This window comes from Camellia sinensis, chromosome 5 (assembly GCF_055761805.1).
Source record: "Camellia sinensis isolate YWXY chromosome 5, ASM5576180v1, whole genome shotgun sequence".
NCBI classification, from domain to species: Eukaryota; Viridiplantae; Streptophyta; class Magnoliopsida; order Ericales; family Theaceae; genus Camellia; species Camellia sinensis.
In genome coordinates, this window is record NC_138965.1 from 156,997,623 (window position 1) to 157,069,711 (window position 72,089).

General features: G+C 35.6%; 2 protein-coding genes across 2 annotated transcripts; one reads left to right on the forward strand and one right to left on the reverse strand.

Moving 5' to 3' along the window:
• Nucleotides 1–393: 393 nt before the first annotated feature.
• On the forward strand, nucleotides 394–8,642 carry NUB1 (ubiquitin-associated (UBA)/TS-N domain-containing protein). Its single transcript, XM_028255810.2, has 11 exons — nucleotides 394–871; nucleotides 3,109–3,231; nucleotides 3,366–3,462; nucleotides 4,064–4,099; nucleotides 4,648–4,835; nucleotides 4,941–5,043; nucleotides 5,750–5,931; nucleotides 6,009–6,086; nucleotides 6,944–7,046; nucleotides 7,127–7,220; nucleotides 8,033–8,642. The coding sequence occupies exons 1-11, from the start codon at nucleotides 570–572 to the stop codon at nucleotides 8,407–8,409; spliced, it is 1,683 nt and encodes a 560-aa protein (XP_028111611.2). The 5' UTR covers nucleotides 394–569; the 3' UTR covers nucleotides 8,410–8,642.
• Nucleotides 8,643–9,809: 1,167 nt separating this feature from the next.
• OS9 (ER lectin-like protein) lies at nucleotides 9,810–16,995 on the reverse strand. Its single transcript, XM_028255811.2, has 8 exons — nucleotides 16,729–16,995; nucleotides 15,588–15,664; nucleotides 14,059–14,262; nucleotides 13,781–13,852; nucleotides 12,077–12,210; nucleotides 11,906–11,972; nucleotides 11,719–11,825; nucleotides 9,810–10,201 (listed from the first exon to the last, which is right to left on the reverse strand). Exons 1-8 carry the CDS (start codon nucleotides 16,817–16,819, stop codon nucleotides 10,033–10,035), a joined length of 921 nt encoding a protein of 306 aa, XP_028111612.1. The 5' UTR covers nucleotides 16,820–16,995; the 3' UTR covers nucleotides 9,810–10,032.
• Nucleotides 16,996–72,089: the final 55,094 nt, after the last annotated feature.

Below are 72,089 nucleotides of genomic sequence, written 5' to 3' on the forward strand. Positions count from 1 at the left end.
GGAGTAATATCTGACTTTGATTTGTTTTGTAGGTGCAAATTAAGACATATCATCTCATTAATCTCGTGTAGAAATAAATTTACCATCCAGAATTATATTATATTATAGTAAATTAAAGTTAGAATTATAAAACAATTTTTTATTATTTTTTTTAATGTAAGTAAGTTAAATTATATTCATGCACATGACTTTGTACTTTTCGATCCCTTATTTATTAAAATAAAAAGAATATTATAAGTATTATTTGATATATTAATTAATATATTAATAAGTGATATATATATTAATTAATATATATGGCATAATTTTAAATCTTTATAATTTATATAATAAATAAAATTATTATTTTAAAATAATAATATTATAACCATATTAATGATAATATTATAACCATAAATATACTAATGGATACATAGAACAACCTATTAAAATAAACCAACCTTATTCAACAAGAAATAAACCAACTCTTACTCCCCAAGAAAACCCCTAGAGACTTCTCTCACCTAGTCTTCCCCAATTCTTCTCTATCTGTGTGTGGATATATATCAGTGTACAGATAACTTTTAACAATGGCGAAACTGAAGATAGCGGGGGCATGGTCTGGGGTTTTGGAGGTGGAATTGGAGGAATGGACTGTACCCATGTTGAGAGAAGAGGTTGCAAAGCGATCCAACTGTGGATCCGAATCGATCAACCTTATATGCGCTGGCAAGGTTTTGAAAGACGGCGATGGGACTCAGAAACTTGCTCAATTGGGCTTCAAGAACAATTCCAAGGTTTTGGCTAGTCGTGTCTCTGCTGATCAAGGCAAGGCCTTGAAGGACGAATTGATGGCCGAGGAAGAACGCTCTACTCGACTCTCTAGACTCAAGTCAGTCCCTTTCTCTCTCTAGAACCCCCCCCCCCTCTCTCTCTCTCTCTCCCCCCATATATATATATATATATGTATGTGTCTGTTGAAGTTCCCTTTTTTCTTTTTCATTTTTTTTTTCTTTTTTTGTTAATTGCAATGGGTATTTGATGAATTATGTATTGGGTTGAATTAAACAAAAGTTGGTATTCTTGTATATTGATTATCTGGGGTTATATGTGTATGCATAAATATATACTATCCGGGTGTGCATATCTTAAATTAAGTTATAGTACGAACAAATGATCAATATTGATTTTGCAATTTTGAAATTTCAATTGATAGTTACCAATAGAAAGTGGAATGATTTCCTGGGAAATTATAAAGATTGATGTGCAGGTCAAAACCTTCTTCATGAATCAGTACTAACTCCCCAGTTAGATGACCCTTAATAAGATTGATGGTGTGGTGCTTGGACCTATAATTTGGGTGTTGAATTCTATGAGTAGTGAGACTTATGGTTGGTTCATGGTATCCATGTGGTTTGTGTTTGAGTTAGATGCTAGAATTAAGAACTTAAACAGGAACACAATTGAATTGTCATGGAATCGAAATTATGCTATTGCATTGGTGTTTTACTTATTTTTGTCTTCATATCGAACTATTATACATATGTATTTACTTTTCAATTGCAGGCATTACCACTAAGTCTGATAGGGAGAGAAAAGTAGGCTTTTTATTTGGTCAACCAATGTGTTGGATTGAGCCTTTATTAGGAGATGAGTATCATGCAACCTTATAGCCATTTTTTACACTATGAATAGCTAAGAAAATTGCACACTAGGGGTATACTTATTTTGTGAGGAGTAGGAAATTGGCATAGACAACTATTAGGGAGGTCATCATTATTGTTTGATAATTTGAGAAGACGGGATAGGTTGTCGATAGGATGGTGGTGGTGTATGTGTAAGTGTGAAGGAAAGTCAGTGAATCACTTTCTGCTTCTTAGGTTTGGAGTTCGTTGTTCTCAGTTTTTTGAATGATATGGGTGATATTGAGGTCAGTGTAGGATCTTTTGTCTTAGAGGTTGTCTGAGAACTAGTAATAGAAAGGCTTGGGACATTGCTCTTTTATGTGTTATCTAGTGCTTTTGGAGAGACAGAAATTGTAGATTGTTTGAAGGGAAAGAGAGCTCAATCTATTTATTGAAAGGCATGGTGTTGTTTCATTGTTCTTTTGGTTAAGAGAGAATTTTTCATTTTTTGTAGTGTTTTTTGGGAGTCATATATACCTATTGATTTTTAGGAGTCCTTTTTGTTGTTGTTAGTTTGCTTTGTATTCAGTGTGTACAAGGTTGCATGGCTTATCAGTTTTATTTTGTGTCTAACCCAGATTTTTTAGTGAGGTTCATATAGGCTTTATAAGATCCTAATGACAACCAAAACATTCCGAAAGCTCATCTTATTCTTACCTAACCTAGTTGCATTTTAAAATGCATATACTATTCCTATAACCACAAGAGTTCTACACCACTGAAGCGGTGAAGGAGAAATATTTGATTGTGTATATAACTTTCTGATTAGTGATGCTAACCATCATACATATCACAAGGAAGAAACTATTAATAATTGATTGCCGACATATTTAAAATTTTCAAGAATGCGTCAAATGTCAATTGGTCACATCCATGTGACTTGCCTATGAACAGCTATGCAACACGTGTGGGGGGACTGCGCTTGGGGGAGAGTCCCAGCACACAACACAAGCTATATCTTATTACCAAGTCTCTGTCCCTGTCTGTCATGGGTGAGGATATTGGAGATTGACCTTTGCTAGCCAGGTATCACCCTTGGATTTCAAACGCACTTCATTCTTGTGGGTTGATCACCCAACCTTTGAAGACCTTTGAACTGGAATTACATCCTTAGGCCTGCGCCTATCACAAAAATTCTCTGTCCTCTCTCTCATCATCTCCTAGACTGGATAAACCCTACAATCATCTTTGATTGCACACCTCTCATGAACCAATGGTGTCTGAAATGTTTTTTGCAAATGGGTTAGTGTATTAACTTAGCACTTACAGATGGCTGTTGTGTCGTGACTTTGACTATCAGATTGTTATAGTATTTTTTGAGGTGGAGCGGAAAGGAGGTATCAATAGCAATAAGATCATAATTCCATTTTGTTCAGCTTGTTTAAACAGATTCACTGCGTTTTATTTCCTCTCAAGCTTTGCTCATAACAACATGAAACTACAGGGCTGCTGTGAATTCACTGGCCAAGAGACATGCAGATGGTTCATTACCAATTGAAGACTACAACATAGAACTGGAAAATCAGAGTGGAGAAACAGTACAATTGGGATCTGAGACTGATCAGCGGTATGGTGTATAAATGGATCTTTTATATGTTTTATTGCTAAAATACTTTTGTAGGTATGTGATCAGTTCTCTTTCTAAAGTCTTTAAACCACAGTTCTTTCTAATAGAAACAAATTTTGATGGTAATTTGACAGGGCTGTGATGATGGGTTTAATGCTTCATGCAAATGCTAAACAGTTGATTAGAACGGAAAGGTACAAAGATGCATTGGAAGTGCTTTCCATGGGAGAGGTTAGTATCTGGTGGACTACATGCCAGAACAAAAAGAGTAGGTTTGCGTGATATAATTGTGCGTGGATAAATACTCAATTTAATTTATGGCCTTCCATTTTTCGCTTGGGTTTTGCATACCAAATTCAAGAACTACTCCAAATGATGGCCTAGAGGAGGGATAACGTAGGGTGTTAGCCTGAGCTGTTTTTCTTCATAAATTTTCCTGCAATAAGATGTTGATGGTCATCAATTTTTTTGATGTAGCTCTTCCTTGATTGAGCACCCTTTGTTCTTCATCTTCCTGGAAATGTATATGTATTAATACATAAGTTTGTATGCATTGTTTTAGGTTCTTTTTACAAACAAAAAAAAATGATACAGGTCCTTTTTGTTCACTTCAAAACATTTTTAAAATGCATTAATATCTGTGTTTGAGTGTGCGCCCGCTGAGTGTGCGCCCGCTGTGCAATTTTTTTTTTTTTAATTGTTTAGGGGATGATAATGCACCCAAACCAATTTTTTATTATACAAAAAAAAATATATACACATTTTTTTTTTTTTGTGTGTGCGCGTGTGTAATTGCAAGAAGAAATTAACCTAGCTTATTCTTTTCTTGTAGGAGGCGTTTTCTCTTTGCGACTCCAAGGTCATTGAGGTGAGGGATTTGTATTTTAGAAGTTTTTGTTTTTTAGTTTTCTAAGAAATAATTACATAGAGCCATGTCATGATGCATAGTCTATCTTGTCATTTGTTGAAATTGATGAAATCTTCTTTTTGGTGTTTCCTTGGGACATGCATTTTGTAGTGCTAACCTCCTATGAACATTCTTGGCAGAGTTACTATCTTGAAATTGGTTGTTGATGTTTTGTTGGCTTGTCAAAAGAAGCAACTAAATGTAACTTAGGCATCTTTTGGCTTCTTCTTCTTCTTCTTCTTCTTCTTTTTCTTCTTCTTCTTCTTCCTCCTCCTCCTCCATGAAATGGGTTGGTTGTCAAATTAGCCAACTCTTAGACTTCGCAAATTTCATTTTAACAAAAGAAGCTTACCATTCAGTGCAACCTTGAGGATGGCCAAGTTTTCTTTGCATCAAGAGTACGCTAAAAAGATAAGAAGCAACCCTTAGCATAATGACATTGTGCAATTTGACATGATTCTGTTAATGTAACTCTTAATGATTTCCTCGCTTCCCTTTTGGCTTTCCAGCTCATTGATAATGTCCCAATACTACAAATAGATATGGTGTGGTGCTACTTCATGCTCCGAGACATCAGTTGGCTCTCAGTGGCAGGAATGCGCCTTTCAAAAGCAAAGGAAGGAATTGAACGTGCTCATGGGAAGGAATCTAGTCGTCTCAGGCTCCTTCAAGGAGCTCGCCATCCAGAGATCGCATTGTATAATTCTTTGATGCCTCCATTTATGTGTCTTACCATTTGGAAGTTAATAAAAATATTGTTCTAGTTATTCAATGTTATGTCATTTTATTGATTTGTCTATAGGCACCTGCGGATGGAACTGTTGGAAGGAGTAGTGGCATACCACAGTGGTCAGTTTGAAAAATCCAGACAGGCCTTGACCTCTGCACAAACTAAATACTTCCAGGTTTGACTTTCTTTATGTTTTCGTCACATGATATGCTAATTGTAAGAACTGCAAGAATAAAATTAATCAGATCCAAACATTCAGCATGCATCCTTTCATTTTGAGGTCATTAGTCTTCTTCTCACCACACGTTCTTCTATTAAAATCTATGTTATATAGACATGTCAAAATGAATCAAATACCCGTGTCGTCCACCTAACACTTGGACAAGAGTGTGAGATGTGTCTAATACTTTCCATTGGACACTTCTTATATATTTGTGTTTAACGCTATTGGTATATGTATATGTTGTTGTATAATTGCTATAAAATGAGTGAAATATTTTTTTGACACTATGTTACATATAACATTATTTTATTTCATATAATAGATTAAAAATATAAAAAATTATCTTTTTTGGCCGAGTCCGCATACCCTTAAATTTGAGGTTTACTGGGTCCCGACGTCTAGATATGCACCTGTATACCTGTACCTGAATCTTGCTTCCATACTGTGCCATTCAAATCAGTTTTGGTCCAAACACTGTCAGCTATTTCCAATGCTTTCATTATTTGTTTGTTTATTTTCCTTGCATCTGCAACCTCTCTGACCTTTTTCCCTGCTTCACAAATCACCCCATGATTTTTATGTTTTAGCAGCTAATCGTCCTGAGTAATTCTTTTTATTTATTTCAATCTTAACTAAACTTTTCTGTTTCTAAATTCAGCTTCAGGTGCCTGATGAAGCCCTATCACTACTTATGAGCATGGGCTATAAAGAACATCATGCAAAAAGGGCTTTGCGCATGAGCAATCAGGATGTTCAGAGTGCTGTTGATTTCCTTGTCGAGGAGAAGGCAAAAAAGGCACAAAAACAGGAGGAGGACATTCGGCGAAGGAATGATATCATGTGAGTTTCATTCTAATCTAATATTGAATCAACTTCTATCCTCTTTGGTATGCTTTTTTATGTGTCAAAGATTGCAGGGAGCAAAAGTGTTATGGAATGACACCCCTCAAGAAACCTGTGGATCTTCAGAGATTGAATGAATTGGTGTCAATTGGGTAAGTGGAACCAGAATAATGTATTTATTTTCCCAATCACTGATTATTATTTTTTTCTTTTTCCTTCCTTTTTTAGAAGTCAATTCTTGTTGTTAACTTTTGTCATCAGTATTATTTTCTCACTAGATGTCGCCATTTATTCTTAGGTCTTCAAAAGTGAAAATAAATATTAAAATATAGAAGACAGAAGGGTGAAATTAATGTAATTACATATTGCTCTGACTCTTGGAATTTTTTTCCCCCCTGAAATTTTAAATAAAATGTGAACCAATCTTGTCACCTGCCTTCCAATGCCTTAATGCAGTTCAACTTTGGTCCCACTTTTCATGGGGCACAGTCCTACATTTCTGATACATTGATCGATAACGTTTTGGCTGTGTTTGATATCTGGATTAGGTTCACTATGATTATGAGTTCGGTGGGATTGAGTGATGGGATTACTAATATGGTGGTATTAGGTTGGAAATGTGAGATTAATTGCATTTGTTTGTTTACTATGGGAAATAGTTACATGCTCGTGTTTGTTTTGCTTTAGTTGGTTGAGATTAAATCTATGAAATTATTTGAATGCTCTCATTACATAAAAGTCAGCTTTGTGCATTGAAAAAATAATAGTCAGCTTTGTTAGTCTTCTACCGTCTAATCCTATGGGATATGATTAGCAATACCCCATGGGAATGCTAACCCCACCCTTGTAGTGGATTCATAGTCCCATGCCATATTTCACAACCAAGCTTAATTTTTGTGGGGCCCACGGATTAGCAATCCAATCCCAACTGCCCAAACCGGCTACCGAACATGTCACTGTGGGCATCCTTGTAATCACTAATCAAGCTGACAGGTATTGAATTTTGCAGGTTTGCAAAAGATCTCGCTGCAGAAGCCCTTCGAAGAAATGAGAATGACACTCAGAAGGCTTTGGATGATTTGACAAATCCAGAATCTAATTCTGCCATACAGGTAAGTTATCATAACTTGAATATTTTCTTTGGTTCAGTAATCTCAGAATCTAATCACTTGTTTCTTTTTTTGATTTGCAGCTCGATATTGAATCAAAGAAAAGGAAAAGACTGCGTCGAGCAGCTGATGCTGCCATTGAAGAGCTTATATCCATGGGTTTCCCAAGAGCAACAGGTGTGTAGTACTCACTAAATTGTCCTAGGGGGTTTTTTTTTTGGTGGTGGGGGGTGTTAAATTTCATTGACCCCTGGTTTGTTGACACTAAATTGACCTTCATTTTGTTAATTTCTACCTTGCTATTGAAGAGATGGTGACTTGTCACTCTTAAGAGCCGAAAACACCAAGCTACCATCACTAACTGTTAACCACTAGGGTTAGCCTAGTGGCCAAAACTTGTGTATCTCACAGTTATGTCATGAGCTCAGCTTGTACCACATGCACACACACAAAACAAAACAAAAACAAAAAACAAAACGAACGAAACCTCAACATATAATTTTTGTCAAGGAAAATACTGCATCAGGCAGGGTAACTTTATTTTTATTTTTATTTAAAAAAATATGGTTTTCACACCGAGCAAGAGGGACCACGTGCTGTGGAAAATATTCTGGCACCATTGCGTCGTCGTGTTTTTCTAGTTACCCAAATGCTTATTTTCCAGTATTAACCTATACTTCTATTAATTTGTGCCCCATTTAATGGGATTTAAGGCTTGGTTTGGTTTGGTTTGACAAAAGTTTCTCAAGTATTGAACTCATTGCAGTCATTATATCGATACAAAGAAACAAGTAACTAAGTAAATGGCAGAAAAAATAGTAAATTAATAAATAGTAAATAAATATGGTACTGCTAATGTTACAAGTTCCCACCATATCGGTAGGAATAAATAGAACTTAAAAGCTCTGCCAAACGACCCCCTGGGGGGGGGGGGGGAGATGGGGTTCACTTTATTGCTTATTTATTTATTATTATTTTTTGGTTTGTAGTGGTTGAAGCGGTCCGGGCATTTGGCACAAAAGATCGAGCATTAAGTCATCTACTCGGACAATCCGACTCAAACCCTGCCATTGCAGTAGATGGGGATGCAAATTCTTCTGCTTCAACGCTTGGCGCTGATATTTTGAGCACCGAGGGTGGCGTTGAAGGTTCATCCAGTGTCAATGGAGATATTGAAGGTCCAAGTCACAAGATCGATGATCGGGATGTGGAGATGGAAGTTGAACTTACAGAGGACCTACATAATGCGGATGCTTTCTCGGACTATGACATTGAAGTTGCAAAAGAAGGTGAAGCTATATCTGAGTACTTGGCTCTCCTCGCTTCTTCTGAGAATGGTGAAAAAGTTTCATCTTCTTCACATTGAGGTGAAAGTAGCTTTGAATGTACATGAAGTTTATCGCATATATGGATTTCGTATCAGACAGTTAAGGGGATGGGAATGACTTGATTTCGGATTATAATTGGTGTTTTAGTTTGGGTACATTAATATGAATGAAACTGCATTGCAAAATCACCTGTACAGTGTATAGAGATGGTTAAATGACTTTTTTATGGATAAGCAGAGAATGGTGAATAAGATGATTTGGTCATTTGGTATCTTAGAGCCTCCTAGTTGTTATAGTCGAGTTTTCAATGCAACTTTTGTGCTAGCTAAGTGAGCTGAGCTATCAACCTTGAGGTTTGTTGGTTTGAATCTGAGCAGTCACTTCATGCAATTTATGCTGAAGGTTAGGTCTGTATCAAATTTAAAACTACTTCTAGGACCCCCCATAAAATGGGGATTAAAGTGGGTGTAGTTTTTTATTTTATTTTTTTCTGTGCTAACACATAAACAATCACATGCAATCACATAAGTTGCCTCACATGTGATTGTTTTTGTGTTCTTAGAGCTTCTCCCTTAAAATTGTGTTTGAATCTTGGATTTACAAGGGTATGTATAAAAAAAAAAACTTCTACTTCGTTTACTTTTTCTTCTTTTTTTTCTTTATAAATTCAAGATTTAAATATAGCTTATGAAGAAAAAATGAGCCTAATTTAATTCCATGGGAAGAACCCCTTTTTGTGTCCAATTTCTATTGGATTGATCTCCATAGAGGACACTCAAAATGCTGACAAAAATTCATAATCCAAATATAATTTTTAAAAAAATAAATGACATTTTTCATGTTTAATTTGGAATAGTATAAGTCATCTTAAAAATGACATTTAATCATTTTGTAATGAAAATCTTTATCCAAGATAAATTATCCTGGACAATGTATTTTGCATACGTAACATAAAAAGACCCATGATGTAAGTAATCCCAAATCAAAAAAATTCAAACCAAGATAGCGTAATCCACAAGATCAAATGCAATATGACTATTTACATGTTTTAAACCCACAATACTCAAGTCACAATAGAAAAGCAACTCAATACACAAGACTCAGCGACAGCAAAATCTAGAAACAATAGTTACGCGGAGGTTTTACCTCCACATGTAATGTGTCTATTTACATGTTTCAAACCCATAATGTTCAAGTCACAATAGAATAACCTTACCCATGCATCAAAGTCCACATTTGCAAAATAATTTTATCAGGAATAAAATAAAATAGTCTTATCCCTCTCCCCTTATTTGTGAATCAAATGTGGCCTATGACAAAATAAAATAGCCTTATCCCTCTCCCCTTAATTGTTAATCAAACGTGGCCTGACAGTTTAATTGTATGAGTCATCCTTTGGACAACTATAATATCATTTAGGTATACCACAGAATAGATATTGTTGAAGGTCATGAGCATCCCTTAAATATGTGACTGCAGTAAAATAATTTCTCCCTTACATGAAATATCACAAATTTTGGGATCTCCTTTACTAGATACAAATTTTGGTCCATAACATGTAAAAAGGAAGTTATAAAGAATCATGAGTTCTAGATGTAGAAAAAAAATATAATTATTACATAACTGATTTTAACTAAAACTAGCCAGATATGGCGTCAGATTTATGTTGCATGCTCTTCTAAATCAAAAGCAGATGAGTGTCCGACGTCTGTAACCATAGTAATTTTCTCATCTTGGAAACTGTCTTCCTCTGATTTTGGTTTTTTGTGATATTTTGGGAGCACGTTACAGTCAATGGTATGCGACACTGGTCTCTCTTCTTGAAACAATCTGCAAATTCAAAACTAGACATCAGAGCAGAAAATGAAAAAATTGCAGCCACTTGTAGAGTTATGAAACCAAATGAAGTGGGCTCAAACCAACAGGACAGCTCATGGTATTCATTTTTTTTTTTTTCAGTGTGTGAAAATATATATATATATATATATTTTTTTTTTTTGAGAGGTAACCACTGGCGCGTGAGTTGTTCAAAACATTTTACAAAACTAACAAATGTCATCCAAAACATATACTATTACTAATCAACAATGCTAGGTGGCCCAAATTTTCAAGGCTCGAATGTCTCAAAATGGCGTCGTTTTTGGTGTAAAACGACGTCGTTTTGACACATTCGAGCCATTCGGGCCACACAAATTCGGGCCATCAAGCATTTTTCATTACCAATATTATTTTTTTTCCCAGGCACAGCATTTAGTGATTTCGCCACCCCTAGTTTCTTTTGATAGGTTTGCACCTTCAGAAGATACACATGCGAAAAGAATTCTTACATGATGAATTCCACATGTATGTTTTGGGGCATCCAGATGATAAACAAGCTCTTATCATGGTCCATAATAAGAATCTATAACTATAATGTTGTATTCGACATAGTATAGTCAAGGCCCTAAAATAATTGCTTGATTTTGTGAGAGACCACGGTATGCCAAGTGCGAAAAGAAGTGGCATCAGTAATGTTTGACGAGCATCGTCACTCTTGTTAATATGCTGATGTTATAGAAATGTTTTAGCAATATATATGGAGGCATTCATATGCAGCATGTTGCAGAATGCATCAACCCCACGGAAAAAAATAAAGCCAACATCTCCCTCATTTTGGAGTACCATTAAATCAATTTCTAACTAGTTCCAACCTTAAAAACATTCATCATTTTGCAGTGAGATTTATCACCAACCATTTATAAGATCTACTTCCTATCGTACAAGAAGAAACATAAACAGTAAATCAGATCTGGCCACAAAAATGGGTTTGCAACATGATCCTAACATTCAGCAACGGCCCAACATTTTTTTAGACCTTGGGCTAAATATCAGAATAAGACATCTTATTGAGCCTTCAAAAAATTGGGACCGTTGGCAATAAGAATTTTTTTAAGATTTTCTTGTTGGGCCTTAGGCAACAGGCTAAGTGGCCTAATGGTTAATTTTGTAAATCCATGTTCAAATCATCATCCTCTACTTCTTTTTCTTTCCTTTTCTTTTTCTTTTCTATTTCGTTTATAGGCTTGAAATAAGGTCTATTATAGAGGGTTCGTCTCTATATGAAAGCGTTGTCTTCATCTTTCCATTTTGCAGAGTGGTAAGTTGGCCAACAATCTAAAGTGATTCATTGACAGCTAGCCCCCATATTAAAGATGTGAGCTCTAATTTTACGCCAGTAAGAGAGGAGTAATAAGCTTTTTATGTTTTTGGTAGTCACAAAAATAATATCAAGAGTAAGATTGAAGCTATTTCTCACTTATATGATATTCAATCAATTTAAACGTCAGAGAAAGGAGAGAGAAACTTACGGATGTTTGCAAAGCATTGGGCATTGAACTGTGAGTGCATACTTGCACGTGGATAACTCTGTAATAGAACTAATCATAGCTCTGGGTTCTGAGCAGACAAATCTCACCTGAAAATCAACGTAAGAAAAATACAGACATATAAGAGATAAAATGAAAGGAAACCTAAATGCTATTAAAATACCCATACCTCAGTTTCTCGAGGCTGATTTGTTAGATCACAGAGAGTTCCATTTCCATACTGATGAGCATGATATCTGCACAAACCATTCAATGAAATAACGAGATTTCATTTTTCCACCTTTCTCTGAAGTATTTTTCTAAAATTTTACCTTATCTGCTCATATTGAGGAATGCATACCTTTGCGATGCATCATTTGAGCGAGGATCTTTCAGCGTTGAAATGTCAGACAGGTTCTGGTTGTAAGCTGCTGTAGCCTCAGCATCATAAACACCCAAGACAAACTCTTGAACCACCGTGGCATGATTTATAGCCTATGTCATAACCAAACAACTCACCTCAACAGATGCAAACAAATGAATACATTGTTATGCTACAGTCCAGTCCAAGTGACCTAATAGACTGATAACAGTGTTACCAGAAAATGGTAATACCCTAGCAAATTACGTTTTGGACCGCATGTTCTGAAGCATGGTTACATTTCATTCCAAAATGGTAAAAATTTAGCCATCTAAAGCAATCCCAAAAACAATTTCCATATATTTCCTAAAGGTTTCCTTATAGATTTAAAAAAATCAAATATATTGAACTAAAATCAAAAGTGAGTATTTTTTTGACATGACAAAACGTCAAAAATTAGTCACAATGCTCATAGAGATTTGTTAATACATGATTTACTTAATTTAGAAAGAAAAAAAAAATGTTGCATTTTATTGGATGTCTAATTCTTAAGCAAAAATTACTCTAATAGTACCTTACAAGGTACATTTTTATATTATAATAAGTCTGCTCCTATCATACAACATTTTAAAGCACATGACGTACCACATTCCTGTTCCACGTTCTAGGTTGTTAAAACTCTACCATCACCTACTCCACCTACTACACCTACCACCACCTACTACTACCTACTACACACCTACCACTACCACCTACTACCACCTACTCCACTACATCTCCTATATAAGGAGCCCCTCACCATTTGTAATATACAATACATCAATCAATCAATAATACAATTCTCTTTTTCTCTTTATACATTAACTTATCTACATAGGTCATAGGCTAATACATTGTCATACCCAAGTGACCTAATACATTGTTAAGCTGCTGTTGGGGAAGGTCTTGAAAACCCTCACTGAGCATGGATTGGCCAATTCGGAATGCATCTTGCCTCAAATTTTGAATCACACATTCATGCTCTATTTGGTTCTTTGATTTCTTGAGGGAAAGGACAAGAAAGGATAATGAAAATGAAATTTTTTGTTAATCAGAGAAAACTGAACAGGCCCAAGTAATCTGATTTCCCTTTTCTTTTCCTTTCTCTCAACAAATTTGAGATCCAAACCTAACGTGAGGGAGCTCAAACCTTGCAGTGCTTGCAAAGTAAGGCACAACATCTAACAACAAAAAACTAGGAACTCAGAAACTCTCTCATAAATATCCATCATAGTACACTGCAGATTGAGGTATCCTCAAGAATTTAAGGCAAATTATGATATCAATTCATGGCATGCTTATGCCTTCCCTTTTTACAAGTATAAACTCAAGTACAGAAGCAAAATGTAACTGGTAAAAGTAAAACATTAATGGGAAAAATCAAATTCCATTTGCAAAAGGATGGCCTAATGAAGACTGAAAACAACTTAAGAGACACTTAGGTACTGTTTGGTTCATTGGAATGAGAGAAGATTGGAATGAAATGATCATTCCTTAGCCTCCTTATGAAATGACCATTCCCTTCCTATGTTGAATGATGATTCCATTTGCAATGTAATTTTTATCAATTTTTTAGTGAACCAAATGTGAGAATGGACATTCTAATGGAATAATCATTCCATCCCACTTCATTCTAATGAACCAAACAAAACATTAGGGGGTTACCTTATCATCCTCCAAATGAAGTTGCCTCAATTTGTTCATGTAACAAAATTCATATGTCCACCAACCTTCTTGCTGCATAAAATAATTAGATATATAAATATTTTGAACTACAACCAAAACAATATTAGAAATTGATGTTGATAGATTAAAACAATTAAGTCCATCAAACTTTACGTGGCAAACGAATATTTAATTGATTTTTCAGTAATATAAGAAAGTATGAAAATAATTTTTGATAGGAGACATGTTAAAGGAAGTCTTAGGTGATAGATCCCAACTCTGATAAAGCATTGGTCCTTTAGCACTTCAAGTAACTCGTCTGGTGTCTTCAATTTAATCCGTTTCTCAGTTTCCACAATCAAGCTGCTTGTATTCTGTTGAGAAACTGGTTTTCCACTCTTCAATTTCTTGACTTTAGGTAAGAAACATAAAAACTTCTCTCCAAATTTGTTGGACATAACCACAGACTCCTGGTCATCATCCTGCAAAAATCAAAATTTGGCCCAAATGTTAGAAAGGTTACTTTGATGGTTTCAGAAGGTTCCTTCGAATCTGTGGAAGAAGATTTTAAAAATACTATAATTTGAAACGTGCAAGCTTTCAATTTCATAAGGAAACTTTTTTTAAGTGATATTTAACTGTGTCAGTGTTTATTATTGATTTTCTAACTATTCATCAGCTCTTAGTGAGCTATGTTATCTACCTATGCCTTCCATCAGAGAATCTCCATTTTTTTCCCCAGTTTCAAGTCAATGCTACCACTACTCTGCCTTAGAAAGAAAACAAACGCAATGTTTAAAAACCCAACTGCCATTCAGATTGTGCAAGTTTCCATCAAAAATAGGACTAACAATTTATCAGAAGCACCAGTTGCAAACCTTATGATCTAATTTTTGTGTAGATCTATACGGGGTTATTTGGGGTGTCCTAAATAAGTGCACTTTTTGTCTTTTTGGAATAAAAAATTGAGGAAAAAAATATGGATGTTTGGGTTAACTTTTTGACTTTTTATGGAAAAATATGTATTAAAAAATTGTATAAATTAGTGTGTAAGGGAAAATTAGGATTGGGAGTTATGCAGCCGTAATTATTGACTTTTGGTAAATAGTGTTAACTTTTTAACTTTTTGAGTAACTTTTTGAGTTTTTGGCTTTTTATGGACTTGCCAAACTTGGCCTAATTGCAATGGTGAAGAGGCAGTACTTGCAAGAGAACTCATTAAAATGCAGAAATAAAATTATTATATAAAAGACCAAGAAAAACAAGTTGTAATAAAATTCGGGATAAAAGAAAAAAAAAATAATAATATAGCATCACCAACAGCCCAAATTTGCACACATAAATGAAAAACCCGTTCCTCACAAAGTGATGTTTCTAAAGGGCAACTAAGAAAACTCCAATAGACAAGAAAGCAAATGGAAATTCTCAGAAGATCATGAACTACTTATGCTGTGTTTGGTTGGAGGATTTGGGAGGGATTTGGAAAGGGAAAGGGAAAAGGTACGTGAAATGTGAATAAAAATAACTATATTTCACCTAGTTTCACACATCATTTTCCTTTCCCTTTCCAAGTCCCTTTTCAAATCCTCCAACCACACACAACATTAAAGGATTAAGTGGGTATCCAAAAGCCAAAATGAAAACACATAATTCAGCCATACTAGGCGAAATACTCTTAAAAAGTTTATTTTGCAAGGATCCAAAGATGTTATGGAATGCATCTTTTCAGTGTTGGCAGAGTCCAAACTAACATGGCATCACCCAACACCAAATATCAATGATGTGAAACTTTATTATTCTTCCTTACAGGATGAAAAGGTGCATCTTGTTGGTGAAATTCAATGGTGTATTTTGGTTCCCGAGAGCTGCGACTAAAGGTCCCACCTGATATCAACAGTTAATAAACAGAAAAACAAATGTCAGTATTCTAGCATCCAGAATCAATTGCTAACAAGAAAAGCTTTCTTATTTTAGACTTGCTATTAAAACCTAGCTTTCCCAGCATCAAAATAAATAAATTGATAAGTCTAACTGATACACTCCCATGATCGACCCTCCAAACCATGAGAATTTGACTACCAGCCTACCATGAATATAAATGGGTCAAATCTTTTCAAATCACAGTATGACTGCATTACTGAAAAGCACATTTAAACAGAATTAGGCTTTGGCATCTCCCACTCTATGGCCACTTTCCACAAATCAGCCTACAGTTGGGTCTGAGTGCAATTGTTTCTTCAGCTGTGGCTTCATCAATTTTGGTACATTTTTCGAATTCTTGGGATCATAGCATAAAACAATAAGACCTTATCACTAGGCCAACGTTCAATAATCTTTTTTTTTCAGTTTATTTGAGTTATTTTGCTTCATAACCCATGAACAGAAACTGCACCAAACATTCTTACACAAATTTCTCAAATAATATATATATATATATATTATCAATTGCACCCTAAGCTGCACTACACCAAACAGGTCATTGCCGGGGACTTCTCGAATCAAAGCCTTGATATCCTCCTGGAGTCGTCATAATAAAATTAAAAATTAAATTTTTTTTGGTTGTAGTACCGACATACAAAGGAAACACAATGTGGCTCTCCCTGCAAGTATGTGATTCTCATCAACAACCTCCTAAACTTCTACACTGTCCCACCACACCACCCAATAAATAAATAAATAAATAAATAAACCCCTTCAATCTAAATAAAGCCGAAGATTTACAAAATAATCCATTGAAAACAAAGGTTGAGAAAGCAAAACTATTACTAATACACCCTATACATCCAATAAATCCATAAACTCGAATTAATTCTCCGTTTGGCAGCTGAGAAAATGCAGGAAGTCCAATAAAATTTTATTGACTTAGTTAAAGAGACTAGAATTTGTTACTTTCTCTCTCTTTTCCTAGTATTTTCTAAGGAAACAAACGGCGGATTCGAAATTGTTACCTGCATCAGCTGAGAATATCTGATCGGCGAAGACTTGGCTGTTCAAAAGATTGATCGAGAAAAGTAGGGCACACCACAACACCAATCTCATCTTCCCCAACCCCTTTCTCTCTCTTCTGCGAAACAAAACCCTAATTGTTCTGAGAAGAAGACGATCTGTGATTGGTGGTCTGCGACGCAGAGAAGCTTTTCCGAACGAGTCCCGAGTCTTGACTCGACTGTTTGACTCAGCTTTTGTCCTCGTAAATAAGGCATGTAATTCTATATGGTGTGGGGAGAGTGATTGGCTATGACGAGACTGGGCCAATAAAAAAGAGCCGCGTCAGCAAAAGAAAAACTTTGGCGTGGCGTGACCTTGACTTTTGCTTTTGTCACGTGGCAGCGTGGCAGTGGGTGATTGATTTAGTTGACGTGGAGAGGTAGATTAGATTTGGGCTTTTTCTCATGGGCTGGATGTGTAAACTGTTCAGCCCACTTCAATTGAAAAACCCAACCCAACTTTTGTCTCTTGGTCATAGCTCGTCCTCATTAAGACATTTTGACATGTCTCGGCTCAATTGGGATTGAGTCATGATCCTTGCGATTAGAATTATTTATTTATTTTGGGTCCATTTGGCAAAATGGTTTGTGGCTAAAATAGTCACAAAAGACAAAATATATTTTCTGAGTTTCAACACGTGGCCGAGGTGTCACCGAAGTACCAACCGAGGTGCCACGTGTTCTGGTCATCATGCCGAGATGATCTCGGCTAGGCCGAGGTTATCTGCGAAGATATCGGAATCCGAGATAAGCAGATAAGGCACAAAGAGTCCTAAAATAAGGAAGGACTTTAGCATAAATAAGGATAACACTCTTAGGGAGTTTATCTTTATCTCTTTGAGAGTTTAGGATAAGCACTGAGCAGAAATTCATTGAAGCTAGGTTTCTATGAGGACTAGGATTGAGTTAAATATAAAAGAAAGGTACCCGATGGGTCTAAGGTACGCAATTTATATTCTGAACAGTGAGTTTAGCACTATTAATTATCTTTGAGAGATATACTGACTTGATCGTCGGAGTACCCCCGAGTGGACGAACCACCGCCGGAATCTTCTCTTTCTGTTGTAGGTCAGCCAGGTGCCATCTATTCTGCTAGTGCTCTCCAACTGAATACTGAGTTGGCAGTGTGGTCAGAAAATCACTCACGCAATAGGTTATTTTAGTCACAACAAACAAAACATCATATTCAACCTATAATCATTACACTCTTTTCTCAAAAAAAAAAAAAAACAAAAAACCAAAAAGTCAAAAAGCCTTTCCCAAACCAAGCTTTTTAGCCCAGGCTAAAATAGCAAAAAAAAATCAAAAAATCAACCCACTTCCCAAAGGGTCGATTGAATTAGTAATTCATACAAAAATCTAAGGATAAATTATATTCATATTTTTCAAATTTGATAAAAATAGAGGTAGTTCTATATTTTTGACATAATTATATTGGCTTCTTTTGATGTTTAATTCATATAACAATTATGTCATTTTTTAGCAATAGTTTGTTATTGTATGAATTAAAAAATAATGTTGTTATCTCTATTCTACTAAAATATATATTTATTTTTGATTATTTCAATATTTACTCACCGTCTATATTAGTTTTGATTATTTTAATTTTTTTAAAATAAAAATTAGTATAATTATATCAATAGTACAAAGTAATTAGCTTTTTTGTTAATAGCCAAATATGTGATGTGCACGTCAAATCAATTCTTTTTAACGTAAATAATTTATTTGACATGTTCTACAATTTGATATAATCAATATTTATAATTTATAATAAAAAATTTAACTTTTTTTTTGATAGTATAATTATTACACTTTAAAAAAAATGATTTTTCAAAATTATCTTTTGATAGTATATTTTTTAGAGAATTTCAATGTCATAATTATACTTTTTATATTGTTAATAAATTTAAAAGAATGGCAAAATAGAAAATTTATATTATTTTTGTACTTAATTTTTGAAAAAGGATTTATAGTTTAGGATAATGAAAAATTGAATAAGGAATTAATATTTTGAAACGAATGGAGTATGTTTTTTTCTAGAAAGAATAAAAGAAAATTAAAAAGTCACTAAAACAAAAAGTTAAAAAGTCAAACATATTAGTAATTATTTTTACCTCATATTTTAATAAAAAAATTATTAAAATAATCTATTCTCATATTAATATTGTTTTAAAAAGGAGAAATTATAATATACACCATTTAAAAAGGGTATATCATATACACTCTTAATTATGTCATTTTTTTTAGTTACGATTAATTTTCTTATTTAGTTATAATAATATTTTAGTTATATCTCATATTGTGTTTAGTTATGATATTTTTTTTTAATTATAATTCAAAAAATTAAAATTATATATATATATTTTTTTAATTATAAAGTGCATAGGGTTGGTGTGCCCATAGTGTTTTTCTTAAAAAAGACATCAAAACATTTTGAGGGGAAATTCTAACCTACACACCCTTTTAGCTATGGTTAATTTTTTTCTTTAATTATAGCTCAAGAGTTTTTTAATTATGTTCTATATTGTATTTAATTATGATATTTTTATTTATTTTTAATTCTAAGATATATATATATATATATATAATACACATTCGTTAAAAAAAAGAACAGTGCTCCATACCCCAGCACCCCCACATACACGTGGGGGACAGTAAGAGAAAGACAAAAAAAAAAAAAAAAAAAGCACAAAAAAAAAAATTCAGACAATCAAAAATCAATGGGGTCGTTGGGGTCACCCCACTTAGGGGCCTAAGGTCTCGTTTGGGAACCCTTTCTTTTAGTTAAAAAGTTATTAAATAAGCCAAAAAGTCAACAACTCATACCAAAAAGTCAAAAATTTTCTTTTCTCTCTACTTTTTTCACATCCTTTCTTAAAAAGCTAAAAAGTCATTCCAAATATATTAATTTTTTTTAACTCATATTTTAGTTAAATAATTAAAAAATTATTAAATTAACTTGTTTTCAAATGAGACCTAAATCATTTTTTTTTTAAAAAAAATGTACCATATTGTTCCCATCCTGAGTACTTTATTCGGAAATTGTTGACAAGAAATGTTCAACAAGCTGTTGGAAATGGTAGAAAAAATTCTGGGTAAAATCAGAATTTTTTCTCAAGTTTCGTCTATTTTTTAGGTGGGCCCCGAGCGTCGATTTACTCGGGTCAAAGTGGTAACGCGTTTTATGCCGCGTTGTGATTCACATGGTATATTTGGTTGCTCAAAACCATTACCGAGTGAATGGAAAATTGAAGCCAAAGTGTACTCTATGGAAATGGAGTTTTGGTAGAAATTCCTTAAGGTTGTAAATTGGCTTGTCCCACATTGATTTGGTGGGAAGTTTTGAAGGGGTTTATAAGGCTTGGGTGAGATACTTGGGGTGTGCCCCAAAGGGTACCCAAGTGTTTTAGAGGGAGAGGTTATGGGCAAAATGGGCTAGACCCATTGGACCCAAAAATCACCACGCGCACGCCGCCGTCCGTTAGGTCGGGCGGGCTAGGCTTGGGCGCAGGTGTGTGGTGTGTGGTGTGTGGTTGGGATGGGTTTCTAATCTTTTTGGGCCAAAAACATTTGAATTTAATTTTATTTTTTGGTAAAATAACATCCAGAATTCAAATTAAACTGATTTGGATTTTCTGTACATCCAAACAGGGCCTTCCCGTTTTCAAACAGAATTAAATTGGTTTGGATTTATTGCTCATCCAAACAGAGCCCTTCCCGTTTTTATCTGGTTGATTTATTAACCCAACGATTCAAATCTGTTTAAATTTGAAACTAACAGGTTTCATACATGTTCAATTCAAAACCAAGAGCCACCTTTACATCTATAAATAGACTAGCCTCCCGTTTGGATTTCACTCCAATTTTCGTACTCCATTCTCTGCTTTAAATCTCTTCATTTTGCTGCATCTTATTTCTGAAAGAAAGAGTGTAAACACTTTGTGTGTTCGACGAACGATTAAATTGTAGTGCTGCTTTTATTCGTTGATAAGATTATTTTATCCTGAGAGATAGACGTCCAAATTCTGATAGCACCGTGGAGAGGACGAATCTGTCTTAAGGACACAGTGTTAAACACTGGACTTGATCAGAAAAGTTATTCAAATAAATTAACCAAGTAAGTTGTTTAAGTTTATTCTGTTTTTATTTGTTTATTTAATCAGATTTTATTTTTGTTTTTGTAACAAAATAAAATCTGTGGTTTTATTTATTTATTTATTATTTCGAGTTTGATTTTTGTAATCAAACAAATTCTCTCCTTTTCTTTATTTCTTTATATTCTTGTTGTTGTTGTTTTGTACACAACAGAATTTAACTTAATTAAATACAGTGAAGATTGTCCAACAATCTTAAGACAGATTCCTTTTTTGGTATCTTCATTGTATTTAATTTTCTGTGTTTTCAAAGTAATATTCTGGTTGGAAAAACAAATAGTGATTTATGATATTTGACAGATAGTAGTAATATACTGTCTCTTTTCTTTGACAACTAGTAGTAATATACTGGTGTCATTAACAATTGCAGAATATTAATTGGTATTACAGAAAATTATTGTGATATTTTATTTTTCTAAGTTCTCTACAAGGAAAATAAAATTATTTTGTTGTTATAATTTATTTTCTGGTTTTAGTAACTAGAAAATTAATTTGTGTTTTAATTTTTTCTGATTTTTGTAATCAGAGATTATGGCTACTACAACTGAAACTGCATTTGGCAGTGGTACTCCTATTGTTACACCTACATCAGTCCCTATCCAGAACTATGTTCATGTACCAATCAATCATGGAGAAAAATCGAAAAAATTTAACGGTACCGAGTTTAAAAGATGGCAGCAGAAGATGCTGTTCTATCTTACAACTCTTAATTTGGCCCGGTTTCTCCATGAAGAGGCTCCAGCACTTAAAGAGGGTGAAAGTGATCGGCAAGTTGTTGCCGCTATAGATGCTTGGAAACATTCAAATTTCCTGTGCAGAAACTACATCCTGAATGGCCTTGACAATATGCTGTATAATGTATACAGTCCTCTGAAAACAGCAAAAGAATTGTGGGATTCTTTGGAGAAGAAATACAAGACAGAAAATGCCGGCACGAAGAAATTTGTCGTCGGTAAATTTCTGGACTTTGTAATGGTAGACTCCCAAACGGTAATTTCTCAAGTTCAAAGTTTTCAAATAATTTTGCATGATATTCATTCAGAAGGTATGTCTCTTAGCGAGTCATTCCAAGTCGCTGCTTTAGTGGAAAAGTTGCCACCGGCTTGGAAAGATTTCAAAAATTATTTGAAACATAAACGCAAAGAGATGACTATGGATGAATTGATTGTAAGATTAAGAATTGAAGAAGATAACCGAAAGGCTGAAAAGAGGAATGGGAAAAATCCCATTGAGTCCAAGGCTAATGTGGTAGAACAAGTTCATAAACCACATAACAAAAAGAGAAAGTTTACTGGAGATGGTCCTAAACAAGGCGATAGTAGCAAGAAGTTCAAAGGAAAATGCTATAACTGTGGCAAAACTGGACATCGAGCTTCTGACTGCCGCCGCCCTAAGAAGGATCATGGAAGTACAAGTAAGAAGACCACCAATCAGGCCAATGTAACAGAATTGGATTACATCTCTGACGGAGTGAATGACATCAACCTTTCTGCTGTGGTGTCTGAGACTAACTTGGTTGGAAATCCCAAATAGTGGTGGGTTGACACTGGAGCAACTCGTCACATATGTGCGGACAAGAAAATGTTCACTACCTACAATGAGGCTACAAATGGTGAATAACTTTTCATGGGAAATTCTTCTACTTCTACTATGGCTGGACAAGGAAAAGTTATCTTGAAGATGACATCAGGGAAAGATCTGACCCTCAACAACGTACTGCATGTACCTGACATCGGAAGAATTTAGTTTCTGGTTCTTTGTTAAGTAAAAATGGTTTTAGGCTTGTCTTTGAGTCTGATAAATTTGTATTAACAAAGAGTGGTATGTATGTTGGTAAGAGATACATGAGTGATGGTCTCTTTAAGTTGAATGTAATGACAGTTGTACCGAAAGTTGCTATGAATAAGAATAACACATCTTTTGTTCATATTCTTGAGTCAAATTTATGGCATGGTAGATTAGGACATGTGAATTTTGATGCTTTGCGTAGATTAATTGGTTTAGATCATATACCAAAGTTTGAAATTAACCCTAATCATAAATGTGAAATTTGTGTAGAAGCGAAACTAACTAAGGCTCCATTTAAATCGGTTGAAAGAAAAACCGAACCTCTAGAATTAATTCATACTGATGTATATGATTTAAAATTTATTCAAACTAGAGGAGGCAAAAAGTATTTCATAACATTTATCGATGATTGCACAAGATATTGTTATGTTTATTTACTTAGAAGTAAAGATGAAGCCTTAGAAATGTTTAAACTCTACAAAACAGAAGTTAAAAATCAACTTGGTAAAACCATTAAAATGGTTAGAAGTGACAGGGGTGGTGAATATGATGTACCATTAAATGAATTTTGTGCACAACATGGCATTATTCACCAAACTACAGCCCTTTATTCTCCACAGCAAAATGGAATTGCTGAAAGGAAGAATAGAACCCTCAAAGAAATGATGAATGCCATGTTACTAAGTTCAGGTTTACCACAGAACTTGTGGGGGGAAGCAATATTGTCTGCTAATTATGTTCTTAATAGAATACCCCACAAGAAAACCAACAGCACTCCTTATGAATTGTGGAAAGGTCGACCGCCTTCTTATAAGTACTTAAAAGTGTGGGGGTGTTTGGTAAAAGTTGAAGTTCCTGTTCCTAAAAAGACTAAGATTGGACCAAAAACAGTAGACTGTGTGTTCATTGGTTATGCTCAGAACAGTAGTGCATATCGGTTTCTGACTTATAAATCAGAAATACCTGATATAAATGTGAACACTATTATAGAGTCAAGGAATGCTGTGTTTTTTGAACATGTCTTTCCTTACAAGAAAGGACAGGAATTAAGTTCACAAAAAAGAACTTATGATTATATACAAAGTCAAGAGACTAATGACAATCAAACACAATAGACTAGTAATAGTCTCGACCAACAGGATTTAACTAATGATGAACCAAGACGAAATAAAAGAGCGAGAACATCAAAATCCTTTGGTCCAGATTTTCTGACATACTTGTTAGAAAATGAACCTCAAAGCTTTAAGGCAGCAATGACAGGTCCTGAAGCACCTTTGTGGAAAGAGGCTGTTAATAATGAAATTGAATCCATTATGCAAAATCATACTTGGGAATTTGTGGATCTTCCACCAGGTTCTAAACCTCTTGGATATAAATGGATATTCAAGAGAAAAATGAAAGCAGATGGTTCAATTGACAAGTATAAAGCAAGACTTGTTGTTAAAGGTTACAGACAAAAGGAAGGTCTGGACTATTTTGACACATATTCCCCTGTGACAAGAATAACATCCATTCGCATGCTTATTTCTATAGCAGCGTTGTTTAATTTAGAAATACATCAAATGGATGTTAAGACAGCTTTCTTAAACGGTGATCTAAATGAAGAGATCTATATGGAACAACCCGAAGGGTTTGTAGTATCAAGGCAAGAAAAGAAAGTTTGTCGACTTGTAAAATCCCTTTATGGATTAAAACAAGCACCTAAGCAATGGCATGAAAAATTTGATCATGCAATGCTTACTAATGGGTTTAAGATAAACGAATGCGACAAATGCGTCTATGTTAAAAATACTGACCAAGGATATGTCATAGTTTGTTTTTATGTGGATGACATGCTTATCATTGGAAGCAGTCAAAACATGATCAAATCAACTAAGCAGATGCTTAACAAAAGATTTGATATGAAAGATATGGGGGTCGCAGATGTTATATTAGGAATGAAAATTACTAAAACATCTGACGGATATGCATTATCTCAATCTCATTATATTGAGAAAATTCTTGATAAATTTATCAATGATGATTTGAATTTAGCTAGAACACCTGTAGACATCAGTCTTTATTTATCGAAAAATAAAGGTGATGCAGTGTCTCAGTTAAAATACTCCCAAATCATTAGAAGCCTAATGTATCTAATGAATTGTACTCGTCCTGATATAGCTTATGCTATCAGTAAATTGAGTAGGTACACTAGTAACCCTGGAGAAGACCATTGGAAAGCGATCATTGGGTTCTTAGATATCTAAGATTTACTCGTGATCATGGTTTGAACTTTACTCGATATCCAGCAGTACTCGAAGGTTATTGTGATGCCAATTGGATATCGGATACTAAAGATTCAAAATCCACTAGTGGATATGTCTTTACTCTAGGAGGTGCTGCTGCTTCTTGGAAGTCCACGAAACAAACTTGCATCGCACGATCCAAAATGGAATCTGAGTTCATTGCTTTAGACAAAGCAGGTGAAGAAGCAGAATGGCTTCGTCACTTTTCAGAAGACATTCCAATGTGGCCAAAACCTGTGCCAGCTATTTGCATTCATTGTGATAGTCAATCTGCAATAGGCAGGGCACAGAATAACATGTATAACGGTAAGTCATGACATATTCATCGTCGACATAATACCGTAAGGCAATGGTTGTCAAACGGAATAATCTCAATAGATTATATAAAATCTAAAGAGAATATTGCGGATCCGTTAACAAAAGGTTTGACAAAAGAGCTAGTGTATAGTTCATCAAAGGGGATGGGATTAAAGCCTATTACATAAGAGTCGTCATAATGGTAACCCTACTTATATGACTGGAGATCCCAAGAACTAAGTTCGAAGGGACAACTAAGTTATGTATGGCTCACCAGAAATCACCAAGGGATTAAAAATTCCCTACCCATTCCTATGGTGAGAGTGATATCTGCAACATATGTTGTATGCAGGGGTATAAGGATAAGCTTTGCTTTTAATGATTACTTATATCTTGATTAAGGTATAAAATCAAGACGAGTATAAGGAGATACTCACAATAAGAATCACCTATATGAGTGTTGAACTGAGGCCGGTTCTATGAGAATGAGAAGGCTAAATTCTCTAGAAACACTTACGAAAACTAGGCGCGTTCAAGGCCAAAATGAACACAAGAGTGAGAACCACGATGTGTTAGAAGATATTTTGTGTGAAATCTATTGTCTTGGCTTACACAAACAGCTGAACAATTCAAGGCATCGCGTCCATTGGTTAGCCAGTAAGTCCGATAGGTTATCACTAGGGAAGGTTCAAGGCCGAAAACTACCTATCCTGATGCAAGATATTTTCGACTTATACTTTTTCGTTAAAGTTTGCATATTGTTGCATTTCCGTTGTCATCAAATTCCATTCATGTGGGGGATTGTTGGAAATGGTAGAAAAAATTCTGGGTAAAACCAGAATTTTTTCTCAAGTTTGGTCTATTTTTTAGGTAGGCCCCGAGCGTCGATTTACTCGGGTCAAAGTGGTAACGCGTTCTATGCCGCGTTGTGATTCACGTGGTATATTTGGTTGCTCAAAACCATTACCGAGTGAATGAAAAATTGAAGCCAAAGTGTGCTCCATGGAAATGGAGTTTTGGTGGAAATTCCTTAAGATTGTAAATTGGCTTGTCCCACATTGATTTGGTGGGAAGTTTTGAAAGGGTTTATAAGGCTTGGGTGAGATACTTGGGGTGTGCCCCAAGGGGTACCCAAGGTTATGGGCAAAATGGACTAGATCCATTGGACCCAAAAATCACCACACGAGCGCGCGCGCGCCGCCGTCGCCGTCCGTCCGGTCGGGCGGGCTGGGCTTGGGCGCAGGTGCGTGGTGTGTGGTTGGGTTGGGCTTCTAATCTTTTTGGGCCAAAAACATTTGAATTTAATTTTATTTTTTGGTAAAATAACATCCAGAATTCAAATTAAACTGATTTGGATTTTCTGTACATCCAAACAGGGCCCTTCCCGTTTTCAAACAGAATTAAACTGGTTTGGATTTATTCCTCATCCAAACAGAGCCCTTCCCGTTTTTATCTGGTTGATTTATTAACCCAACAGATTCAAATCTGTTTAAATTTGAAACTAACAGGTTTCATACCTGTTCAATTCAAAACCAAGAGCCACCTTTACATCTATAAATAGACTAGCCTCCTATTTGGATTTCACTCCAATTTTCGTACTCCATTCTCTGCTTTAAATCTCTGCATTTTGCTGCATCTTATTTCTGAAAGAAAGAGTGTAAACACTTTGTGTGTTCGACGAACGATTAAATTGTAGTGCTGCTTTTATTCGTTGATAAGATTATTTTATCCTGGGAGATAGACGTCCAAATTCTGATAGCACCGTGGAGAGGACGAACCTGTCTTAAGGACACAGTGTTAAACACTGGACTTGATCAGAAAAGTTATTCAAATAAATTAACCAAGTAAGTTGTTTAAGTTTATTCTGTTTTTATTTATTTATTTAATCAGATTTTATTTTTGTTTTTGTAACAAAATAAAATCTGTGATTTTATTTATTTATTTATTATTTCGAGTTTAATTTTTGTAATCAAACAAATTCCCTCATTTTTTTTATTCTTTTATATTCTTATTACTATTTTATATATAACAGAATTTAACTTAATTAAATAAAGTGAAGATTGCCTTACACAAGCTGTCAAGTCTGAAAATGATTAAGCGGTTGGCGTGTGATGTGTATCAAGTTGACCATGATTTTATACGCAGAGAGAGACAAAGAGAGAATTTAGAAACAACTAATTTGGGCGAAATGTATTGAGGGTGGTCTGGAATGTGATTTTGAATTTTTATCAGCATATGAATATGGCCTAATTTGGGATTATACTTAAGTTAAATTTTAGCTTTTAATTTCTTTTTGATCATATTATCTCTTTATATTTTTTATATATTTTTAAAAAAATTTAAAAATTAATTTTTAACTAATTTTTTAAAACAATCCTATGTGATTTATCATTATATAGAATTATTTTGAAACGTTAGTTAAAAGTTAATTTTTTTTGACTTTTTTTGATTTTTTTAAAAAAACATGTAAAAAAATAGAGAGGTGATGTGACACAAAAAAAAAATCAAAAAACTAAAAAACTAGTTTTTAACCAATTTGTCAAAACATGCCATAAATAATTAAGTGGTTTTGGTGTTATATCACTTAATAGTGATTTCTGAAGTCTTAACTTCTTAAAATCTAACTTCAGAGATCATCTTTATTTAGGTTTTGTTTGGAAACGTGCTATTTTAATATTTTTTTAACTTTTTATGAAAATATGTGTAAAAAAATAAAAAGAGTGATGTGATAATTTATAATAAATTTTTAATTAAAATACATAGTTGACAAACGAGACCTTAAAAGGTCTTTGTTTAGAAATGAAGAGAGAATTTAAGATAAATTATATTCGGAAGTTTGTAAAAATAAAAATAAGCCCTATAATATTTGAAATTATTGTAGCCACTCACTTTCTAATGATAGATAAATTAATGATGTTCAGTTCGATAATTTAGACAACTTTTTTTTGACCTTCTTTTCAAATAGTACTTTGCGCTCCTTTAACATAAAGGGTGTGTTTGATTGGACGGACTGAAAAAGGGGGGATTAGAATCCATGGGACTTGAGTCCTGGGACTGTGAATCCCCCGGATTATTTGGTCGGATTGGATATGTATCCTGTGTTTGTTTTTTCATGGGATTAGATGTCTGGATAGGACTATTTTCAGTTAATCTAACGTTTGGTTGGAGGGACTGGATAGGATAAATGAACAAAAGACTATTTTACCCTTTTTCAATTGTTTACTAAGTAATAGCAAAATATTAAACATATCTTTAATATTTTAATTATTTTTAGTAAACATTAAACGTACTAATAGTTAAATTTTGTTTAAAGATATTTAAACATACTAATATTGATAAAAAATTGACTGGTACAGATTATTTTTATTTAAACAAATAAAAATATATTGTTGAAATTAAACATACTAATGGTTAAATGTTTAAATTTTTATTTAAACAATTAACATTGAAATTATTTTGATGTACAGATTATGTTTAAACAATTAACAATTAACAATTAAATAAATGTTGATGTACAGATTATGTTTAAACAATTAACAAATGTTGATGTAATTAACAATTAACAAATGTAGATGTAATCAAATGTTGACGTATTAAAACATAATTTAATAGATGTTAAATAAATATACATGTTGATGTACAGATGTTGAAATAATTTAATAAACATGTTGATGTACAAATGTTTAAATGTTTAAATAAAACATAATTTAAATAAATGAAATTATTTATTGTTGAAATTAAACATTTAATTGTTTAAATAAAACATCTATTAAAACATCTATTAAATTTAAATAATGAAATTAAATAAAACATAAACAAAATTTTAAAATAAAACATTAATAAAATATCTATAAAAAATTATTTTAAAAAATTAAATAAATAAAACATTAATAAAAAGTTAAATAAAATTATTTTATTTTTAAATTGAGACATTTAAATTTTATTAAATTTTATTAAATATAATACATAATTAAATAATAGAGGGTCAAAATTGTCATTTTCGCATCTAATCCAAACAGTGATTAGTCCCCCCAAAACAATCCCACCCCTTCCCCCAGGACAGGATAGTCCCCCATATGGGGGATATGGAGTCCGGCCGGACATGGAGTCCGCCGGACTAAAAAAAAAATCAAACGACGGATAAGGAGGGAGGCCGGACATGGAGTCCAAATAGTGGATAGTCCCCCCCTTATCCCCCCAATCAAACACACCCAAATTGTTTGGGTTAAAATAGTCATAAAAAGATAAAATAAATTAAAATATTAATAAAATAAAATGTCACATCAAAATCATAATTATTTTATTTTTCTATCATAAAAGTCAAAAAATCCAAAAAAACTATCTCAAACGAGATTTTTTAGCCTCAAGCTAAAATAGCCAAAAAGCTAAAAAACTAAAAAACCAACACACATCCCAAATTAACCCTTTATTTCAAAATTAACTAAATTAATATAATAATTTCTCAAAAAATAGCCATATGTTAACAAGTAATTTTGTCTAATTTGTTAATCTGCTTTTTTATCTATAAATTTACTTGAAATAATAATTAGTAAATAGCAAAATTGAAATTTTATTAAATGAAATAGTGATACTGTTAAAATAAAATTAACGGTCTTTTAATATAGTGAGTTAAAATATGATGTAATTTAAAAATTAAAAAAAAAACTAATGTAATTATGTTAATCAAAGTTTAGGAGTGGTCAATGAGATTTACCCCCTAATTATTATTTAGGGTAAATTAAACACACTTTCTTTTGAAAAAAACGGTTAGTCTCCAAGCTTTTCACATAATTCTACTTACTTTCTTTTTAATAAGATTAAACTGACTGAAACTGATGAGTTAATAATGGTTAAACATTAAAACAAACAAAAATATATATATTTTAGTATAAAATATATGACAAGGTCATTTTCTCATTTATGATTAACAAATTATTGACTAAAAAATTGCCTATTTGTTACATAAATTAAAACTTTAAAAGAGACTAGTATAATTATATCTAAAATATGAAATTAATTATATATTTTTTTAACTTTAAGAAAAGTGAGTGAAATTTGGATACAGGGATGTTGTTGTGCCTTGTGGCATAGCAACCTTGCTGTAAGACCCATTGGGAGTTTTCTCTAGACCTATGTTGATGATTTAAATTGTTCATATTACAAGGTTATCGAATATATCATTTATATATATATATATATATATAATTAAGTTAATTAAATATTGAAGAAATTGCAAATACATGGTACATTCACAAAATAATTACACTACAAATCAGAATTTTTTTTGGTACAACTCTGACATACAGGAAGAGTTGTACCAAATACAAGAATGAATTTACACCATACACGCAGAAGAATTGCACCATCATAAAAGTACAATTTTTCCTTAAATATTTGTAGTCCCATAATCACATATTCATTATTTTTAAAAAAATTGTCAAAATCATATCAGTCATTTATTTTTAAGCTATATTATAGTGGTAAGGATAGACACGAGAATTAGATAGGAATAATAGTTGCTAAGGGTCTTATAAAAAATGTAGTTGCGGTCATTAGGAAAAGTGATAGGACTATATTAGTTAAACTAATTATTGGAGAGAATATAGTGAACGATATTAGTGCATACACTTCCCAAGTAGGATTAGATGATCAGGCTAAGAGAATTTTTTGGGACCAAATGGATGAGGTATTACAAGAGATACCCATAGAAGAAAACCTAGTTATAGGTGGTGATTTAAATGGTCATGTAGGAGTAGATAAACTAGGTTATGAAAGGGTGCATGGTAGATATGTTTTTGGTAATAGAAATGAGTCTGAATAGAGTATTTTAGATTTTGTGTTGAGTTCTGACCTAGTAGTAACCAATACTATAATGACTAAAAAGAGAGAGGAGCATTTGATAACCTTCAAGAGTAAGTGTCATAATCTGAACCTGCTCCTAAAAATTTGGGTCATAACTGACCAGTAATCACTTGATTACCTTCAGCCTCATACAAACAAACAGAATAATTATAATAATGGGGCTATAAGCGGCAACATACAACCAATGAAGAAGTCCATTGAGCTGTGCCAATATGAGCAAAATTATAAAGTTTACACCATAACAAATTCACATCATTTACATGGCCATGCAAAAAAATAGAAGTACTATAGGAAAATTCATACATATAGCTTACATATTCCGAGACCATTATAGCAAAATCAAACGAAGGTTAAAGCATGGTGTGAGTCAAAGGCAAAAAGCTCCATCTTGGAGGCATGACTTAACAGGTTCACAAAATGGCTCCTGAAGCTGACTCTAAGGTTGGGCTCCATACGGCTGATCACCTACATGTGCATACATAATAAAGGGTGAGCGAAACTTAATGAGTAATAATAAAGTAAAGAGCATCAAATGAATAATCTAGAATTAAAGGAAGCATACTATGTGAACACAATACTTTTTCTTAATTTCATCCTTCATAACAATATCCATAGTCACGTTCACAAAACGGCCTTAGGCCCAACGTATCACAGAAAGACCTCAGGCCCGACATATTACAAAACAACCTCGGGCCCAATCATATTACAAAACGGCCTCAGGACCAATCATATCAAAACGGCCTTGGGTCTACATATAACAAAACGACCTTGAGCCCACATATATCAAAACGGCCTCAGGCCCAATAATATCAAAATGACCTTGGGTCAACATATAACAAAACGGCTTCAGGCCTACATATATCAAAACGGCCTCGGGCACAATTATATATCAAAACGACCTCGGGTCCATATATAACAAAACGGTTTCGGGCCCACATATATCAAAACACAAGATTAGAATAGGTCACCATACTTGGATCAAAACAATCAATTAAAAACGTATCTTTATAATACTATTGCTCACAATGCGTTTGGTCTTGTGGCGTTGCTTCTGGCACACGAGCTACACAAAACATGTCACATACACATTCGATAAATAATTCGTTCCATTTCATACACTTTTCTTTTAATAATTCATAACATTTTTCAATGGGTTTCTAACCGTCATTTCATTTCCCGGAGGGTTTAAATAAGGTCGGGAATGCGTTTGAGAGGCCGGGGAGGTCAACACAAAGAAACATAATTTTTTTCCTTGCTTGGCTGCACGTGCCGCCAGTCCAACCGTTCGAGTAGTCCGGCTCTGCTCATGCAGAAGTGCAAGTCGCTCAAGCGCACAGAACAGATTTCACCAAACTTGATCATGCTTCGCTCGTGCGAAGCCCATGGCCGCATAAGTAGTCTAGGCAAAAACCAGATAGTCCTAAAATGCACAAAAATGAAATCTTCCAAATCATTTCTAACCCCAAATTCATGCAAAACCAACCCAAAAACATGATATACCAGCATGATACAGGTGTAATTTCACTTCAAACATATCAATCTTACTTCAACTTTAGATTCATGATCTCATCTTTTTCATATATTCATAATTTATATACACAAACTCAATATACATACAAACATGGTAAATCTACCAACAAATCTTGATTGTATGAGCCATCTAGAGTTTATTTTATGGATCAATCATAAGAATGAACTCAAATCAAACAAAGATGAAGAGATTAGGGTTCCATTTCATGCCTTTAGCTCAAACCATTACACAACTCAAAACCCTAGCTCAAATTTTCAATTTCTTCTTGATTTCATGCCAAAGATGAGTTAGAGACAAAATTTTTAAATAAATTCCATACCTTAGCTTCAATCTAGTGTTTTTCCTTTGAATCTCTTCCAAAACCCTAGCTTTCCTCTCCATCTCTCTCTACTCACTCTCTAGCAAGCCTTTCACCAAAAATGCAGAACACAAGAGGGCCATACATATATAACTTAACTCATAAACTCAATTTAATCATTACAAATCGTAATTTTAAAAAATCTCACCATAGGCTCTAAAAATCATGCTAATCATAGATATGGAGTCGGTTTTGGTTTATCGCGCCTCTAAGGCTTTTAATTTTCAGTTCAAAGTTCCAATTGCAACAAATATTCCTACATTCAACAGATATTATTCCAAATTCACATAATTCACATACTTAAACTTGCAATTTCATAACAAACACATTATCACATGCATAATTAAGCGTAGTATGGGTTGAGTTATCACAGTAGGTCAATTAAGAGTCAAATAGATTACTCTCTAGTAATAAAAGGGAATCGTCTAAAATGCAGTGTGAAACCTCGTATTTTTAAGGTATTAATATTTTAGTGAGTGGTATTAGTGATTTATTATAATAGTTTAGTGGTGAGATTTTTAGATGGTAAACTAATTTAAATTATTTATTTTATCTCTTTTATATCTACACTATTTAAAGATGAATTTGTACACAAAAAGAAAATGAAGAATTCCCTCAAATCACATACCACGTGGCAAGCCACATGATTTTGAGATGCCCCATGATAAACCACATATTTTTGGAAATACCACATGGCTAGCCATATGTTTTAGGTGTGTTTTAGGTGTTTTGGAATTATATAAATATCCCCTCATTTTGTTGTCTTGAAAAGGAGAAAGAAAAAGGAAAAAAATAAAAGAGTTATAGATTTTGTCAAACATCACATACCTTATGCCTTCGAATTTTAATCAAAGTTATTTTTTTAGATTTGTGGAGCAGTTTCAAATTATCAAAGTGTTGGCGATGGAGATAATTATTTTGAGATAATTCGGGTGGTATATAATATGTTCTATTTAGTTTTTTATTTTAATTATTCCCAATTTGTAATCCTCTTGTTATTATGGTCATCGATAAATTCTTTTAAATTATTTGTTGTTGATTCGTTGATTATTCTGGTCATTTAGTAAAATTCTGTGAAGATATCTTGTGTTAAAAATAATGATTTGTCTGACTAAATGATGTGAAAATACTCCGTACATGGATCGAGTGGATCCCACCAATATGCTCTGTACCAATATTCATGGATAAGCTGTTGTGCTTGGGTGAGAGAAGTGAGGCCGGTCACTGATCATGTACTAAGTAGGACTGGATATTTAGTCATAGATAAATTATCATATATCGGGTTGAATTGTTGTGCAATTTGGTAAATTGTTTGTTATTTTGAATCGTTGTACAATGTTGTAAATTGTTGGATCCAAGATGATTTATTATTTATCTGAGTTTCGTTATTCCTTCGTCTTGTATACTTCCCAAATTAATTTATTTGCAGATGCGAAGCAGATTTTAGTGAAGATTGGAATTGAAATCATTAAGTTGAAGATTTTGAGCTCTACCATTGTATATAAAATTTTGGAGAATAAAGTATATTTTGGAGACATTTGTGCAATTATATTTTTTGGGGGCAAAATTTGTATATTTTTGAAGTTGATTTAGGCCTCGTTTGGGAACCACCCCATTTAGCCAAAAAGTCAAAAAGTTACTAAAAAAGTCAAAAAGCCAACAACCCATACCAAAAAGTCAAAGATTCTCTTTTCTCTCTACTTTTTGCACATCTTTTCATAAAAAATCAAAAAATCATCCCAAACATACTAGTTTTTTTTAACTCATATTTTAGCCAAATAGCCAAAAAGTTACTAAATTAGCCTGTTCCCAAACGAGGCCTTAGTGTAATAACAACCTCAAAAGTGAAGCGCTACATGCAGCGATTATAAGATGATTCGTGGAGAGAGCTTGACGTCTCAACATAGGATTTTGGTACTAGATTTATACTTTAAAGGATAATACCAAATTTGGAAAGATAGTGGGGTGTCACAAGAGTAGATAGTGGGACCTAAAAAGGGATAAATTAGACACATTTAAGAATAGAATGGATAAAGAAGGTACTTGAGACTTGGAAGATGATGCTAACACTATGTAGAACTCGATGACCAATTGTATGAAGAGAATCTCAAGGGAAGTTCTTGGAGAGTTAAAAAAAAAGGGACCCAACTTTAGGGAACCTTGGTGATGGAGGGAGAAGGTCTAAGCAGTAATAAAAACCAAAAAAGAGAGCTTTAAAAAGTGACAAAATGATAGAACTAAGAAAAACCTTAAACGTTATAGATTGGACAATAAGGTGGTCAAAAAAGTAGTGAGAGAGACTAAGTTGAAAGCCTATGATGACTTATACACTAAACTAGACAATAAGGAGGAAGAGAAGAGGATATATATAAACTTGCTAAGATAAAAGAGAAGAAAACAAGAGATTTTAAATAGGTTAAGTGCATCAAGGGTGAGGACTCTAAGGTGTTAATGAAGGATGAAGAGATTAATGAGAGGTGGAAGAACTATTTTGAGAAGTTGTTAAATGATAAACATGGAGGTAGGTCAAAAGGGGAGGAAATAGGCAGTAATAAGGAAAAACAGGATTATAGGTTCTATTGTAGGATTACTGACTTCGAAGTAGAATTTGCACTTAAGAAGGTGAAATTGAATAAGGTTTTAAGACCCGATAATATACCTATTGAAGCGTGAAAATGTTTGGGTAAGAAGGGGGTTGTTTGGCTGACTATGTTATTTAACAACATTTTGTTGACTAGAAAAATGTCAGAGTGGAGAAAGAGTATTTTGAGTGCCAATATATAAGAATAAATGAGATGTCTAGAATTGCAACAATTATAGAGGAATCAAGTTAATATGTCACATAATGAAAATATGAAAGAGTGATGGAACGTCGATTGCGAGATATAGCAGAGGTGTCAGAGAATCAATTTAGGTTTATGCGTGATAGGTCAACAATGGAAGTTATCTATCTTTTGAGGAGAGTAATAGAAAAGTATAGAAAAAAGAAAAGAGACATTCATATGATTTTTATCAATCTTAAGAAAACATATGATAGAGTGGTTCAAGATATAATATGGCGGGTGCTAAAAAAGAAAGGGGTGACAAAAAATTACATTGATGTGATTAGGGATATATTTGAATGTGTGGTTGTGAGAATCCGTATTTTTGCATATTAAACTATTTTGGTAATTATATTTAGCTACTTAAATTTTGTAATCAACATCCATAATCCAATTCCATAACAACATTTTGTGACGAAATTCTATAATTAACTTTTAATTATTTAATTACTGCAATTTTTATCTTCATAGTATTATTATTATTGTTGTTGTCGTCATCGTCGTCATCGTTGTCATCACTTTTATGACTACACAAATCTAATTCTTAATATATATCATTCTATATAATTGTTTTGTATAAAGTTTTGCATTAATAATTTGTGTACAAGAAAATTAATCCATGGAGATTAATTTGTTCAGTCTCAAGTCTTTTAGTTACCTATAATAATATTATAATATAAAGTCAATTAATAGTGATTATTAAACTATTAAATTATCATGTTAATAGCATCATGATTAATACCAATATTAAACTCTTTTAAATAAATTTATTTATCCTTATGTGATTAAATTTCTATATCTAAATACAGTTGTGGAAATTTTTAAACAAATAGTAACTAAATTAATCAAAGGAGAATAGGAAGTAAAATATCCTGTGACTAAGTTATATATATTCATTGATTTTTCTTTTGTATACAAAAAAGAAAAAAAGAAAAAAAAATAGGAAATCAGATTTGTTTTGAGGAGAGGAATTCGGTTGTCTTTCTTCCCAAGAGGCTGCTGTCAAAGCATGCCAAGGCATGCATAGAAGCATACTCTAAAGCCTATACATATAGATGATAATCCCAAGCCAAGAGGCTACTGTCAAAGCATGCCAAGGCATGCATAGAAGCATACTCTAAAGCCTATACATATAGATGATACTTCCAAGCCAAGAGGAAAAATAAAATAAAAATAAAAGAAATTGTCTCCAAGCTCCTACATATAGAGCACTATTCACCCCTTTTCATTTCCACGGCCGAGGAAAAGAAAAAGATAGGAAGAGTAGAAAAGAAAAGAAAAAGAAAGAAAGATGAGAGGGTGCTTGGTGGTTATCAATTCAAAACTAGTTTTGAGAATTGCTTGTAAAAGCTCCTGAGATAGGAATACTCAACCTCTATCCTCCTTTAGATATTTTTCTTAACTGAATCTGTATATTAAAAATATGCTGTTAATACACAATAGCTCAATGCATGTTTACATTTTGATAGAATGATAATCTTATGATTATATGATTTCTATCCTTCTTGCAAGCATGGATTAGATGGTTTACTTACTGATCTTTCTTCTTATGTGTTCAAATATTCTCCATTGTTTGAAATAATCTTGCATGCTTATGAATTTGTATTCACTCTTCATAAATATTATTTTCATCTATTCCATGTTCCCACTAATGAAAGTAAATATGAAAGATTAGAGTTTCACATGGGAATAGTAGTAAGAAATAATTTTTATAGTCTTGCGTATGATTCTTGGTGAATACAAAGTGTGTTTTTCACAAAATATTGAACTTCCAGCAAAACAAATTTTTAATCCGTTTTGAATAAACCCAAACAAGCTCATGAGAACACTTTCATAAAATCTGAAACTACTGGAGTTAGTTTAACATGTTTTCATGGTGCTAGAATATCTAAAAAATTATTTGACAACGTTTCGTGGTCAAAACATATTTTTAACTTCATTGTTGTTTGGAGGCAGTAACAATGCTGACTTTACCAGGTCACCGTTTATTCTACAAAATGAGTTTTCAAGTGATTCAAATTGAAAAAGTTAGATTTTTAAGTTACCTTTCAAATGGCGCTGGTTTCTTAATTTTTTTTTATTTTTTATTTTAAGAATTGAGAGAGAAACGCCAATTTTTCCAAAATGTGACAGAATTTGTTCAGTTTTCTTAGAAAAATTATTTGACCATCTTCCATTGGGTTTCAATCTTCAAACTGTGACAACCCCCACCACTGCTTACTGATAACACTACTAATTAGTGCTAATCTATGATTAAGCATGTTAATTGACTGACTGACTGAATTATTAAACTGATTGATTGATTGTGCTAGTTTGAATGCAATTCTATCTGTTGACTATTAAATTATCTGTTCATGTTTTATGCTTTAAACTGCAAATTGAAGACCTTATCGGCTGCTGAATCTAAAATTGATTGATGTTTTGTGCTAATTAAGATTTATATGATTTTATGGTATATTTAATTGAAATGTGATTTGGTATGATTAAATTAGATTAAATATTGATAAATTACAAGAGTTTGCCTTATTTACAACTTTGCCACTTAGTGGCCCACTTCATATCATATTTTAAGGGTTGAATTATACATTAGATACATCATTTCCTCAGCCATTCCATGAGACCAACCGACTAGAGAGAGAGAGAGAGTTAGGAGAGCTTGGTTTCAACAAGGATTTGCTTGGAGACTTAAAGAACTTGTAGAGAATTTATACAATTGAGCTTATATCCTTGAGTTTAAAGACCTAAGGTTAAAACTCATCTCCTTGGTTGTGATTTTAAGTTGTGCCTTGCATGGTCTATGTTAATTTTGAAGTTTAGAGCCAAGATATGGCTTAATGTGTTGAATTAAGAGTTTAATTCTTGCATGCATGTATATATTTTGAAGTTTTGAGGTTGTAGTTCATAAATTCCTCACATGCATGTCCATATCTTGAGTATAGTCTATGAATTCATCTTGTTATAGAAAGAATTGGCTCATTTGTTCATGTTTTGAAAGCTTGAAGTTGATTAAATTCATGCATGTTATGTTTTACATCATGTTCATGGAATTTGTTTGAATTTGTGTCCAATTGAACTACCTTTGGGTCTTGATTTTACACATTGAGCTTTGAATCATGTTAAACTATGAATTTACAAGTGTTTCCCAGAAAATTGGCCCAAGAGGATCGAATTTGGTATATTGAAATTTGATTTTGAGCTTGAGGTTCAAATTTGGAAATTCCAAATTTCGGACTCCCGCTCGAGCGGGGTAAGTGGTGCTCGAGCGGGAAATTCGCGTATCCAGCACTTTTGTTGTGTTTACAGTCTGCTCGAGCGGGGTTTTGCACGCTCGAGCGAGGACTTGTGTCATACGCTCGAGCAGGTGTCGAGCGCCCATCGAGCGTGATTTTCACACATCCAGTACTTTTGCAGTCCGCTCGAGCGGGAAAGTTTAAGCTTGGGCGGAGACTTTTGTTTGCATGTCCGCTCGAGCGGGGAAACCCATGCTCGAGCGGGACCTCTATTTTCTGAAAATTCTGAAAATGCTTTTAAAGTACATCTTTGCACCCTCATTCCATTCTAGGCATTCTTAGGCCTAGTTTAAGGCATCTTAATGAGGATATTGATGTAAAACTACACTGAGGCAAATTAGGGATTAAGTTATTATTTCCCAACTGTGTAGCTTAGTGTGTGTTCACTCTGTAACTGTGTAGGGTTGGCATCCGAGGACGCGTACTAGCTTATCTGTAGCCCAGAACTCTGTGATATGTTTAATTGAGATTATTTTCTGAACAAATGACTGTACTGCTTTATGAAATGACATTGTTTACTGAATGAATGTTTGTCCTGTTTGTGAACTGTATTCGTGGCATCCATAGCAATATACTGTTACTGCTACTGTTACAGAGATCTCTGTCGGTTCCCATGTTTAGAACCACTACTGTTTACTGATATAATGGCCATCATTGACTGCTCGGTCTGTTAAAACCTACTGTACTGCTTTGCTATTGGGTGTACCACATATGACTATTATAGTTTCTGAATGACTGATATACTATTTAAATGACTGCTTTCAATACTTAAAGGACATTCATTCTTAACCTCTTTACGCATATGTTATTCACTAGGCTTTAGCTCACTGCTCATATATATATATATGTAGGTGTTCAGGCACCGGACCGTTGCTAGGGGCGTCAAGCTTAACTCCTGTTTTGTCAAGCCAACCTTTGTGCCTCACCTTGAGGTTCCAGAACTGTTCAAGCTGAGGCTGCTTGGGGTGTTTTAGCTTTCCCCCTCTTTGTTTATGTTCTGTATAGACTGAGTGATGTTGTACTGTACTGTTCTAATAGAGATTAAGTCCCTGTCCTGAATGATTGTATATATTGTACATATTGTTTTGGTACTGATTGTATATGTGTCTTGAAAAGTCTTTTTTGCATATAGACTGTCACAGCTCATTGGACATCTTTTAATTACTGTTTTGGCTTCCGCCAGCCTCTGTACTATGTATTACTGTATTATTGTTAAGCAGGCCTTCGGTAATCTCGGATTACTGGCCGGTTACGGTACTAAACCCATAGGGGCGGGTTTGGGTCGTGACACAAACTCTTCTGAAAATATGTTCTAAACTCAAATATCTAGCAAGATGTTCTGACGATACCTCTTTTTAACACCGTTTGAGGCCCCTTTTTATTTTTCAAAAACAAATCACTTGTGCTAAAAATTAGTGTCACTCACTGTCCCAGAAAGTTCAGTTTTCTCCAAATTTTATTTCTCTATTTTAAAATCATTTTTAGCCCTGGTATTCTTCTCAAAATATATTCCTAACTCGATGAACTAGCACCAGTTAAAATATTGTAATGGTTGAACTTCATTTGGTATGGGTTTCATATTTTTTTCTGTCTGACCATACAGTGCTGAAAGAAGAAGCGTGTGAATTCTTAAGAAATTTTGTGATGATTCCTAAGGCATTCTATCATATTTATTTGGTTTGTCATACATGATTGTGTTGTGCTATATAAACGTTATGTCACTGTGATTTTCAAACTAATACTCACACATGCATCAAAATGTGAATTCGACAAAGTAAAGAAACATGAAATTGAACTGTGGGATAATCCCGGTTTAGAATCTTGCGCAAGTGAGTTGCGAACCCTACTGTGGCACGGGAAAGTATTTTGGCTCTTATCGGTGTAAGTGATATAAGGTTGGTGGTGCGGGTGTCACAACATAGACCGTTCCCTTGGGGCAAACTGTGATGTCACGACTCGGGTATGTAACCCTGGTGCGTGGGCATCATTGGTAGTTACAGCAAGTAACATTTGAATATTTGACCAATGGAGAGTCAGAATTGCCCGCGGCCATTGTTTAGCAGTTGAGTGAAAATAGTGCTCTGCGGGGAGGTACTTAAACTTATCTGATAAACTAAATCTATGTGAATTTAAAAGAAAAGTTGGTATTTCTCCTTATGATGAAATACTGCTTCCGCTTGCCATTGTTCTTATTATCTATTGTTATTACTTCAACTGATAGCATTCTTGTTATGCTTATTAAATGCTACTTGTTATTCTGTTACTACACAGTATTCATTAATTGTGAGTATTATTATCGGGGTGGGTATTTTCTGGTTGTAGTATCTTATTGAGCTCGTCGCTCATTGACATTCCTATTGCCCTAGCATTTCATGCCAGGTACCGAAGAAATCGAAAGAAACACCGAGGTATTGGAAGGCAACATTCAGCCTTGGTTAGCTTGAAGTGTGCCATAGTTCCATGAACCCTTTTTTCTAAGTTTTCTAGTTTTTCTCTAGTTTTTTTTTTTTTTTTTTTTTTTTTTTTTTTTTTTTGTATTTGTGTCTTTCTTTCATATACTAAGATTAAGTCTTGAGTTTTATTGGAGTTGTAATTAAAGAACTTTTAATTTATGTATTGTTAATTAATGGATGATGGTAAACTTAGTGGCAACATTGATGAAGAGTTCTTAATTAAGAAAATTGGTTTTAAGTTCTAAACCTTATTATGATGTCCTCAAATTTTGGGACGTCACAATATGGTATCAGAGCTCTAGGTTAGATTACCTAGGGACGGCGGGAAGAGGTTTAACCACAATTGAGGAGTAGTGTCATGTGTTAGAAGGAATAGAGTTATGTGACTCATAATTTATGCGAGTTTTATGCTAATCATAGTAGCTATCCTTGTTTGTAGGGGTGGGCAACGGTTTATCCGAACCGCTCAAACCGCCCAATCCGCCCAACCCGCATATAAATGGGTGGTTTCGCAAACATAATGCGGGCGGATGCGGTTTGAAATATGACAAATTTGCGGGTTGCGGGCGGGTCGCGGTTTAAACCCGCAACCCGCAAAAACCGCCCGCACTTTAATTATTATTATTATTATTATTCTTTATATACCAACTTTGTAACTTTTACAAGAGTACTATTATATTCTCTATGACACTAGGATCCTTATTTTTAAGTATTTCTCAACTTTCTTAATGCCGTAGAATTATAAAGTCCTAAACTTGGTTTCTTATATGATTTTCATTGGTGATTCCTTCACTTTTTCCTAATAAAATTTTCCTTCTAATGGTCGATGAAACTTATAGTTTGATTATTGATAACTGAACTGGCAATTCTAATTGAGTACAACCTTTAATGCATTGATATGCATTTTTTTCATGGCAAAAATGCTAGTGTAGGGTCTCTTTGTTTTGGGTACTTTCATTTAATGCATTGATATTCAATTTTTATTTGTAAACTCATCAAAAAATTGTTATCACAAATATATAAAATGAATCTGATGCCTAAATTCGCTGGGAAAAAAAAACTCAAAATTTAACTTTTAAAGAAAAAAGTGTAAACCGCAAACCGCCCGCAACCGCCCGCACATTTGCAAACCCTATCCGCACAAACCGCAAACCGCACTGCGGGCGGTTGCGGGTTGACTTTTTCCCAAACCACATAGATGCGGGCGGGTCAAAACCGAACCGCAAACCGCACAAAACCGATCCGCGAACACCCCTACTTGTTTGATCCTAACTGTCCCTCTAGCTTAACGCCAAATTTGTCGAATATAAAATAATCACTTCTGTATCTTAATTGACCTTTCCAATTTGGAAAAGTATTGCGTTAAGATGATCAATCGGCAAATTTTGAGCCTTGATTATTGTATCTTGTATGTTGTACTCTTGAAAACCAGTTGTACTCTTTTAATCCTTACAGGGTGAAGAATCTTAGGTATTTGGTTTGAAATGTGTATGGCCAAACACAATTTCAATTCAAATATCTAGTTTGGTCACCAGCTCCATAATCTTAACCCTATTAAAAGTTCAAAACCATCATGTCATCCGACTGTACCGTTTGTTCAAATTCCATTTGAATTCTTAGATGCTATTGTCGTAGCTACGTCATACTCTTTCTTCTCTACTACAACTGTGTGAATCTTGGGATTAGAGCTTGAACGATTAGAAACACCTATGAGTGTAGCTTCACTATTAGGAGGTCAAACTTGAGTAGATCTTGTATGCAAATCATGTGAACTAGGAGTCTCCAGTTTGCGTTTAACTTGCGACCTACGAGTCATGGAAATGTTAGACTTTGACGCTATCCTAGGAATGGACTGGTTATTAGCCCATAGAGCCACTATTAATTGCTATTGAAAGATGATGACTACCTACTCTCATGACGGAACACAATTCCAATTTAAGGGAGATAAACGAGATTCCCTATCACTGACACTTGGAAAGTCAAAGTGGCCCGATCACCTAGCTGGGTGGCTAGCTAGCTTAGTTTTGGAAGGCAATGATCGTATAGAATTAGGGCTACCTCGTGTGGTCTGCCTAGAGGAGTTACTAGGACTATCCCCAAAGCGAGAAGTAGACCTTACCATTGAACTACAACCTAGTACATCACCTATCTCAATGGCACCACATCGTATGGCACCAGCTAAATTGAGAGAACTAAAGACACAGTTGCAAGAATTATTGGACAAGAAATTTATAAGGCCAAGCACGTCCCCGTAGGGAGCACCAACCTTATTTGTTAAAAAGAAAGATGACTGTAGACGTCCCCGAACACCCCAGGAGTGTTGAGTCCCCCGTTCCGTTCGATATTGGGCTCACTACAGTTCGGACTCTCAATTTGTCACGGTTCTAAATCTGAACCAAAGAGTCCAAATCCGGCAAATCGTTTTGAGAAAACAGATTTTGAAAGAAGTGCCAAGCATGGACTGCTTTGCCAGATACAGAGTCGCCACCTAAATATTTTATTTTGGAGAAATTTAAGAAACCCTGACTTATTTGCCTAAGGCCACGTGTCCGTCATCACCAAAGTTGCCTCGGCTCGGGAACTTGGGTACGATTAGGGAAGGTCACTTCGTGAGCACCCCCGCTCACCCGATCAAAGATCAGCCTCTACTAACCATGATATCTATTTTTGAAAACATTATGCGTTCTTATTCCGGTTATTAACCTAGATTTACTATGTGATGCTCACAGCATACAAGTATAGACTGGATCGCCTGAATTGGAACAAAACATCTCATGTTTATTTGTTTGAAGATGGTTTGATGGTGCTACTCGCAAGTAAGCTAAGACGTGGATTTGCCACCCTCAGGTGGGCTTAGAAAAACATGATTTTGCCACTATCTAGTGGGCTTAAAACACACAGTGGATGAATTATTCCAATCCAAATAACCCAACCTTCACCCACAGGCATTCAGGTAGTTATATCACATTAGCAATTAGCCTCATGGTAAGTATGTTATCATGGCAGTCACTCACACGCATGCAAGGATGCTAAAGCATAAAACTTACCAAGTACTCCAAGCCAAAACAGAAGCTAATTAGAAATCCATGCATGATCCTAACTATACAGAAATGCCTAATGCAACACATGCAAAAATGCAACTAATATAGGCTCGGCTATTCTAAACATGGCATATGAAATGCTACAGCTAACATGTATTCAACTTGGATTTGAAAATACAATGCAGTTAGTATGATGCGCCGAGCCCGGTGCATGCAAAACAGATGAATGAATGCAAACATGCTATCATACTGTATGCTAATTGAAACATGCCCTAATCTAACCAATATAAGCTGGTAAATAAAAGGAAGAAAGATGTGGGATTGGAAGACATGCATCACACACACGCACACTTATTACAATTATGCCCTCGCACAGAGGGTCCGAATAAAATAATATACAGTCCCGAATAAATAATACAGTCCAAATAAATAATACAGTCCAAATATGTACAGAATCCAAATTAAATAACAAATTTAACTAGGAAAGCGGTAAACTAACATGCAAGCTAGGGACTGCCTCGACTCTGTTCTGAATGATGGATGATGCATGCTCGGGTTGCTTGGCACGGAAATCCACTGCGATGCCCCAATTAGCCTCTGTTTGTGATTGATGCCGGAATGCTGTGCAAGGCCTTTAAAAGGCTACTGATTCTTGATGTGCTGCAACAGAGAGCAGGAAAAGGGCATGGCAATGTATTTTCACAAATGTATGCATGCCTCGATCCTCGTGCCACCAATCACGCATCTCGATGCATGATGGCCGAGGAGTCGAATTGTACGACTCAATATGAAATGAATGCACATATAAACACAACAAAACCTAAACTCCATCATGGATAATTCGGAGTGTCGGTGACTAGGAATTGAGACACATTCCGTCACTCGAAGTACGAAACGTCTCTCGTTTCCCGTGCTTGGTCTAACTCCTATCCTAAGCACAATGCGATATGCATGACATGCATGAATGCAATCCTAACATGCAACCTAGCATACACAATGCACTGAAATGGCATACACAATGCACGAGGTAACAAGGTATACACAATGCTCTAACATGCAACCTAGCATACGCAATGCTATGAAATGAAATGGCATACACAATGCATAATGGACTTACACCAACATGAGTGGACCTCAGCCACACTCACATAAGAGGCCATTAGATGAAAATGAAACACTCGAAATGCGCGCACACATGCACGCAAATCGAAGACCGATCCTAAGGCACAAATGCCACTCTAACAAGGCATGGCAAGGCACGAAATATGGCATACAAACATGCAAGTTTCAGCACTGAAATGTGATGCAAAATGATCCCAAAACATGGAAACATGGCACCCGATACATGGAATGAGACCCGAAACATGAAATTAGGTACATGGAACGACCTATGGCTATGCAAAGCATGCATTATTTGAACATGAAGTGTGAAGACAGAATCAAGAAAGTCCCAAAACAAGCATATTTACAGTTTTAAGCAAGGCCAAACAAAGGACACAAATAGGACTAAGCTAGCATGCAAAAATGGCCCCGTAAGGGAGGTAATGAAGCAAGTAGCAGTTTCTGGCCCTAAATGGCCAAGAGCCCTTCAACAAATTTGAAGATGGACTCAAAATGAAGCACTTTACAGTTTACAACAAGCCACGGATCTAAACACAAACAGGCCTAAAACATTGTGCAAGAAATGGGCCAAAAGGGAGACAAAGAAGCAAGTGATGGTTTCTGGCCTCAAACAGAGGAGGTCCCTTCAATAAAATTGAAGAGGGGCCCAAAACATAGTATTTTACAGTTAGTGACCAAACCCAAAACAGTGCACATGCAAGCTTAAAATATTATGCAAAATAAGGCCTAAAAAGAGGTTTAAACACAAAGAGAAAAAAGGGAGCCTCAAACAGCAAAGGACCCTTGATCAAATATGAAGAGGGGGTCAAAATAAGGCTATTTATAGTTCGGACCAGAGCCCAAAAATATAAGCATAAGGGGCTAACAAAATATGCAAAAATAAGGCCAAAAGAGGGATAAAGAGGCAAGTGTCAAAAGGAAGCCTCAAAAAGTGAAGAGTCCTTCAATAATTTTGAATAAGGGCTCAAAATAAGCCACTTTACAGTTTATAACCGAGCTCAAAACAATTTAAAAATGAGCCTAAAATACTATGCAAGAAAGAGGCATACAAGAGAGGTAAAGAAGCAAGTGTTAAAAGGAAGCCTCAAACAGGGAGAGGCCCTTAAACAAACATGAAAAGGAACTCAAAACAATGCTATTTTCAGTTAGGGTCAGAGCCCAAATATGCAAGCAAGTATAGCTTAGATTGTATGCAAAAATAGAGCCAAGAAGAGGAGAATGAGACTTACCCTTGAAGAACCAATCTTTGACAGCCTTTGGACCAAGTTTGGGTGCTCCTAAGCTCTGAAAAACAGCCTCAAGCTGCTGGTATGGAGTATGGAGGCCTTGTTCTATGAGGTGTAGTGTAAAATGGTGTAGGATTTGAAGGATTTTGGTGCTTGGAGTAGAGAGGGAGAGAAATGTAATGCAAGAGCCTAAAACAATTTTTTGTAACCCTCAAAACACAACTGGGGGGCCTGGATATATAGGTAAAGAAGTGGAGAAAAGGGGGGAAAAATGGGGGGGGAAAGGAATTCAAGTTTCCCTCCAAAAGTGCAGCCCCCTGGATACAAAATCTGGGGGGAAACAGAATACATTTCTGTAAAGTACCTGGAGAGAGGATCATGGCCGGCCGGTTTCCTAGGGTTTAGGTGGCTGGCCGACTCTCCCCATGGCCGGCCGGCCAAGGGTCAAAAGGTTCAAGCAGTATTAGTGGCCGGCCACCCCAGATTGGTGGCCTCCCATGTATGCACAACACAACCATGTGGTCAAAAACTGGAGAGAATGAACCAGGAGAGAGAAAAGGCCACTTTTAGGAGGAGTTCAAAAGGGTCACACAAAATTACTGGCCGGTCATATGATATTGGTGGCCTCCCAGGTGTTTACAACACAAATATGTGGTTTGGGGCAAGAAAAAGTGGCCTTAGGGTGGTCAACATTGGCTTTCAAGTGGAAAAAACGGGCGACGGAGGGCGACGGAGGAATAAAAACTGGTTGTTAGAACAATTACTGGCCTCCCATCCTTCTACGACCTTTCTAACAATGAAACAGAGGTCCCTGCCAAAAATGAACTCAAACCGATGCAAAATGGAGGTTCGGGGGCCGAAACGCGTAACCCGAGGCCCCGAAAACTGATTGTTAGACACCGGAAGTGGTGTTCAACCACGAAGTTGGTTTTTCGAGCCATAGTGTCCCTCAAAAGGGAACAAATAAGATGCATGCCAAAAATCGGAGCAAACGGAGGTGGTTAAGCGGTCCTGAATCGAGGCACATGGCCAACGGCTCCGAAAAACCGAAAACCGGACTCCAAACGAGCAAAAATGGCCTACGACCACGAAACGTAGCCTACGGCCACTAAGAGATGGTCTACGAGACCTCTCCCTCCCTTCGGGTTGATAAAATAGAGAAAACAGAACCTGGTTCGCAAATCGAGGCAAAGCACAAAAGAGTCCCGAAGTCTGGAGGCAAGGCTCGCAGCCAAGACTTCACAACCTCAGAACGAGCACAATATGCAACATCACCAAGCGCTCAATCGGTAACGTCTGAGTTTTAAGGTCGGTCAAAAAATGGGGTGTCTACAATGACACACTTAGGTTGTGCATTGATTATCGACAACTCAATAGATTCGCCATTAAAAATCAATATCCACTACCTAGGATTGATGATCTTTTTGATCAGCTTAGAGGGGCAATGTATTTCTCAAAGATAGACCTCAGGTCTGGGTATCACCAGGTGCGTATTCGGGAAGAAGATATTCTTAAGACTGCATTTTGAACCCGTTATGGCCACTATGAGTTTGTAGTGATGCAATTTGGCCTAACTAATGCACCAGGCATGTGCATGAGCTTAATGAACAAAATATTCACACCATCCTGGACCAGTTTGTGGTAGTATTTATTGATGACATATTAATTTACTCGCATGCTGAAGAGGAGCATGAGAAACACTTAAGGATTGTATGACAAGTTTTAAAAGAGAATCAATTATAAGCCAAGGCCAGTAAGTGTGAGTTCTAGCTAAAAGAGGTGAAATTCCTAAGTCATGTCGTCTCCGAGAATGGAATATCAATGGACCCAACTAAAGTAGATGCAGTAACAAAAATGGAAGCAACCAAAGAACACATTGAGATTCGTAGTTTCTTAGGATTAGCCGGTTACTATCGAAGATTCATTCAAGACTTCTCAAAATTGGCCAAACCAATGACACATTTGACTCAAAAGGGAGTTAAGTTTGAATGGAACAAGTCTTGTGAAAATTCATTACAAGAACTCAAGAAAAGATTGACAAGTGCCTCTATTCTCATAGTACCAGAATGTGACGTTGGGTGTACAATGTGTATTGTGATGCTTCCAAAGAAGGTCTGTGGTGCGTATTGATACAAAATGGCAAGGTGGTGGCATATGGATCAAGGCAATTGAAGAACCACGAGAAGAATTATCTCACTCATGACTTGGAGTTAGCAGCTATAGTTCACGCACTCAAAATTTGGAGACACTACCTGTATGGTGAAAAGTTTGAAATATTCACTGATCACAAAAGCTTGAAGTATCTGTTCACCCAAAAGGACCTGAACATGCGTCAGAGACGCTGGAGGGAGTATCTCGAGGATTACCAATTTATCCTTTCTTATCATCCCGACAAGGCTAACGTGGTGGCAGATGCGCTAAGTCGCAAGAACAGATGGATTGTTGCCTGTTTAGCACGTAGAGAATGGAATATAGTTAGAACGCTTAATGAATTTGGGGTACAGATGGAGGTTCAAGATGAAAGGGCTTACCTTGGTGCTCAAATTGCTACGCCTAAAATTTTGAGTGAGATATTAGAATCACAAAAGTACAATTAGGAGGTAGCATTCATCAAGGCACGAATAGAATCTAGTGAAACCATGCCTAGTTGGGAAATTCACAGTGATGGGAGTTTGAAATATCAAGGTCGAATGTTCGTGCCAAACAACAACTCACTAAGGGAAAAGGTACTTAAGGAATTCCATCATTTAGTATTCGCAATACATCTGAGAGGTACTAAGATGTACCAAGACTTAAAACGCCAATATTGGTGGGATAGAATGAAAAGGGATGTAGCAAAGTTTGTGTCACAGTGCCTGACATGTCAACAAGTAAAGGCTAAACACCAAAGACTGGCAAGGACATTTCAACCCTTACTAATCCCAGAGTGGAAATGGGAACACATAACTATGGATTTTGTAACTAGTTTACCTCGATCACCACAGGGACATGATGGCGTGTGGGTAGTGGTGGATCGACTAACTAAGACAGCCTGATGCTTACCTGTCGAGTCATCAGTACATTAGATTCACTCAGTAGATTGTTCATCAAAGAAATGATCAGATTACACGGAGTACCAATTAGTATCGTGTCTGATCGTGATCCTCAATTCACTTCTCAATTTCAGCAAAGCTTGTAGAAGGCAATGGGAACAATCCTATGGTTTAGCACGACATTTCACCCACAAACAAATGAGAACTTTGAAAGGACGATACAAATCTTGGAGGATTTACTTCGAGCTTGTGTTATGGATTTTAAGGGAAGTTGGGAGAAACACCTATCTCTCGTTGAGTTCGCTTATATCAATAGTTTCCAAGCCAGTATTGGAATGGCACCGTATGAAACACTTTATGGACAACCTTGTCGATCACCAGTCTGTTAGATTGAAGTAAGGGAAGCAACCTTGTTAGGACCAGACTTGCTTTAGGAGACCACTAAGAAGATAAACTGATCAGACAACAACTAATCACAGCCCAAAGTCGACAAAAGAGCTATGCGAATCAAAGGAGACGACCCTTAACGTTTGAGGTAGGGGATCATGTCTTTCTCAAAGTTCGACCTCATCAAGGTACTACACGATTCAGGAAGAAACAAAAACTTGCACCTCATTATGTGGGACTCTTTGAAATTCTAGGCAAGGTAAGAGAGGTGACATACCGTTTAGCACTACCACCATAGCTCGCAGTAGTGCACAATGTTTTTCACATCTCAATGTTACGGAAGCATGAGCCATACCCTTCCCATGTTATCAACTTGGGAGATCTTGATCTCAATAAAGATGCAAGTTTTGAGGAAAAACCTATAAATATTATGGATCAGCGAGAAAAGAACCTGAGAGGCAAAGTCATCCACTTGGTGCAAGTGTTGTGGCAGCACCGAGGAGTGGAGGAGTCTACCTGGGAAAGAGAGGATGCAATATGAGTCAATTACCCTCAGTTGTTTGAAGATAAAGGCATGTGTTAAAATTTGGGGACAAAATTATTTTAAGGGGAATAGGTTGTGAGAATCGTATTTTTGCATACTAAATTATTTTGGTAATTATATTTAGCTACTTAAATTTTGTAATCAACATCCATAATCCAATTCCATAACAACATTTTGTGACGAAATTCTATAATTAACTTTTAATTATTTAATTAGTGAAATTTTTATCTTCATAGTATTATTATTATTGTTTTCATCGTCATCGTCGTCGTCGTTGTCGTCACTTTTATGACTACACAAATCTAATTCTTAATATATATCATTCTGTATAAATTTTTGCATTAATAATTTGTGTACAAGAAAATTAACCCATGGAGATTAATTGGTTCAATCTCAAGTCTTTTAGTTACCTATAATAATATTATAATATTAAGTTAATTAATAGTGATTATTAAACTATTAAATTATAATATTAATAGTATCATAATTAATACCAATATTAAACTCTTTTAAATAAATTTATTTATCCTTACATGATTAAATTTGTATATCTAAATACAGTTGCGGAAATTTTTAAACAAATAGTAACTAAATTAATCAGAAGATAGTAGGAAGTAAAATATTCAGTGACTAAGTTATATATATTCATTGATTTTTATTTTGTATACAAAAGAAAAAAAAAGAAAAGAAAAGAAGAGGAAATCAGATTTGTTTTGGGTAGAGGAATTCGGCTGTCTTTCTTCCCAAGAGGTTGCTATCAAAGCATGCCAAGGCATGCATAGAAGCATACTCTAAAGCCTATACAAATAGATGATAATCCCAAGCCAAGAGGCTGCTGTCAAAGCATGCCAAAGCATGCATAGAAGCATGCTCTGAAACCTATACATATAGATGATAATTCCAAGCCAAGAGGAAAAATAAAATAAAAATAAAAGAAATTGTCTCCAAGCTCCTACATATAGAGCACTATTCACCCATTTTCATTTCCACGGGTGAGGAAAAGAAAAAGAGAGGAAGAGTAGAAAAGAAAAGAAAAAGAGGCGAAGAGGAGAGAGTGCTTGGTGGTTACCAATTCAGAAGTAGTTTTGAGAATTGTTTGTAAATGCTCTTGAGGTAGGAATACTTAACCTCTATCCTCCTTTAGATATTTTTCTTAACTGAATCTATATATTAAAAATATGCAAGAGTGTGCATTGTTAATACACAATAGCTCAATGCATATCTACATTTTGATAGAATGATAATCTTATGATTATATGATTTTTATCCTTCTTGCAAGTATGGATTAGATGGTTTACCTACTGATCTTTCTTCTTATGTGTTCAAATATTCTCCATTGTTTGAAATAATCTTGCATGCTTATGAATTTGTGTTCACTCTTCATAAATATTGTTTTCATCTATTCCCTGTTCCCACTAATGAAAGTAAATATGAAGGATTATAGTTTTACATGGGAATAATAGCAAGAAATAATTTTTATAGTCTTGCATATGATTCATGGTGAACACAAAGTGTGTTTTTCACAAAATAATGAACATCCAGCAAAACAAATTTTTAATCCGTTTTGAATAAACCCAAACAAACTCATGAGAACACTTTCATAAAATCCGAAACTACTAGAGTTAGTTCAACATGTTTTCAAGGTGTTAGAATATCGAAAAAATTATTTGACAACGTTTCGTGGTCAAAACATAATTTTAACTTCATTGCTGTCTGGAGGCAGTAACAATGCTAACTTTACCAGGTCACTGTTTATTCTACAGAATGAGTTTTCAAGTGATTCAAATTGGAAAAGTTAGATTTTTAAGTTACCTTTCAAATGCCGCTGGTTTCATAATTTTTTTTTTTTTTTTTTTTTTTAAGTATTGAGAGAGAAACTTCAATTTTTCCAAAATGTGACAGAATCTGTCTAGTTTTCATAGAAAAATTATTTGACCATCTTCCATTGGGTTTCAGTGTCACACACCAAAAAATGATACCAATAATCCAACTCATAAGCGGTGAGAATATAAACGAAATTAATATATTTTTATATATCAGAGTTTATATTACAAAAGAAATTACATGCATTACACTTTCATAAATGTTCATTCTGAAATTACAATATGTAACACTAATTAATAACAACAAAATAAACGCCCTATGGGCTTACATATTTCCAAGACATAACTTGGTTATAACAAAAGAGAGTCATAAGCTCTATATATTTAAAGCCCTCGGCTTGAATAAACAGTTAAATACAAAAATAACAAAAAATAGGGCCTCCAGCTCCTAAGTCCTCCCAAGCTATGTTCTTGGAGGAAGCATATCACCTGTACCTGAAAATGGTTTCCTAAATAGGGTGAGCCAAAGCCTAGTAGAGAGAGACTAACACAATATATGAGGTTTAACTAAGATATAATTGTCAGATAAATGCTCAACATACTTAACCAACTTACATCTTTTCATGACCATTCAATATTGATATTCACGTCTCAATCCATTTCCATTCATTCATTTTAAGTCAATTCATGAGTCTAGTTCATTGTTATATAAACAACTCAAATGAGACTACAACTCATTGGTTCACAACTCAATAACATCTATTGTTCAAAACATTTCAACATGCTATTTTACGGAATTTTCATCTGAGGGAATCGCCACCCATATATATATATATATATATGCAAGATTTCGAGACTTTCACCCTGGACACTCCAGCCAACTTAATTTTAAATGGAGTCCATCCCCTATCTCCTCCCAAACAATGGAGCACATCCTCTTTCTCCTCCCAAATAATTATACATATACAATGTATCCAAAACATCGTCATATACAATGACTATCCGCAACACATATTCAATGACTTAATCATACCATCATATTCAATGACATAATTTAAATGATTAGTTTCAATTTACCTAATCCTCATGCAATTTCTACAACAATCATAGCTATCTTTCACTGATAGCCTAAAACATATATTTTTAAACAGATATACAATCTATATAACAAATATTTTATCAAATTTTCATAGGTGAGTGATTTAACAAATCCAACTACACCATTCATTCATACATCCTCCCAATTTCACATTTTTCATAACAACTCCATTCTTTATACAAAATAATCATTCAACGCAAATTAGGGCAAATCTCTCCCTTTTCAAATATTAATCCCAAGGCCAAATTTTACCATTTTAACCCAAGGTAACCTCATATTCAAAGCCCCAAATCCATTTATAGAACCCAACATAGAAACCCCTCTTTCAATTTGAGTCCAAACCCTAACTTTACCCAAAACTCATCATTTATACATAATAACAGATAACTAGGTTAAAGATCATAACAAAGTGTAGAATATTCCTACCTCAAGAGTAGAATCCCAAAAAAGAAGAGGAAAAACTTCAAAAATTGCCCAAACTCGTTTTTACTCGAATCAAATGGAAGCCCACGAGATGCTTCACTTTTTTCTCAAAGGAAGTAGGGTAGAGGTGCTTAGATCTTACAGTATTTGTAGAAAGAAGTCAAGTTTTAGAGAGAGAAGGAGCCGACTTAGCGTTTTGGGGTGAAAAGATACAAAATTTCTGTGTAAAAATGAGTTGTTGCGAATTGATATACGCGAGGCTCGCTCGAGCGAAAGAGTTGTTACTCGAGCGACCAGACACAATAAGTGACCTCGCTCAAGCGCAAGAAGTGTCGCTCGAGTGCAGAATACATACCTTCAGAAGTTTTACAGACGCACACTGTCGTTCGAGCGCAAAAAGCCTCGCTCGAGCGAAGAACTTTACCCTCCCAGAAATTCTACAGGTTTGGAGAAAAATACTAGGAACACTTAACGCTCGCTCGAGCGCAAGAAACCTCGCTCGAGCGAAGAGGCAAATTTCTAAACAACAAACATTTGAATAACTAGCAACCAACCTGTTTCAAACAAGCCCAAGACATTCCAATACTCAAACCTAAAGACAAATGAGAGAAAATAAGACATGGATAACAATATCAAACCACGAAACCTGAGTCCGGAATATAACAAAAGTCGGGTCAAAACCGGGATCGCTATATTCAGTCTTCAAACTCTTTTAGAAATATGTACTAAACTCAAATATCTAGCAAACCATTCTGACCATACCTCTTTTTGACACCGTTTGAGGCCCTTTTTTATTTTTCAAACATAGATCACTTGTACTGGAAGTTAATGTAACTCACTGTCCCAGAAAAACCAGTTTTCTCCAAATTTTATTTCTCCATTTTAATATCGTTTTTAGCCTTGGTATTCTTCTCAAAATATTTTCCTAACGCGATGACTAGCACTAGTTAAAATATTATAATTGTTGAACTTCGTTTGGTATGGGTTTCATATTTTTTTCTGTCTGACCATACAATGCTGAAAGAAAAAGTGTGTGAATTCTTAAGAAATTTTGTGATGATTCCTAAGACATTCTATCATATTTATTTCGGTTGCCATATATGATTGTGTTGTGCTATATAAACATTATGTCACTATTGTTTTCAAACTAAAACTCGTATATGCATCAAAATATGAATTCGACGAAGTAAAGAAACACAAAATTGAACCGATGATACATTAAAATTTAAAAGTGATTGGGTGAGCCTAGTTTAGAATATTGTGTAAGTGAGTTGTGAATCCTAACATGGTATGGGAAGGTATTTCGGCTCTTATCGGTATAGGCGATATAAGGTTGGTGTCACAACATAAACCGTTCTCTTGGGGCAGACCGTGATGTCACAACTCGGGTACGTAACCCTGGTGCGTGGTCATCATTGGTAGTTACAACAAGTAACATTTGAATATTTGACCAATGGGGAGCCAAAATTGCCTCCTGGCCATTGTTTAGCGATTGAGTGGAAATAGTGCTCCGCGGTGAGTTACTTAAACTTATCTGATAAACTAAATCTATGTGAATTTAAAAGAAAAGTTGACATTTTTCCATATAATGAAATACTGCTTCCGCTTGCCATTGTTCTTATTATCTATTGTTATTATTTCAACTAATAGCATTCATGTTATGCTTATTAAATGCTGCTTGTTATTCTGTTACTATATAATATTCATTAATTGTGAGTATTATTATCAAGGTGGGTATTTTCGGGTTGTAGTATCTTATTGAGCTCGTCGCACATTAGCATTCTCATTGCCCTGGCATTTCATGCTAGGTATCGAAGAAACCGAAGAAAACACCGAGGTATTGGAAGGCAACATTCAACCCTGGTTAGCTTGAAGCGTGCCAAAGTTCCATGAACCATTTTTCTAAGTTTTTTAGTTTTTCTCTAGTTTTTTTTTTTTTTTTTTTCATATACTAAGATTAAGTCTTGAGTTTTATTGGAGTTTTAATTTAAGAACTTTTAATTTATGTATTGTTAATTAATGGATAATGGTAAACTTAGTGGCAACATTGATGAAGAGTTTTTAATTAAGAAAATTGGTTTTAAGTTCTAAACCTTATTATGATATCTTCAAATTTTGGGGCGTTACAATGGTGACCACTGTTAGATCGCCTGCTGGAGAGACGAGTGAATTTCTAATTACTGTAGGGTTATACCAAGGATCAATATTAAGTCCTTATCTTTTCGCTTTAGTTATGGATAAGTTGACGTGAGATATTTAAGATGATGTGTCATGGTGTATAGTTTTTGTAGATGATATCGTATTAGTGGATGAGACTAGAAAATGAGTTAACACTAAGTTAGATATTTGGAGAAAAACACTTGAATCTAAAGAATTTAGAATAAGCAGAACTAAGACAGAGTATATCGAGTGTAATTTTTGTAACAGTCACAATAGAAGCAGATGAGAAGTGAAGATTAAGAACTATGAACTAGCTAAGAGTGAACATTTTCCTTATTTAAGATCAATTATCACAATGACTTGGGAGATTGGAGCAGATATGGTCTATAGAATTCAGGCAGGGTGGCTTATTATGCGATAAACGAGTACCCATTAGACTAAAAGGGAAGTTTTATAGAACGACTATTAGACCGACGATGTTATATGGAACGAAAGGCTGGGCAACTAAAAAACAACATGTAGATAAGATGAGTGTTGCTAAGATGAGGACGTTAAGGTGGATGTATGACAAGACTAAAAAAGATAGAGTTAGAAATGAGTATATTTGAGAATGGGTAGGAGTAGTGCCAATAGAAGATAAATTGAGAGAGAATAAATTGAGATGATTTAGTCATATACAACGGAAACAGACAGGGACAGTAGTGAAAAGATACAATACAGTGACGGTAGATGATAGTGTTAGGGAAACGAGTAGACTTAGATTAACGTGGACTAGTATAGTAAATAGAGACATGAATCTGTTTAATTTAACTAACGAAATAACCTTAAATGGAGTCGAGTGGAGAAAAAAATTTATACAACCGATCTCATTTAATGGTATTTAAAACTTAATTTGATTTGATTTCAATTTTATAAAATAAATAATTTAGATTATGAAAGAGACAACGCACAGCTGCAACTCCAAGTGAAATTTAGCCTTGTAAATCAGAGATCACAAAAACATGCAGCGGAATAAAATGTTTAGATCATACCTCATTTGAATAAGATCTCGTGGATAAATCACGTGCTTCCAGAATCTAATCAATCAATCCCAGCAGTGGGGTGATATTACAATGGTGAATATCACCCACACAAACCACAGTGCAAATGACTTGATCGTTGTTTCTTGGGAGAGAGTCAGTTTATGGGTTGAAAAACAAAACCTACGTTGTTTCTCTCTTGGGTTACCCATAACCATATATCAGATATATATTATATTATTATTATTTATCCATATCAGTTAAAACTGATAATATCTATATCCTGAGTGGTTATCCTAAATAGGTTTGAATTTAATTCAAAACCTATTTGGATAAGATCCAAATTATGTTCAAATGGTCATGCCACATGGACGCCCATTACTAACATCTCCCACTCGCTCATGAGTTGGCATGACACTGCCACATCTCTGTCTCAATCTCCCAAAAAATAAACAATCTCATACTAGCCACTGCACCGTGCGACTGCTGAGAACATCTGCATGTGGGAGCTCTATACTAGAAACTCAAAATGAGCCAGCATAGAGACATCAACCCAAAAAGAACAGAAATAGTGTCTCATATACCCCAGACCCATCTAATTACACCGGTCCAAAAAACATCTCTAATCCCTCAAAAAAGAGCATGTTTGACCCTCTCAATTCTTGCAATATATTCACACTCAATTCGCCTCTCATACAGAGCGATGTGAGTTGCCGGCAGTGAATATACAACAGTGGTGTAATACTAGATGATCTTCCCTTTGCACTCATGCCATTTAGTTTAGGATTGACCGCTTTCCCAGTGATGTCCCTTAAGGCCGAATCATGCATGACCGCAGGCAACATACCAAAGTAGCAGAACATCAACCCCTTACCTTATGACATAGTCAAAAGTCACAAAATGGTACATAAATGAAAGTCATATCAATAATGACTCGTAAGACTCACACGGTGAGGAAGCAGGGATCCATTCTCTCACCTCATTACTCGGTCGCTAAGCACATATAGTATGAATACATGTTACGGTGGAGTAACTCTTCCATAAAGAGTGATGTCATACTCGATACACCGTACAGATATTAGTCTAGTCGTTTTCTAGCGCCTAACCCGAATTCTCTATTTGCTCGCCTTCTAGGCGCCAAATGAGATCTCGTATGTGGCTAATCATAACAGGCACAACATGGAAAGTGGGTACTAACATCCATGTTTGGTCCTTAACACGACCTCATCTTGGTTATAACCAAGGCGACATACATAGTGGATGATTTAAGCCTCTCTTGGCTCCAAATAAAATAAACCACCAGTCTCATCCTTGCTCGCTCCCAAGCGTCAAGGGCGATTGCTCGTGTGAGTGAGCCAATCTTGCCTGCTGACATCATCATTTGCTAATCATTATGACACAAACCGTAATAGTGTCAACATCCCATCATCTCAAAATAAGTGACCGATTTTAAAAAAAATTGACCACAACTTGCGCAATTATAGATTCCAAACATAAGCCTTATCAGCACCTCTTGCGATAAGTATATACAACGGAATCCACCATGTGTGCCTCACATGAAATGATTTAAGATCACTACCTCTTGCGCAATAACCTCTCTAAAGATATTTTTGGTGACCAATTTGCGTTCATTCTTAATGCGCCCAACTAGCGCAGATGCGCCCAACCAGCGCATTGAATTTTACAAGGAGCAAATTAATATGCTTCTAATAAAGCATTTTATCCACAGTCTAATGAGCAAGGTCAAAGTCTGAACAACTCAGTTAACCATTTATCAAAGATAACACTTATCATGCCGAATACGCCCACATAGCGTACTTTAGGCTCCCACAACAAAGAAAAGATCAAGGAATATAGGTCATCTGTTTCTCCCAAAGACAATCTGAGGATTCACTCAATAGCTAAGGCTCTGGCTTTTACCGATAGGTAAGTCAATGGATTTGCAATTTTGCATCTAGAATCATTCTAAGATATTCTCTATGTAAGTCATCGAAGACAGACCGAGAATTTTCCTAAAACAATCCCTAAGGATCGTACATCCGAGCATATAAATTACATCACCCATGTCCATCATATCTAAAATAGAGGACTGCCCACCCTAGGTGGCGACAACCTTATAAATTCCTGGCTCATAATGACTAAGTAAGGAAAAACTTATTTTGGACCATTGATCATGCCTCAGTGGTCTTCATTGATCATCGTTGGCCTATCATGGCTTGACGAAATCTAAGAACCACTGTTTGGATAACTGCTTTAGGTTGTAAAAGATTTATTGGAACCAGCAACCTTTTTGCGCTCCTAACTTTTCACCATAAAAGCAGAAGGTAAATCCCTACGGATCTACTTATCCAATTCTCTAATGAGAAATCAGGTCACAATGTCCACAAATCAATGTTCCGAACTTATGTCAATTATAGCCTTAGTCAAAATAACCTCACTCCCCAGGAGGAAGTCTTCTCATGGTCTACACTTTCCTCAATGGTGCGACCATTCGGTATCCAGCGAGCCTTATGCCTCAACAATGACTATCCAAATTACGCATAACTTTATAACAATTTTGCGTCATAATGGAAAGTCAACCAAATTATAAAAATGGTTAATCCTCAAAGACTTTGTCTTAAACTGCGCAACATTGATCCACTTTCTAAAAACAGGGGACTAGAGCCTTTGGCATTATCCTAGGCTCTTTATCATCTTGCGGAGCAATCATGAATGTTTCCCTCTCAATCACCCAGTGATGACGTGGAAAATTTTCACATTTGCTACCACGCAACTAAGAATGTAGAGTATTCTGCTCTAATGGAGTAATCCATTAGTAGACACATCGCTCCCACTGTCCCTAGGATATTGGAAATTTCTTTCCATTCTCAACTAGGCTACATAGAGCGCTATCCTTGGAATTCTCCATCTTATAGAGTTCCGAAAACTCTATTCACGTCACCTTTACTAATAAAACTTTATGTGACTTAGTTACACTACCACAAAGCTGCTTACTTATATGCACATGACCCGGAGGGTTTGCATGACCGCATACGATAATGCGCCACACGACCCTTTGTGTTTACAAGACAGCATACAATAATGCGCTATAGAACCCTAGGTCTTAACTTCGCAATCTTATGAGAAGTAGAATAAAGATAAGCTGCTTAATGGTTACAGATCGCCCATAGATGGCTCTCTGCTAACCCATTACTCAAAAAATGAAGTGTAAAATCTGATATGGAGGGCACTTAGTTAGGGATATAGGCAACAAACTAGTGCAATTCCCAATTGGGAAACATTTTGCGCCATTATCTACCTAACATTAACAATATTTAATTCCTTATCTCTACTACACCAGTGTGTTGTTGAGTACTAGGAATAATCAATTTTCTAAGCATCCATCTCTCTTCACAGAGTTTTTCTGAAAAAATAACTCAAATAGATACTCGCCACCTTGGTCAAAACTAAAAGCACAAAAAACTCTTATCTAATTGATCTCGACCTCATATGTGCAATGTCAAAAATCATCTCAAAACTTTTGACTTATGGGAGATCAAATAGTCTTGACTCAGATGCGTATCGTAATCTATAAATGTGTCGAGATTGAGGCTTAGCTATCATACCCTCACACATATCTAGTCACAAAATATCATAGTGGACTAAATGCGCCAAAACAAATGACCTTCTGCGGCTTTCCTACTTACTTGTGCGCACCCATTGCGAACAAAGTTACACATTCACATGAGAGCAGGATGTCATAAGCGAGTGGGCCCGAGAAGGCCTACTCAAACCATCGTGTCATCATCTCATTAATGTGATTAAGTATAATAAGCCACTGGTTCATGACCAATGTCATAAACTAATTCCAATCATCTTAATGTGTGAGTTCTCGAAGACAAGTTTTAAAGGTTTAGGCCCAACTAGGTAATGACTCACGACTAAGTCATATTCACTAGATCATAAAAAGGATGTCATGGAGATATCAACTGCGCCTAAGTCGCAAATTTAACTAGTAAGTGCTAATCCCCTGCACCTTCAAGTCAATTTTATTCTCCATACACTTTAATACATCTAGTTGAAAGATGACGATACTCCTGTTGCCATCTCTATTTCTCGCTTCATAGTTACTTGCAATTAATTCTACTATCCACAAGAATGAGAGAATAAGCTATCAACTATGATAGCACCTGAAGTAACTTAAGCGCGAATTAGGCTAAAGAGTCTAATTCAACACAATGCTCTTACAAGCGATGCGTTAAATTCTTAGAGTCATAACAACCTTGTCAGCCTTAACCTTTTCATTACTATGTTGCAACGTTTGCGCTTAGTGGTAAATGTTATTCAAAACGTTAGCCTAGTAAAGGAATCACACAAAGAAGCACCTCATCCATGTTTCACACTCAAGTGTGGAAACAGTAAGTGTCCACACTTAGACAAGTTGGCAATGCTAATAGATTTTGCAGCCACTAAGCGCCAATCTTTTCACTCAGTGTTAATAGATTTTGCAGCTTCTAAGCGCTAATCTTTTAACTTCACGTGATATTTCAACGCACACTATTATAGTGCATGAAATTTCGCTCAATCCACTCCCAATAATTGGGTAGAGAGCAAAACACTGCTCGTACTGGCTACTCGTCTTACACTTAATGACTAATTTATTTAAGCTCGCATTTCTTGGATGACGTGACTCTTGAATGTTACTTCATCCAATGATGTAACATTATTTACAAGTCAAATTACAAAGTCAATCCGCGCAGCTCATTAGTCAAGATCATATACAGATCTATTGAGGGCTTACTAATTTCATAACTCCAAAACTCGCCAACCAAAACTATGTAGCGTGCCGCTAACTATAACGCACACATTAGTTTTTATTGTGCCAAACAAGGCAACAAAAACACGGCGACTTTGAGTCATGTTTCCTTACTTTGGCTCAATTAAGGTTTGACCTAAAGTCTCCAAGACTTTTGCTCATCTAAAGAATGGAATTAGTTTGTTCACATTAGAACATCTCTACTAAGTCTAGGTCAACCAAATTAACTTCCATAAGGTAAATCAATTTAGAGAGAAATTCGCATTGGGATTAATTTGATTAGCATAACATAATTTTGCCGCAAAAATCTAAATTAAATAGTGACAATATTACACAAGTCGCAAGATCGAAAATCCGCTATGCTCGTAATCATCTCTTGCGCCACAAGTGACAATTATCCAAAATTTAGTTTAATTTATGCGCAAAATATTGGTTTTCGGGAGTTAATCTACAAAGATTTCTCTCAACCGAATAACCTCCCACTGACTATGGCATATACAAAGCATGATAAATTCCATACACTAGCATTTTAATGCAAATCTACAAATAACTCATGCTATATTTATTTAATAATGGAATTCTAATAAATAAATAAATAATCATGCTCTTCTAATTACAACATATTACAAATCCAAAAAAAAATATGCTGTATTCAATATTCAGATTATGCCATAATTAAAGTGTACATCATTTTGAAATTTTCTGGAATTTTTCTGAAATATTCTGGAATTTTAAATAACTAATAAACACACATAAAATTAGAAATAAAAAATCCAGAAACTGATAAACTGAAACAATATTACCAGTAGATAGTAAAACATTTCAGAAGTCCACAATAAAAATTTCAACCCCAGAAAATTAATTATGCAATACCAGAATCATTTTAAAGCAAAAAAAATGCATTATTAACACAGGAAAAATATTAAATATTTTCGTAAAATTTTCAAAATTTTACAGAATATAGAAAAATTAATTCTGAGTCTAAGGGTACCAACCATGCTTAAAAAAAAGCTATAACGAATAAATTATGGCCAATTAACGCAATTCAGAATTAAAAAACAAACAAACAGAGCCTTAGAGCCAAGCCAGGCGGAAAAACGGCTCGGCTCGGCTCGGCGCCGCTCAGCGCAACTCGGCGCGAGTCGGCTTAAGGGGCGGCGCGGCGCGGCTCGGAGCTCGGCTCGGCGCTCGGCTCCAGCACGCGGCGCACGTGCGAGGCGCGGACGGCGCGCGTGCGTGGACAGCGCCGCCGACGCGTGCGTGATGGCGCGTGCAGGCGCGTCAGCAGGGCATCCGGCGCGTGGTGGCGCGTGGCTGCGCGTGGTGGCGCGTGGCACCGCTGTGAGGCGTCATACAGCGCGTGTATCACACGAGCCGCCTTCCTGGGTGTTTTCTGGTCCGATTTTTATACTGCCGGACTCCTTTTTTCAAAATAAAACCGTTTATGGTCTTAAAAAAGACATTAATGATCATAAAAATGAAATATTTTGGATCTCCACATCTTTTATAAATACACACATGATAAAAGAAAGCACGAAAATATCCATCAATGGCTCTGATACCAATGTAAATCAGAGATCACAAAAACATGCAGCGGAATAAAATGTTTAGATCATACCTCATTTGAATAAGATCTCGTGGATAAATCACGTGCTTCCAGAATCTAATCAATCAATCCCAGCAGTGGGGTGATATTACAATGGTGAATATCACCCACACAAACCACAGTGCAAATGACTTGATCGTTGTTTCTTGGGAGAGAGTCAGTTTATGGGTTGAAAAACAAAACCTACGTTGTTTCTCTCTTGGGTTACCCATAACCATATATCAGATATATATTATATTATTATTATTTATCCATATCAGTTAAAACTGATAATATCTATATCCTGAGTGGTTATCCTAAATAGGTTTGAATTTAATTCAAAACCTATTTAGATAAGATCCAAATTATGTTCAAATGATCATGCCACATAGGCGCCCATTACTAACAAGCCTATTATTTATGAACACAATTTCTCGGGAAAAAGTTTCCCTTGCCACAACCACAAGTAGTTGCATTGTAAATGATGAGAGGGAACGTGCAATATTCTTCGAGGCTAATTGATAACGGGGCCCCACTAGTTTCCCTTTCTTTTTATTTTTATCACATGCTTTGATGCTTTGAGTATGGAAATTACCAGTAAAATTTTAGTATCACAATGATGGGAATAATGTGGCATTATTAATTAATAACAAATTTGGTGAATTTTACTTTCAATAAGTAACTATCTTGTATCAACAGGGGTTAGTTTAGTGGTAAAATATTTTATTTTATTTTTTTTTTTACAAAACTTGAGTTTGAGTCTCTATAGTGTTTGTTGGGATTAAACATAACATAGATGCGATATAATTTATTTACATATCTATTTTGTAACTAAAAAAAAAACTATCTTGTAATATATATAACAATGTAAATATTAAAAATTATTAGATGAAAATAGCAACGTTTGCACTCAACTTCTTTTGGAAAGGACACATTTTAATGGCAGACAAAAAAAAAGGATTGGTTGTTCACCAATTTCTTTTATCCTAGAAAGTTTGTACCGTGGGATTGTAATTGATGCTAAATTTGCATCATGGATTTAAATATAAATTTAAAACATAATGAAATATAGATTAGAAAAATATAAATGAAACATAAATTAATTATATATATATATATATATATTTAAATTCATAATTCAAACACAACAGAAGATTATGTTTGTTATGTAAGAATACGAAGTGAGATTAGAATAAGAGTGAAAATGAATATAAGATTAAAATGAAATGAAATGTTCATTCACATTTCATTGTTTGGTTACTGACATAAAATGATGTAAATATGACAATTCTTATATAATGGCCATTCATTATTTCTCTATCTTGATCTGTGGGGCTTACCATGAGTCATATTTTAACGATCTGAACTGTTTATTTTGTAAGACCTTTGTATATATAATAATTCACAAAAAAAAAAAATTAGATTGATCTGATAATCGTAACTTAATTAATTTGTCACATTTGTCATAAAAAAATGAATAATCTATTTTTAAAATCACACTTGTTATATATTTTTTTTAAGGCATGCAAATTTGAAATTGAAGAAAAGCCAAATCCATATATCTATACTATTAGAAGAAAAGCACACTTATTGTGTGCCGTTCAAGTGATAAAAGTCTTCTTTACTAGAGGACCTTTAACGCAAGATATTATTACAAATGGTAACGAACTTCTTTACCAAATGACCTTCTACCCAAATTATTAGTTTCGAGTCTCATTCTCCTCTTTGGCGTTGTAAAACCTTTATGCCAAGTAAATTTTTTGGAGAAAAATTGAGTCATAAAAAAAATTCTTACCACTTAAACTGAACAATATGTATGTCTTCATTTCAATATGTCTTCCTTTTCCAGCATCTTTTCCAGCCTGTCTTCAGTTTTAATCATTCTTTACTGTAGTAGGGGAGAGACTATAGGGTGTTTTGAAAAGTTGGTAAAAAATTGACTTTCAATTTTTTATCAAGTTTTTTAGCATTTTAAAAAAATAATTTGAGAAGTTTTAACTTTTTGTTTAATATTTGTTTATAGTGTCACATCACATTAAAATAATCATAATATCCTTACCCAACTTAGAAAATTTATTTTTTTTACCTATTGTGTGTGTTTGAACAATTTTTTGAAAACATGGAAGGTAATTATGTAAATTCACAAGTTTGCGTTTTACACCACTTCCCAAATCGTTTGTTGCGTTTTGCTGCCATGGCTTTTTTTTCTCATGCTGCAAAACGCAGCTTTTTATCCACTCTTCCCAAATGGCCACACTGGTAGGTACTATTTCCAAAATCTTGATTTATGTAAAAGTGCTACTTCCAAAATCTTTAGATATGCATATATTGTTTAGTGCTATCCATAGTCACTGAATTATCTAATCTAATTTTCAATTTGAGTGACATTACTATAATTTTTTTTTTTGGGGGGGTCATAATTGACATTAATATAGTGGAGCTTAAAATTTGGCAAAACTAACAAATAAATTCACAAGTTTGCCGCAATTAAGTTTTGGATATAGGGGTTGAATTTAAATCACTCACAAATTTGAATAACAACTTGGACAAAAATTTGGAAACATTTGGATTTAAAGATGGTTTAGAATTTTCAAATTTAGTAATAAATATTATTTTGTGTTTTAAAGGAGGGAAAAAAAAAAAGGATAATGACACTAACCGAATTATCAAATGAATTACCAATAAGACAGGTGAATGTGAGATGCGTATATATGTAAGCCTGCACACATGTATCTTGTTGGTAATTCATTCATTGAAATGGTTGGTGTCTGTAATAAAACTGAGAAAAAATTGATAATTTCATTTGAATGTTTGTAGGATAATTTCAAAAAGTTAAAAAAGATTCATGTCATTGTCAAAAATTCCCAGGATAGGGGTGATACTCGGCAAGTTCAGATGGGTTGAGAGTCTATCCAAGCTCTAGTCAAAGTGTAGGGGAATTTTTTCAAGTCTGATCTCGAGTTCACATCTGCTTGATCTTATTTGTCAAAATTCAAGCTCAAGTTTAACTCAAAGAATTCAAACTAGACTTGAATTTGCTCAAATTCAAACATGATATAAAACAATCCTAAAAATACAAAAGAAACATTATAAGAATGAGTTACGTGTCTCAAACAATATAATATATTATATTACATTATAATTTAAATGATGAGAAAATAATATGTAGTTTATAATATTATTTATTATATATAATTTATATATTAACTATAGAATTCACATTGTGAGAACTCTTATCTAGGCGTTGTTTAAATATAATTTGAATTGACAAATATTAGGCCAGGTCAAATTTGAAATTAAGTTATCCAATGCCTAAAATTTAGGGGTACTTACATGTAAATCCTAATAAGTAAACTTATTCTCTAATAGGTCATATGGAAAAAAAAATTCATAAAAAAAAGAAACACAAGTTGCGCCTCAATGCGTCCAAATGCGCATTCGGAGTTGGATCTGGCAAATTCCTGGGCTTCCTGGTGACCAACCGAGGTATAGAAGCAGACCCCTCTCAGATCAAAGCAATCCAGGAGTTGGAGAGACCAAACTCAGTCAAAGAAGTGCAGCATCTCACTGGTATGGCGGCTGCACTCAACCGGTTCATAAGCAGGTCATCAGACAGACTACGACCGTTCTTCCAAGCTTTAAAAGCCAAATTTGAGTGGGATGAAGAATGCGACTGAGCTCTGGAAAGCTTGAAGGAGTACATGTCTTCCCCACCATTACTTGTTACTCCAGTACCTGGTGAAGAACTCTTTTTGTGTCTGGCAGTCTCTCAGCACGCAGTCAGCGCAGTGTTGGTTCGTGCAGAAGGAATACAACACTTACCCATCTTTTATGTCAGCAAGACATTGTTGGGAGCCGAAACAAGGTACTTGCCCTTGGAAAAACTAGCATTAGCATTAATGATGGCATCCAGAAAATTGGCACACTACTTTCACGCCCACACCATAGTCGTCCTCACGGCCTTTCCACTAAAAGCTCTGTTTGAAAGGGCGAACTTTAGTGGGCGAATTTTGAAGTGGGCAGTAGAGTTAGGACAATTCGACATCAAGTTCCAACCCAAGACCGCAATAAAAGCCCAATCTTTGGCAGACTTCGTCGCAGAGTTTACTCCTGGAAGTCATCATATCTGCCCAGTCGACCTAACTGACACAACCGAACTAGGGACGGAAGTTGACGCCGGAATAGCGCAACCCCTAGTGGAAGGTAGTCAATCAAGCACCAAGGCAGACCATACTAAGGACAACAAGGGAGAGACAAACAAAGGCTCACCAGCAGTTCAAACAGAGGACAAAGGACAGACAGCCAACATGGACCTTGAAGAAAACACCATTCTTGACCTCACGACATCATCTGATCCTTCCACTTGCTGGAAACTATTCGTTGGAGAGATGTGGAAGCTCTTTGTGGATGGAGCATCCAACCGATATGGTGCAGGGCTTGGCATAGTCCTCATCTCTCTAGACGGCCTGGTTATAGAGCAAGCAATCAACCTTGGCTTCCCAGCATCCAACAATGAAGCGGAGTATGAGGCGCTTCTCGCAGGACTCAAGTCAGCACACTTCATGAAAGCAACCGAACTAATGGTATACAGTGACTCTCTGCTGGTGGTAAACCAAATTTCTGGCGAATACGAAGCAAAGGACGACAGAATGGCCAAGTACCAAGAGTTAGTCAGAACAGAGATCAAGAAGTTTGATGTGGTAAGGATAGAACAAATTGGCAGGGAGGAAAACTGCCGAGCGGACGAACTGGCAGGCCTGGCCTCAATGGCAGATACATCAATCCCTCATCCATTACTCATTGATTTCTTACCAAAACCAAGCATAGAAGACCCCGAAGCAGAAGAAGTATGTTGCACAGAATTAGGCCCTTCTTGGATGGATCCCATCATCCTGTTCCTGAAAGACGGCATCCTACCAGAAGAGAAAAAAGAAGCCAACAAAATAAGGGCAAAGTCACAGCGATTTTGGCTATCTCCATCCTCAGCATTATACAAGAAGTCATTCTCTGGGCCTTACCTCAAGTGCGTTCATCCCAGCAAAGTAGAAGCATTCTTGTTCGAAATACACAAAGGGGTGTGTGGAAGTCATCAAGGGGGAAGGTCGCTCGCTTACAGGGCTATTTCACAAGGATATTGGTGGCCATATATGCAAGCAGACTTAGAGAAATATGTGAAGAAGTGTGAGAAATGCCAAAAATTCGCGCACCAAATACATCAACCAGCAAGAGAACTCCTACCATTAACTAGCCCATGGCCTTTCGCAATGTGGGGCTTGGATATAGTAGGACCACTTCCAACAGCGCCCGGGGGCAGAAAATTCTTTCTCGCAGCAACAGACTACTTCACAAAGTGGGTAGAAGCAGAAGCATTGGCGTCAATCAAAGAAAAAGACGTAAAGAAGTTTGTTTGGCAGAATATCATCACTCGGTTTGGTATACCAAAAACACTGATCTCAGATAATGGGACTCAGTTCGACGGCAGAATCTTTAGAAGCTTTTGTGAAGAATACAAGATAGAGTTCTACAATTCTACACCGGCATATCCACAAGCAAATGGGCAAGCAGAAGCATCAAATAAAGTCGTCTTAGATGGACTAAAGAAAAGGCTAGAAAAAGCAAAAGGCAAATGGGCAGATGAACTTCCTCACGTCTTATGGGCTTACCGCACCACACCTCGGCGATCAACTGGAGAAACACCATTCTCCTTAGCCTATGGAATGGAAGCAGTGATCCCACTAGAAGTTGGCCTCCCCACAATTCGAAGCGAAAATTTTGACCCAGACTTAAATGGAGAGGCCATAGCGTTAGAACTCGACCTTGCAGAAGAAAGAAGAGAAAGAGCACTAGTCCACATCGCCTCATACCAACGAGAGTTAATCAGAAAATACAGCAAAAAGGTGCATCCAAGACAATTCAAGATCGGGGATTGGGTACTACGCAAAGTAATGGGAAACACCTTGATCCCAGGAGATGGCAAGTTAGGCCCAAATTGGGAAGGTCCTTATAAGGTGGTTGGGTTAGCAGGCAAAGGGGCATACCACCTAGAAGACAAGGATGGCAAGGCAATCCCTAGGCCATGGAATACCGCCAATCTCAAGTTATTTTACTTTTAGCTTTTCTTCTTCAAACATATGTAATTTCTTTTTCCTTCAATAAAATAAGCAATTCTTTTTCAGCACAAGTTATTTTTTGTAAGAGTTAGCCTTAGTATAGATTAGGTTTAACACAGGCATTTTATTCTAAGTTAGCTGGAAAAACTAACTTAGAGGTTGGCTGGAATAAACCAACACTTGTTACTCTTCAGCCGAAGTAAGTGCATGGCTGAAGAGTGGTTGGCTGGAATAAACCAACTCGTTATTCTTCAGCCGAAGTAAGTGCATGGCTGAAGAGTGGTTGGCTGGAATAAACCAACTCTTGTTACTCTTCAGCCGAAGTAAGTGCATGGCTGAAGAGTGGTTGGCTGGAAAAAACCAACACTTGTTACTCTTCAGCCGAAGTAAGTGCATGGCTGAAGAGTGGTTGGCTGGAATATACCAACTCTTGTTACTCTTCAGCCGAAGTAAGTGCATGGCTGAAGAGTGGTTGGTTGGAATAAACCAACTCTTGCTACTCTTCAGCCGAAGTAAGTGCATGGCTGAAGAGTGGTTGGCTGGAATAAACCAACTCTTGTTACTCTTCAGCCGAAGTAAGTGTATGGCTGAAGAGTGGTTGGCTGGAATAAACCAACACTTGTTACTCTTTAGCCGAAGTAAGTGCATGGCTGAAGAGTGGTTGGCTGGAATAAACCAACACTTGTTACTCTTCAGCCGAAGTAAGTGCATGGCTGAAGAGTGGTTGGCTGGAATAAACCAACACTTGTTACTCTTCAGCCGAAGTAAGTGCAAGGCTGAAGAGTGGTTGGCAGGAATAAACCAACACTTGTTGCTCTTCAGCCGAAGTAAGTGCATGGCTGAAGAGTGGTTGGCTGGAATAAACCAACTCTTGTTACTCTTCAGCCTAAGTAAGGGTATGGCTGAAACTGGACTGGCTAGATTAAACACTTTGTACTCCTCAGCCGAAGTGATTATATCGGCTAAGGAGTGGTTGGCTAGTAAGCATAGTTTAACAAACCAAAACCGAAATAACAGCTGGAGTAATAGAAGACATTACAGAGTACAAGCATACATATCACAACCGGAATAAGAGTTGAAGCAAATTTTTTCATTCATAACTATTACAAGGAAGATTCATAGTTCGGTTACAACGGCAAAGAACAACAAGGAAAAAATCAAGAAAAAAGATCTTCGATTTCGGCGTCGAAGGCAGCATCGGCGTCGACCTGAAGACCGGTTTCAGGCGCAAGGACGTTTTCAGTAGGAAGAATGGTTTCGGCCGGAGCCACGGTTTCACTTGGTTGATCAATAGTTAAATCTTCCACCATGGGCTCCGACCGAACTACTTGATTTGCATTCACAACCGGAGTATCCTCAGGGGCAGAGTCTCCGTCTGAGTCTTCATCGTCTGAGCCCTCAAGAAACTGCTGTTGCATGGCATTGGCGTATTCCATCAGGGAGTTCGGTATAAAGTAGGCTGGAGGGTTGAAAACCTCGGTCTGAGGATCATGACCGAGCTTCTCAACGGCTCCCCTCCAGCCGCACTTAAAGAACAGCTCCTTGGCAGCATTGCATTGTTGGGCATAAGCATCCTCTGCTCTCTTGAAGCCTTGTTTGTCAGCTTCCTTTGCCTTCTCCTTTATTTCGGCATCTTTCTTTCTTTCGAGCTTCACCAGCTCGCGCAGGTATTTGTCCTTAAGAGCTATGGCAGTCTTCTGCCTTTCTGCCTCAGCCGAACTAACTAGTCCGGTCAGCCTGTTGTTCTCAGCCTGAAGCTCGGCCATTTGCTTCTTGATTTCTTCTACTTCGGCCGACTTCACTTCGGCTTCTGCAACGGCATCCCTTGCCGTCTTTCTGAGTTCCAGCACCTTCTTGTGAGTATTGTAGTTTTTTTGAATTGCCTGGCAAAAAACGAAGACTCACTAAGAGCCGAAATAAGAGTTCACAAAATTAGACAGAGAAATGGACAGAACGGCATACCAGGATCATGGACTTCGTTGCAGACCGAATGGACTTTAATTCGGTGTTTAGCTGTTTTTTGTGGTGCTCCATATCCTTAGGGAGGCACACACTCTTGGCCAGACTAAAGGCCAACTCGTGATCTTTTTCGGCGACAACCGAATCAGCATCCACG

Bases quoted from the DNA above. Each gene is read 5' to 3' on its own strand.
- NUB1 (XM_028255810.2), top strand. From the start codon at position 570: ATGGCGAAACTGAAGATAGCGGGGGCATGGTCTGGGGTTTTGGAGGTG. The intron at 4,100-4,647 runs GTGAGGGATTTG...TTGGCTTTCCAG, and splicing joins GCGACTCCAAGGTCATTGAG to CTCATTGATAATGTCCCAAT. The intron at 7,221-8,032 runs GTGTGTAGTACT...TTTGGTTTGTAG, and splicing joins GGGTTTCCCAAGAGCAACAG to TGGTTGAAGCGGTCCGGGCA.
- OS9 (XM_028255811.2), bottom strand. From the start codon at position 16,819: ATGAGATTGGTGTTGTGGTGTGCCCTACTTTTCTCGATCAATCTTTTG. The intron at 14,263-15,587 runs GTAAGGAAGAAT...TGATTTTTGCAG, and splicing joins AAGATGCACCTTTTCATCCT to GATGATGACCAGGAGTCTGT. The intron at 11,973-12,076 runs GTATGCATTCCT...TGGTTTGTGCAG, and splicing joins TCAAATGATGCATCGCAAAG to ATATCATGCTCATCAGTATG.